At 37.9% G+C, this 72,089-nt stretch overlaps 1 long non-coding RNA gene across 1 annotated transcript; it reads right to left on the bottom strand.

Annotated features, from left to right (window-relative positions):
• Positions 1 to 37,954: 37,954 nt before the first annotated feature.
• LOC129639406 (uncharacterized) lies at positions 37,955 to 57,068 on the bottom strand. The gene is made up of 2 exons (XR_008708386.1): positions 55,260 to 57,068; positions 37,955 to 38,592 (listed from the first exon to the last, which is right to left on the bottom strand). It is a non-coding gene; the product is annotated as an uncharacterized LOC129639406 (long non-coding RNA).
• Between the last annotated feature and the right edge of the window lie 15,021 nt (positions 57,069 to 72,089).

Genomic DNA, 72,089 nt, shown 5'->3' with positions numbered 1-72,089 from the left:
AGAAAAATTTATCTTACTGACTAGTGTTTTGGAACATTCTGGATACTGCTGATTTTAGCCTGGGTATTCTAGAAGGACACACTAAGAGAAGATTAAATGTACAAGGATCTTATTAGTGGAAATGCCTGTGAAGAGGAATACAGAGGGAACTGGGAATGCTGAAAGATTTATCAAGTCTCTTGACAGCCTGAGATGAAGAGAATGAGAGATGGTTGGGCTGATTCAACCTAGGCTGTAGCCCAAGCCATTAGGTAGTCCTTGAACCAAAGTAGACCAACAAAGGAGTCCTTTGTCTCCTAGAAATATATCTACCTTAGTGGAGAGCAGTATATGGGAGGAATGGCTTCAGCCCAATCTTTAGATGGGTTTCAGGGCAAAGCAGCCTTTAACCAATTACATTTCCTAACTTAAAATGAAGCTAAGAGGAACATTCTCATCATTGCCACACCCAGAAATAGCCAGCACTTCTAAATCTTAAAATCTAAGATGATGAGTAACCATATAGTTCATTGTCCAAGGCAAAATGCTTTTGAGAATGAAAGGAAAGAGGAGTCTGTTGGGAATTACACTAGAACTGTTCCAGGCACACCCTATAGTCACATTATCATTTATTTTCAAAGTCCTTTTCTATGCTTTTAGCTTTGTCGTTTTCTTAGATCTTACCACTGCAATTCATAAACCTTATTGATTTATCCAAATCTATTCAACTCCTTCAAATAATCTTTATTTAAACTTACTAATCAAAACTATATTTCACGATCTGTCCATTAAAGGATTTTTTTTTTTTTAACCACTAAACTCTTTTGTCCTCTTGCCTCTTGCCACAATCATGCAGGAAAAAAAAAATCTCTGATTTCACTGAAATGACTACTAAGCAATGCTGGTGAAAGTTACACTTCAATGAACACTTATATCACTACAAACTCACGATCTTCAAAATCATCTTTAACATTGGCACAGCTCCTATTTCACCAAGAAAAGCCAATTAGTAATATCCCCCTGTAATATTCATATATCCAATGGTTTCCAAAAATATTTTCATGCAAGTAGAAATCATATTTGACTCCTTCCTTTTGGTCTCAAATAAGGTTCCTCTTCCTCTGTTGTAGTGCTGGAACCAGTCCTTCTAGGAATTTATTCCATAGCTCATTTTCTATCCTTTATTGTCAACCTCCTACATGCTTCTAAATTTCCCCTAAGCATATGAACATTATTGTATCTTTCTAATTGAAACATTTAATGAAAACTGCTTTGACCCTGGTATATTTTAGATCATACACATTTGTTTTTCTTTATCTTCACATACATATTCCTTAAAAGTATCCATAAATGTGGTTTTCACTTTTTTACATCTATTTCACTCTCCAAATCATTGAAACCTAACACCTTTGCTTCATCATTCTATTGAAAATATTTTACTAAGGTCATTGTGGTAGACTCAATGGCCATAATTTCTTTTCAGATTCTATTAAGAGGTGACTTTTTTTTCACTTCTTTGACCTGTGTTGGTAATATGATTTTCTTTGATCAATAAAATGCTGCAGAAATGCCATGCTACCTCAAGAGACTTTGCAGCTCTCTTTCCAGCACTTTTTGAATGCTGCCACAGTATGAATAAGGCTGAGCTAACTTGATGGAAAAACCACACAGAAGAGAACCAAGGCATCCTGGCCAACAGCCTGACAACCACAAAGTGTGTGAGTGAGACTGTCTTATACAAACCAGTCCCTTGCTGGTCTCCCAAATGATCTGCTGCCAAAGAGTGAACCTAACCAGGACCAGAAGAAGAATCATACAGCTGAGCACAGCCCAAATTACTGACCCTCAGAACTATGATTTTAAGCAATTAATTTTCAGGGTAATCTTTTACATAGCAAATATTAATTGAAAAAAAGCCGGGTATTGCCACAGGTAAAACATCACATATATTATTTAATCTAAATCATAAAATAATTCTAAGAAGTGCTATTTTATCTGCTTTTAATGATGAAATATTGGAGCTCAAAGGAGTAATTCAATGAGGTATCACAGCTTCCATGGAAGAGCCAGCATCTTTAATCAAGCTCTCTATTCAGTTAAACTCTCAGTAGAACCTGAAAAGTATGACCACTCAATATTTCTTCATATTTAACTCTGTTGGCAACCACAGTTGTGACATATTAATTTTATTTAATTTTGTTCTTCTATTTATTATGTGGATAATTCAAGTAGTTTTCTTTGCTACTTATAAAACACAAGAGTGAGCCAATTCCTTGCTCTCCCAAATTCTAATTGAATTGTCTGAAGAAAAGTCTTCAGTCTTCACTTTGAGTAAAATAATTTTGTGATGGATTCTCTGGAGATGTGCACAATTAAATTATATTCTCTCTCTCTCTCTCTCTCACACACACACACATACACACACAGATATATATATATATATATATATATATATATGATTAAATCTGTGGCAAATGGTACTCTGGTTATAGTATCAAATTTTTTAAAAGTCAGCTTAGTTCATAGTGAAGATCAAAATTTTAATCTGAGTAATCAGTTTTATTTTAGTTTAATCCAGTAACCATTAGGAATGATTGCAATATCCTTTAATATCCCAGCACTCATGTAGTCTCTTTAGATTTCATCTATCTCCTCAACTATTTTGAAATACTTGACTATTTATTTTAATCTAAAATATTGAAGCTTTTAGAATTTATTTGAGGGTAAATGATTTAGAATATAATTAGTGCTTCAGAGTACAATCAATAGCTTCAACAATGCCAATAATATTTAGCAAGAAATGCTGTTTTCCCATTTATTACCATTCAGACTTCAGTCTTAGTCTCAGAAAAAAAGAATGCCAAGTACAGGCCAATATCACTGATGAACATAGATGCAAAAATCCTTAACAAAATTCTAGCAATCAGAATCCAACAACACATTAAAAGGATCATACACCATGACCAAGTGGGCTTTATCCCAGGGATGCAAGGATTCTTCAATATCCGCAAATCAATCAATGTAATACACCACATTAACAAATTGAAAAACAAAAACCATATGATTATCTCAATAGATGCAGAGAAAGCCTTTGACAAAATTCAACATCCATTTATGATAAAAACTCTCCCGAAAGCAGGAATAGAAGGAACATACCTCAACATAATAAAAGCTATATATGACAAACCCACAGCAAACATTATCCTCAATGGTGAAAAATTGAAAGCATTTCCTCTAAAGTCAGGAACAAGACAAGGGTGCCCACTTTCACCATTACTATTCAACATAGTTTTGGAAGTTTTGGCCACAGCAATCAGAGCAGAAAAAGAAATAAAAGGAATCCAAATTGGAAAAGAAGAAGTAAAGCTCTCACTGTTTGCAGATGACATGATCCTCTACATAGAAAACCCTAAAGACTCCACCAGAAAATTACTAGAACTAATCAATGACTATAGTAAAGTTGCAGGATATAAAATCAACACACAGAAATCCCTTGCATTCCTATACACTAATAATGAGAAAACAGAAAGAGAAATTAAGGAAACAATTCCATTCACCATTGCAACGGAAAGAATAAAATACTTAGGAATATATCTACCTAAAGAAACTAAAGACCTATATATAGAAAACTATAAAACACTGGTGAAAGAAATCAAAGAGGACACTAACAGATGGAGAAATATACCATGTTCATGGATTGGAAGAATCAATATAGTGAAAATGAGTATACTACCCAAAGCAATCTATAGATTCAATGCAATCCCTATCAAGCTACCAACAGCATTCTTCACAGAGCTAGAACAAATAATTTCACAATTTGTATGGAAATACAAAAAACCTCGAATAGCCAAAGCGATCTTGAGAAAGAAGAATGGAACTGGAGGAATCAACCTACCTGACTTCAGGCTCTACTACAAAGCCACAGTTATCAAGACAGTATGGTACTGGCACAAAGACAGAAATATAGATCAACAGAACAAAATAGAAAGCCCAGAGATAAATCCACGCACATATGGACACCTTATCTTTGACAAAGGAGGCAAGAATATACAATGGATTAAAGACAATCTCTTTAACAAGTGGTGCTGGGAAATCTGGTCAACCACTTGTAAAAGAATGAAACTAGAACACTTTCTAACACCATACACAAAAATAAACTCAAAATGGATTAAAGATCTAAACGTAAGACCAGAAACTATAAAACTCCTAGAGGAGAACATAGGAATAACACTCTCTGACATACATCACAGCAGGATCCTCTATGACCCACCTCCCAGAATATTGGAAATAAAAGCAAAAATAAACAAATGGGACCTAATTAACCTTAAAAGCTTCTGGACATCAAAGGAAACTATTAGCAAGGTGAAAAGACAGCCTTCAGAATGGGAGAAGATAATAGCAAATGAAACAACTGACAAACAACTAATCTCGAGAATATACAAGCAACTCCTACAGCTCAACTCCAGAAAAATAAAGGACCCAATCAAAAAATGGGCCAAAGAACTAAATAGACATTTCTCCAAAGAAGACATACAGATGGCTAACAAACACATGAAAAGATGCTCAACATCACTCATTATCAGAGAAATGCAAATCAAAACCACTATGAGGTACCATTTCACACCAGTCAGAATGGCTGCGATCCAAAAGTCTACAAGCAATAAATGCTGGAGAGGGTGTGGAGAAAAGGGAACCCTCTTCCACTGTTGGTGGGAATGCAAACTAGTACAGCCACTATGGAGAACAGTGTGGAGATTCCTTAACAAACTGGAAATAGACCTGCCTTATGATCCAGCAATCCCACTGCTGGGCATACACACTGAGGAAACCAGAAGGGAAAGAGACACGTGTACCCCAATGTTCATCGCAGCACTGTTTATAATAGCCAGGACATGGAAGCAACCTAGATGTCCATCAGCAGATGAATGGATAAGAAAGCTATGGTACATATACACAATGGAGTATTATTCAGCCATTAAAAAGAATACATTTGAATCAGTTCTAATGAGGTGGATGAAACTGGAGCCTATTATATAGAGTGAAGTAAGCCAGAAAGAAAAACACCAACACAGTATACTAACGCATATATATTGAATTTAGAAAGATGATAACAATAACCCTGTGTACGAGACAGCAAAAGAGACACTGATGTATAGATCAGTCTTATGGACTCTGTGAGAGAGGGAGAGGGTGGGAAGATTTGGGAGAGTGGCATTGAAACATGTAAAATATCATGTATGAAACGAGTTGCCAGTCCAGGTTCGATGCACGATACTGGATGCTTGGGGCTGGTGCACTGGGACGACCCAGAGGGATGGAATGGGGAGGGAGGAGGGAGGAGGGTTCAGGATGGGGAACACATGTATACCTGTGGCGGATTCATTTTGATATTTGGCAAAACTAATACAGTTATGTAAAGTTTAAAAATAAAATAAAATTAAAAAAAAAAGAAAATGATGCAATCAATTATTTGCACAGATATCCATGGGCATCTGCTTAAAATGCCCTCTTCTCCTCTTTTACTTAGCAAGGACTTACTTAAATTAGAGCCCAAATAGCCATTCTCCTGTGATAGGCAGTCAGCCATGACCATGTGTGAGACATTATTTTAGGTGATGCAGACAGAAAAAAAAATAAGAAAAATAAGTTCCACCACTCCTAGTTTTTATCAGTTTATAGAATAGTTAATAGGAGAAGGCAATGGCACCGCACTCCAGTACTCTTGCCTGGAAAATCCCATGGACGAAGGAGCCTGGTAGGCTGCAGCCCATGGGGTCGCTAGGAGTCGGACATGACTGAGTGACTTCACTTTCACTTTTCACTTTCATGCATTGGAGAAGGAAATGGCAACCCACTCCAGTGTTCTTGCCTGCAGAATCCCAGGGACTGGAGCCTGGTGGGCTGCCGTCTATGGGGTTGCACAGAGTCGGACATGACTGGAGCGACTTAGCAGCAGCAGCAGCAGCAGCAGCAGCGGAATAGTTAATAAATAAAAATGCTAGTTTAAGGTAAATGCTATGAAGAAAATAGAATGGAGTTGAAGTCACAGTCAGTATCCGTATGTGTGTGCATGTGCACATGTACGTGTGTGTATGATTGGGGGAGGTCATTTAAAAAGTGTGGTGAGGGAATAATTCAAAGAAGCTGACTCTTGAACTGGGACATGCCTGGCAAGAAAAAGCCATCAATCCAGAAAACTTTGGGGTGAACATGTTAAGTCCAAAAGAATAGCAATTTACAAGCTCACAAAGTGAGGATGAGATTGGCTAATTAAGGAATAGGAAGAAGGCTGGTGTGGTTGGGGGTAGGTTAGAAAAGAAAACACTGTAAGGAATTTTAATGAGAGACAAAAGAGATTTGGGCATGTTAAGAATTTGGATTTTCATTTATGTGCAAATAAATGCCTTTGGAGAATTTAGTAAGGGGAAAGACATGGCTATATTTATGTTAATAAAATATTATTTTGAGTGCCATGTGGAAAAGGGGGTGTGGAGACACAAAACAGGAGCACTGGGACCAATTTAGAGGTTATTGTAATAGTCAAAGCTAGGGAGAAGAGTTGCTTGGACAGTAGCAGAGGGAGAGAGTAGTCAAAATATTTGAGATATTTCCAAGATACAGTTGGCAGTGTTGAACTGAATATTAGGTGGATGGAGAGAGACCTCAAGAGTAACTCCTTGTACTTTTCTTAACCACCTGGGTAAATGGTGATGGCATTTACTGAAATGAGGAAAGACTGAGAGGGAGGCAGATTGGGAATAAGATTGAATAATTTATTTTGAATTTATGGAATTAGATGTGCCTATTGAAGATCCATGCACACAGTTTGCATGTGTACACACACACAGATAAAACATCATAAGAAATGAAGTATTCAAAAAACTGAAAAAAAAGTATTGAGTATATCATTAATATGCAGATATTAATATCTGTAGATCTGTTCCAAGAGAAGACATTTGAAGAGAACAGTGTGCACCACGCCAAAATTATCAATGAATTCAGAAGATGACTACAAGGAAGAGTATCAGGTTTTATCGTCTGAGGTCATGTTCTTTAAAAGAGGTGGAGGTTTTAACAAAAGTATTCACAGAATAAAGAAGTAAGAATTCATAGCAATTGTCTACAGGTAATGGCAATGGGAAGTAAAGAATATACCTACCCTAACTTCTGGTCAGGATTGGTATATAGATATAAGATTTAAAAAGTGAGAGAAAGGATAATAACCATCATTTTGCTAGATGCATTGGGGGAAGTCCTATTATAGGCAGATATAAAGATGATTGGAGCCCTGACATCCTTGGAGCAGTTATAGAAATAAATCTCCAGTCCCAGGTAAGAAATGAAAACAGTGGCACCCTGAAGAAAACAGACACTTGGTACTACAGAAGCTAGGATAGCATTTACACTGTCTGCTACATGCAGACTCCAAAGTGAACACCTAAAATTAAAAAAATAAAAAAAAATCTAGAATTATAATTGAACATAAGCTGATTTAGGGCTTCTCTTGTAGCTCAGCTGGTAAAGAATATGCCTACAATGCAGGAGACCCCAGTTCAATTCCTGGGTCAGGAAGTTCCCCTGGAGAAAGGGTAGACTAACCACTCCAATATTCTTGGGCTTCACTGATGGCTCAGAATGTAAAGAATAGCCTGCAGTGTGGGAAACCTAGGTTCTATCCCTGAGTTGGGAAGATCCCCTGGAGGAAGGCATGGCAACCCACTCCAGTATTCTTGCCTAGAGAATCCCCATGAACAGAGGAGCCTGGCAGGCTACAGCCCATGGCGTTGCAAAGAGTCAGACATGACTAAGCAAGTAAGCACACACTTACACACATGAGCTGATTTAAAGAAAAGTATTACAAGGTGCATTAAGGAAAAAAGAATTATGAAAGAAACAGTTGATTTAGAGTTGGCAAAGCAAAAAGAAAACTCATACCCAAGTATTAAGAGATAATAGAACACTATGAAAGGGAGTTAAAATAGGTATATTAAGACATTTTAAAGAAACTAACTGTAAAAAGAATGAGAGATTATGAAATGAGAAAATAATATTTTGAAAAGATGAAAGAGAAATATTAGAAATGCAAAACAGAGAGGTGGTCCTAAGATGGCAGAGGAATAGGACAGGGAGACCACTTTCTCCCACACAAATTCATCGAAAGAATATTTGAACGCTGAGCAAATTCCACAAAACAACTTCTGAATGCTGGCAGAGGACATCACGTATCCAGAAAGGCAGCCCATTGTCTTTGAAAGGAGGTAGGACAAAATAGAAAAGATAAAAAGAGAGACAAAAGAGGTAGGGATGGAGATCCATCCTGGGAAGGGAGTCTTAAAAAGAGGACAAGTTTCCAAACACCAGGAAACACTCTCACCGGTGGGTCTGTGGGGAGTTTTGGAATCTCAGAGGGCAACATAAGCAGGAGGAAAAATAAATAAATAAAATCCACAGATTATGTGCCTAATGGCAACACCCAGTGCTAGCATCTGCCACTAGGAAGCAGGGGCTGAACAGGGAGGTGCGGGTTGCATTGCTTAGGGTAAGGACCGGGCCTGAATGCCCTGATGGCAATCTGAGGGAACCAAAGTGAGATAGCAACCCAAACTGTGGGATAGCCAGAGAGAGAGAAAAAAGAGAGAGAGAACTATCTCGAGAAAAGCCCTAACCTAAGGCACTGCCAGGCCCGCTCACAGAACAAAGGACTGAGCAAATACCAGAGGAGAGAGAGCTTGCTGCAGACCAGCCCATTCCCCACCAGAGACAGGAAGGCAGGCGGAGGGCAGCCAGAGTTGGAAAGGGGCAATCTTGGCCCCAGAGAGGCATCCTCTACCAAACTGCAAGCAGGCTCCCAGTTACTAACCAAGAGTTCTTGGGATTCTGGATGGTTGACATCTGCCAGGAGGGTCGCAGCCAGAGATCAGGTCCCCAGAAGAGACACATGGCACACCTGAGATGGGCGTGATGGTGCCACCCAGAAAACTGAATGGCTGGGATGGGGGAGGTGATAAGATGCACTCCCCACCTGGGGAGACTGCACTCACCAAGCACCTGGTCACCTGAGCTGCTTGGACCTGGGAAGCACACAAAACGCAGGTCCAACCAAGTCTGTGCCTTTGTGGAGTACCCGAGAACCTGAATCTGAGAGGCTTAGATCTGGGAAGTCAGACAACCCAGGGCCCGCTTCAGACAGTTCCCCAGCAGAGCAAACTAGAGCCTGAGAAGTGTAGACAGGGAAAGCGCATGAGCCGTGAGCAGGGGCAAACCCAGTACTGCCAAGATACTGTGAGCACTCCCCACACAAGCCAGTGATATTTGTTTGCAGTGTTCCTCCCTCCCCACAGTACGAATGAACAAGTAAGCCTAAATAAGTGACCACCTTCACCCACTTGTGTCAGGGCGGAAATTAGACACTGAAGAAACCAGCAAACAGAAGAAGATAAAATAAACAGAGGGAACCACTTTGGAAGTGACAGGTACAACAGATTAAAACCCTGTAGTTACCACCGACTACATTAGAATGGGGCTATAGATCTTGAAAACTATAAGCTGGATCAAGGAACTATCTGAAACTGAACTGACATGACACTTTCCTCAATAGCTCCAGAGAAATTCCTAGATAGTTTTACTATTATAATTTTTTTTAATTTTTTAAAATATTTTTTTTTATTTTTAAGTCCTCTATTACTCCTTTAATTTTCATTTTTATAACCTAGAATTACCATGCAAAAAAATACCCTATTTTTAAAGCGAACTTCATATATATATTTTATAATTTTTGTGACTTTGTTTTGTTTTTTTAATACTGTAATTTTGAGAATCTAACCTCTACTCTAGATTTTTAATCTTTGCTTTTTGTTATTTGTTATCAATTTTGTCCCTTTAAGAACCCAATCTTCAGTACCCATTTTTACTTGGGAGTGTGATTACTGGCTTGATTGCTCTCTCCCATTTTGAACTCTCCTTTTTGTCCACTAGGTTGCCTCTATTTCCTCCTTCCCTCTTCTCTACCCAATTCTGTGAATCTCTTTGTGTGTTCTGGACTATGGAGAACACTTAGGGAACTAATTACTGGTTGGACCTGTCTCTCTCCTTTTTTTTTAATATAAATTTATTTTTTTTAATTGGAGGCTAATTACAATATTGTATTGGTTTTGCCATACATCAACATGAATCCACCATGGGTGTACACGTGTTGCCCATCCTGAACCCCGCCTCCCACCTCCCTCCCCAAACCATCCCTCTGGGTCATCCCAGTGCACCAGCCCCGAGCATCCTGTATCATGCATCAAACCTGGACTGGCAATTCATTTCACATATGATATTATACATGTTTCAATGCCATTCTCCCAAATCATCCCACCCTCACCCTCTCCCACAGAGTCCAAAAGACTGTTCTATATGTCTGTGTCTCTTTTGCTGTCTCGCATACAGGCTTATCGTTACCATCTTTCTAAATTCCATATATATGCGTTAGTGTACCGTATTGGTGTTTTTCTTTCTGGCTTACTTCACTCTGTATAATAGGCTCCAGTTTCATCCAACTCATTAGAACTGATTCAAATGCATTCTTTTCAATGGCTGAGTAATACTCCATTGTGTATATGTACCACAGCTTTCTTATCCATTCATCTGCTGATGGACATCTAGGTTGCTTCCATGTCCTGGCTATTATAAACAGGGCTGTGATGAACATTGGGGTACACGTGTCTCTTTCCCTTCTGGTTTCCTTGGTGTGTATGCCGAGCAGTGGGATTGCTGGGTCATATGGCAGTTCTATTTTCAGCTTTTTAAGGAATCTCCACACTGTTGTACATAGTGGCTGTACTAGTTTGCATTCCCACCAACAGTGTAAGAGGGTTCCCTTTTCTCCACAGCATCTCCAGCATTTATTTCTTGTAGACTTTTGGATAGCTGCCATTCTGACTGGTGTGAAATGGTACCTCATTGTGCTTTTGATTTGCATTTCACTGATAATGAGTGATGTTGAGCATCTTTTCATGTGTTTGTTAGCCATCTGTATGTCTTCTTTGGAGAAATGTCTGCTGAGGTCTTTGGCTCATTTTTTGATTGGGTCGTTTACTTTTCTGGAATTGAGCTGCAGGAGTTGCTTGTATATTTTTAAGATTAATTCTTTGTCAGTTGCTTCATTTTCGATTATTTTCTTCCACTCTGAAAGCTGTCTTTTCACCTTGCTTATAGCTTCCTTTGTTGTGAAGAAGCTTGTAATTTAAATTAGGTCCCGTTTGTTTATTTTTGCTTTTATTTCCAATATTCTGGGAGGTGGGTCATAGAGGATTGTGCTGTGATTTATGTCGGAGAGTGTTTTGCCTATGTTCTCCTCTAGGAGTTTTATACTTTCTGGTCTTACCTTTAGATCTTTAATCCATTTTGAGTTTATTTTTGTGTATGGTGTTAGAAAGTGTTCCAGTTTCATTCTTTTACAAGTGGTTGACAAGTTTTCCCAGCACCACTTGTTACAGAGATTGTCTTTTCTCCATTGTATATTCTTGCCTCCTTTATCAAAGATAAGGTGTCCATAGGTGCATGGATTTATCTCTGGGCTTTATATTTTGTTCCATTGATCTATATTTTTGTCTTTGTGCCAGTACCATACTGTCTTGATGACTGTGGCTTTGTCGTAGAGCCTGAGGTCAGGCAGTTTGATTCCTCCAGTTCCATTCTTCTTTCTCAAGATTACTTTGGGTATTCAAGGCTTTTTGTATTTCCATACAAATTGTGAAATTATTTGTTCTAGCTCTGTGAAAAATACCGTTGGTAGCTTGATAGGGATTGCATTGAATCTATAGATTGCTTCGGGTAGTATACTCATTTTCACTATATTGATTCTTGTGATCCATGAACATGGTATAATTCTCCATTTATTAGTGTCCTCTTTGATTTCTTTCACCAGTGTTTTATAGTTTTCTATATAGAGGTATTTTGTTTCTTTAGTTAGATATATTCCTAAGTATTTTCTTCTTTTTGTTGCAATGGTGAATGGAATTGTTTCCTTAATTTCTCTTTTTTCTCATTATTAGTGTATAGGAATGCAAGGGATTTCTGTGTGTTGATTTTATACCCTGTAACTTTACTATATTCATTGATTAGGTCTAGTAATTTTCTGGTGGAGTCTTTAGGGTTTTCTATGTAGAGGATCATGTCATCTGCAAACAGTGAGAGTTTTACTTCTTCTTTTCTAATTTGGATTCCTTTTATTTCTTTTTCTGTTCTGATTGCTGTGGCCAAAACTTCCAAAACTATGTTGAATAGTAATGGCGAAAGTGGACACCCTTGTTTTGTTCCTGACTTTAGGGGAAATGATTTCAAGTTTTCACCATTGAGGATAATGTTTGCTGTGGGTTTGTCATATATAGCTTTTATTATGTTGAGGTATGTTCCTTCTATTCCTGCTTTCTGGAGAGTTTTTATCATAAATGGATATTGAATTTTCAAAGGCTTTCTCTGCATCTATTGAGATAATCATATGGCTTTTATTTTTCAATTTGTTAATGTAGTGTATTACATTGATTGATTTGCGGATATTGAAGAATCCTTGCATCCCTGGAATAAAGCCCACTTGGTCATGATGTATGATCTTTTTACTGTTTTGCTGGATTATGATTGCTATAATTTTGTTTAGGATTTTTGCATCTATGTTCATCAGTGATATTGGCCTGTGGTTTTCTTTTTTTTGTGGGATCTTTGTCAGGTTTTGGTATTAGGGTGATGGTGGCCTCATAGAATGAGTTTGGAAGTTTACCTTCCTCTGCAATTTTCTGGAAGAGTTTGAGTAGGATAGGTGTTAGCTCTTCTCTAAATTTTTGGTAGAATTCAGCTGTGAAGCCATCTGGACATGGGCTTTTGTTTGCTGGAAGATTTCTGATTACAGTTTCAATTTCTGTGCTTGTGATGAGTCTGTTAAAATTTTCTATTTCTTCCTGGTTCAGTTTTGGAAAGTTGTACTTTTCTAAGAATTTGTCCATTTCTTCCAAGTTGTCCATTTTATTGCCATATAATTGCTGATAGTAGTCTCTTATGATCCTTTGTATTTCTATGTTGTCTGTTGTGATGTCTCCATTTTCATTTCTAATTTTATTGATTTAATTTTTCTCCCTTTGTTTCTTGATGAGTCTGGCTAATGGTTTGTCAATTTTATTTATCCTCTCAAAGAACCAGCTTTTGGCTTTGTTGATTTTTTCTATATCCTCTTTTGTTTCTTTTGCATTTATTTCTGCCCTAATTTTTAAGATTTCTTTCCTTCTACTAACCCTGGGGTTCTTCATTTCTTCCTTTTCTAGTTGCTTTTGCTCTAGAGTTAGGTTATTTATTTGACTTCTTTCTTGAGGTATACCTGTATTTCTATGAACTTTCCCCTTAGCACTGTCCCCTTAGGACACTTTTATAGTGTCCCCTAGGTTTTGGGTTGTTGTGTTTTCATTTTCATTTGTTTCGATGCATATTTTGATTTCTTTTTTTATTTCTTCTGTGATTTGTTGGTTTTTCAGCAGTGTGTTGTTCAGCCTCCATACTTCAGAATTTTTAATAGTTTTTCTCCTGTAATTGAGATCTAATCTTACTGCATTGTGGTCAGAAAAGATGCTTGGAATGATTTCAATATTTTTGAATTTACCAAGGCTAGATTTTTGGCCCAGGATGTGATCTATCCTGGAGAAGGTTCCGTGTGCACTTGAGAAAAAGGTGAAATTGATTGTTTTGGGGTGAAATGTCCTATAGATATCAATTAGGTCTAACTGGTCTATTGTATCATTTAAAGTTTGTGTTGTTAATTTTCTGTTTAGTTGATGTATCCATAGGTGTGAGTGGGGTATTAAAGTCTCCCACTATTATTGTGTTATTGTTAATGTCCCCTTTCATACTTGTTAACATTTGTCTTACATATTGCAGTGCTCCTATGTTGGGTACATATATAATTATTATATCTTCTTGGATTGATCCTTTGATCATTATGTAGTGCCCTTTTTTGCCTCTTTTCACAGCCTTTGTTTTAAAGTCTATTTTATCTGATATGAGTATTGCTACTCCTGCTTTCTTTTGGTCTCTATTTGCATGGAATAACTATTTCCAGCCCTTCACTTTGAGTCTGTATGTGTCCCTTGTTTTGAGGTGGGTTTCTTGTAGACAACATATATAGGGGTCTTGTTTTTATATCCATTCAGCCAGTCTTTGTCTTTTGGTTGGGACATTCAACCAATTTACATTTAAGTTAATTATTGATAAGTATGATCCCATTGCCATTTACTTTATTGCTTTGAGTTTGAGTTTATACACCCTTTTTGTGTTTCCTGTCTAGAGAAGATCCTTTAGCATTTGTTGGAGAGCTGGTTTTGTGGTGCTGAATTCTCTCAGCTTGTGCTTGTCTGTAAAGCTTTTGATTTCCCCTTAATATTAGAATGAAATCCTTGCTGGGTACAGTAATCTGGGCTGTAGGTTATTTCCTTTCATCATTTTAAGTATGTCCTGCCATTCCCTCCTGGCCTGAAGAGTTTCTATTGAAAGATCAGCTGTTATCCTTATGGGAATCCCCTTGTGTGTTATTTGTTGTTTTTCCCTTGCTGCTTTTAATATTTTTTTTGTGTGTTTGATCTTTGTTAATTTGATTAATATGTGTCTTGGAGTGTTTCACCTTGGGTTTTGTCTTATTTGGGACTCTCTGGGTTTCTTGGACTTGGGTCATTATTTCCTTCCCCATTTTAGGGGAGTTCTCAACTATTATCTCAAGTATTTTCTCATGGTCTCTCTTTTTGTCTTCTTTTTCTGGGACTCCTATGATTTGAATGTTGGGGCATAACATTGTCCCAGAGGTCTCTGAGATTTTCCTCATTTTTTTTAATTCGTTTTTCTTCTCTGATTCATTTATTTCTACCCTTCTATCTTCCACTTCACTAATCCTATCTTCTGCCTCCGTTATTCTACTATTTGTTTCCTCCAGAGTGCTTTTGATCTCATTTATTGCATTATTCATTATATATTTACTCTTTTTTAATTTCTTCTAGGTTCTTGTTAAACCTTTCTTGCATCTTCTCAATCCTTGTCTCCAGGCTATTTATATTTGATTCCATTTTGATTTCAAGATTCTGGATCATTTTCAGTATCATTATTTGGAATTCTTTATCAGGTAGATTCCCTGTCTCTTCCTCTTTTGTTTTGTTTCATGGGCATTTATCCTGTTCCTTTACCTGCTGGGTATTCCTCTGTCTCTTCATCGTGTTTATATTACTGTGTTTGGGGTGGCCTTTCTGTATTCTGGCAGTTTGTAGAGTTCTCTTTATTGTGGAGTTTTCTTGCTGTGGGTGGGGTTGTACGGGTGGCTTGTCAAGGTTTCCTGGTTAGGGAAGCTTGTGTCGGTGTTGTGGTGGGTGAAGCTAGATTTCTTCTCTCTGGAGTTCAATGAAGTGTCCAGTAATGAGTTATGAGATGTCGATAGGTTTGGAGTGACTTTGGGGAGTCTGTATATTGAAGCTGAGGGCTGTGTTCTTGTGTTGCTGGAGAATTTGCATGGTATGTCTTGCTCTAGAATTTGTTGGCCCTTGGGTGTTGCTTGGTTTTAGTGTGGGCATGGAGGCATTTGATGAGCTCCTGTCAATTAATGTTCCCTGGAGTCAGGAGTTCTCTGGTGTTCTCAGGATTTGGACTTAAGCCTCCTGCTTCTGGTTTTCAGTCTTATTTTTACAGTAGCCTCAAGACTTCTCCATCTATACAGTGCTGTTGATAAAACATCTAGGTTAAAGATAAAAAGTTTCTCCACAGTGAGGGACACCCAGAGAGGCTTACAGAGTTACATGCAGAAGAGAAGAGGGAGGAGGGAGATAGAGGTGACCAGGATAAGATGAGGTGGAATCAAAAGAGGAGAGAGCAAGCTAGCCAGCAATCACTTCCTTATGTGTGCTCCACAGTCTGGACCACTCAGAGATGTTCAGAGAGTTATACAGAGAAGAGAAGAGGGAGGAAGGAGACAGAGGTGGCCAGGAGGATAAAGGGGGAAATCAAAAGAAGAGTGAAAAATCCAGCCAGTAATCAGTTCCCTAAGTTTTCTCCACCGTCCAGAACACACAAAGAGGTTCACAGAGTTGGGTAGAGAAGAGAAGGGGGAGGGAGGAGATAGAGGCAACCTGATGGAAAAAAAGGAGAGTCCAAAGGGGGAGAGAGCAGTCAAGCCAGTAATCTCGCTCCCAAGTAAAAATGGGTACTGAGATTGGGTTCTTAAAGGTACAAAATTGATAACAAATACCAAAAAGCAAAGATCAAAAGTCTAGAGTTGAAGTTGGATTTTCGAAAATACAATATTAATGAAAAAAAGTCACACAAATTATATATATATATATATGTTTGCTTTAAAAATAGGGTCTCTCTTTTCTTTTGCAAAGTAATAGTAGGTTATAAAAATGAAAATTAAAGGAGTATTAGAGGACTTAAAATTAAAACAAAAATTAAAGAATGATAGTAAAAATAGTAAAAATATATCTAGGACTTTCTCTGGTGTTGTTGTAGGCAGTGTGGGGGTCAGTTCATTTTTGAATAGTTCCTTAATCTGGCTTATATTTCTCAAGATCTATAGGCCCCTTCCTATGTAGTCGGTACTAACTACAGGGTTTTAATCTATTGCACCTGTCACTTCCAAGGAGGTTCCCTCTGGTTTAGCCTCTTCTGTTTGCTGGTCTCTTCAGTGTCTAATTTCCACCCTGACGCAAGGGGTTGGTGGTGGACACTTTTTTAGGCTCACTTGTTCAGTCGTGCTGTAGGGAGGGAGGGACGCTGCAAACAAATAACACTGGCATGTGTTTGCAATGTCTCAGCCACACTGGGTTTGCACCTGCTCATGGCATGTGTGCTTTCCCTGTCTACACTGCTTAGGCTCTAGGTCGCTCTGTCGGGAACCGTCTGAGGCCGGCCCTGGGTTGTATGCACTTCCCAGGTCTAAGCAGCTCACGTTCAGTTACTCAGGTAGTCCTCAGAGGCGCAGACTCAGTTGGGCCTGCGTTTTGTGCCCTTCCCAGGTCCGAGCAGCTCAGGTGACCAAGTGTTTGGCGAGTGCGGTCGCTGCAACTTATTGCCTCCCCCGTCCCTGCCACTCGGTTTTCTGGGTGTACAACCGGTGCACCTTCTTAGGTGGATGTTGACCATCCAGAATCCCAAGAAGTCTTGGTTAGCCACAAAGCCTGCTTGCAGTTTGGTAGATAATGCCTCTCTGGGACCTCGATTGCCCCCTTCTGGCTCTGGCTGCCCTTGCCTGCCCGTCACCAGAGGGGGATAGGCTGGTCTGCAGCCGGCTATCTCTGCTCAGTCCTTTGTTCTGTGAGCGGGCCTGATGGTGTCTTAGGTTACGGCTTTTTATGTGGGAGCTATCCCACAGTCTGGTTTGCTAGCCCAAGTTAGTTCCCTCAGATTGCCCTCGGGGCATTCAGGCTGGGTCCTTATCTAAGCAATGCAGCCCGCATGCCTCCCTGCCAAGCCCCCGCTTGCTAGTGGCAGATGCAGGCCTCTGCGCTGCTTCTCTGCTGGGGGAGTTACTGTTGGACACGTAATCTGTGGGGTTTAATTATTTATTTATTTTTCCTCCCGATTATGTTGCCCTCTGTGATTCCAAGGCTCACCACAGACTTGGCAGTGAGAGTGTTTCCTGGTGTTCGGAAACCTCTCTCTTTTTATTTTTTATTTTTTTTAATTTTATTTTATTTTTAAACTTTACATAATTGTATTAGTTTTGCCAAATATCAAAATGAATCCGCCACAGGTATACATGTGTTCCAACCTCTCTCTTTTTAAAGACTCCCTTTCCAGGACGGAGCTCCACACCAACCTCTTTTGTCTCTCTTTTTGTCTTTTATATTTTTTCCTACCTCCTTTCGAAGACAATGGGCTGCTTTTCTGGGTGCCTGATGTCCTCTGCCAGCATTCAGAAGTTTTTTTGTGGAATTTACTCAGCGTTCAAATGTTCTTTTGATGAATTTGTGGGGGAGAAAGTGGTCTCCCCATACTATTCCTCTGCCATCTTAGGACCACCTCCTCTAATTTATTTTTTATTTATTTTGCTTCAGTTATTTTTAGCTAGAAATTTTGGTGTGAGGAGGAAAGAAGCCACAATGGTGAATGCTCACGTCTTGTTCTGACATGAAAGCTAAAGTCTGTCACTTTATGAATGCTTGTTACAGATTTTTGGTAGATATATTTTATAAATTTGTGGAATATCTAGATTGCTAAGAGTTTTTGTTACAAACATGTTTGATTTATTGAAATTTTTTCTGCCTTCATTTATATGATCATGTAGCTTTTCTTATTTAATCTCTTAAAGGTGAATCAGTTGATCTGCTTTATCTTACAGCATCTTTTCATTCCTGATAAAAACTACTTAGCCATGACATGTATTGTGTACTACTGGATTCAGTCTGTTAGTATCTTATTTTAGGTTTTTGTGTCATTGCCTGTAAGTCTGCAACATTTCTTCTTCCTCCTAAAATAAAACTCATCATATTTCAAAGCCTTCCAGATTAATACAATAAGATTTTCCTCCATTTTAGTGAAATAAGAATTTCTTTAATTTTAACTGAAACAACTTTGATAAAGATGGATTTTTCTATTCCTTAGTTCATATTTTCTAATTCTTCTTAAGCCATTTTTGATAGCTGACATGGTCCATTTCACATTTTCCCAAATTTATGATGATAAAACTATCCATATTATTTTTATTATTGTAAAAAACTGTGTTTAGTTATGGTTCTTCTCATTTATATGATTATTTTCTACTGAATATTTGTGCAAGTCGTTTGTCTAATTTTCAAGGTGTGTTGAAGTTTTCTTATATATATTTGTTATACTTTCCTCTCAATATTCCTCTAGTTTTGTGGGTTTCCTCTGTTATTCTTGTTGTAACATCTAGAGTGAAACAACTAGCCCATAAATTTTTAATCTTTTTTTTTTCATTTTCTAATATATGCATTTTTTTACCCATACTTTTTTACACAGTACTATTTTGGTTGCCTACCAGTAATTTTTGATATGTAATATATTCCTTGCCTTTTATTTCTAAGTATTATATAATTTCCATGGTAGTTTCTTTCTGACTCATTTGTATATTAATGTTCCCAAAGTATTTATATTTTTATTATACATAGATGTATCCATTATTACTTTCTTATTCTATTACACTGTACTCAGGGATTGTGGTCTGCATATTTTAGATTCTTTACTATTCATTAAAAATTCCTTTGGGACATAGTAGACAATAAATATTTGTTAATATTTCATATGTGCTTGAAAAGAATGCATTCTATATATGATGCTTACAACAAACTTGCTAATTTTGTGATTCATCTTCAATATCCTCAGTAATTTTGTACCTTTCTGATTTGTCAGTTTCTGAGAGATGTTAAGACCTCCCTCAGTCATTATGGATTTTTTCACTTCCATGGAAATAAAAGGGTAGTTGGTCCGTGTCTTGCTGTTTTGTCTGTGAAGTGATTTACTTGGTTGAAGGCAAATTGTATGAGCTATTATTGTGTAAGGCGCCTCATATGTTCCATACTATGGGTTAAATTGTGTCTCCCAAAAATGGATTTGTCGAAGTCACAAAGCCTAGTCATCTCTGAAGGTGAAATCAAACATGACAACACCTTGATCATGGACTTCTAGCTTCCAGAACCGTGAGAAAATACAATTCTGTTGTTAAAGCCAACCAGTCTTTTCTTATGACAGCTCTAGCAAACCAATGTAAGCTATAAGAGGAAGAATAAGTGTGGATGGTAAATCCAAATTAAAATCTATATTTATGGACAAAGTCTTGTCCCCTCCATAATAGAAGAAGTACAATACATCAACTTTTGACCCATGACCAGGTAGTTCATTAATTCCTAATCAGGTAACCAAGACTGGTTGTTCCTGCTGGAATATTGGTTAATCTATGGTGGTATGTACTATGTCTGCTTAGGTGAAAGATATCCCCTGTTGTTAAGATTATATTTATCCTTTAATCTAACCAGTATTCATACTTTTCATGTGAGACCACTGAATTAGATAAGGAAAACACATGAAACATTAACAAAAATCATGAATATCCCAAAGGAATTATCAGTATTTTATTTTCCTAGAAGGAAAGATGGTCTCTTCTAAGATTCTATATTCATTGCAAAGTAGCAGACATTGTTCTTGTTGGATAATTAGGGACTTGGAAGGAACAAATGGGTGGAATAAAGATAAAAAAAAAATGCTGAGAAACAGATATGCAAATGAACATCAAGCAATATGTCCAGAGCCTGAGAAAATTATTTTCTAATATGAATGTCTACTGGTTAGACTGCTCTCCTTTCTACCCCCTGGGATTTCCATGCTCTATTGTCCTTCAGGATAATTTCAAGGTGGGGCTATAACTTCCTAGAGTTCAGTTTTGAATGATGCTGGAATATTGCACAAACATATCTGTGAACCAGGTTCAAATGCTTATTTTTAATTCTCATTGGTAATTACCAGTAATAACTGGTAATATGAAAATCTTCATGAAACCACAAATGCCAGTTGGGGGAGAGACATAATTACAGTGTAAGTAAGGTTAGGAACCAGATACCAAATTGCCAACATCCATTGGATCATTGAAAAAGCAAGAGAGTTCCAGAAAAACATCTATTTCTGCTTTATTGACTATGCCAAAGCCTTTGACTGTGTGGATCACAATAAACTGTGGAAGATTCTGAAAGAGATGGGAATACCAGACCACCTGACCTGCCTCTTGAGAAACCTGTATGCAGACCAGGAAGCAACAGTTAGAACTGGACATGGAGCAACAGACTGGTTCCAAATTGGGAAAGGAGTACGTCAAGGCTGTATATTGTCACCCTGCTTATTTAACTTATATGCAGAGTACATCATGAGAAATGCTGGGCTGGATGAAGCACAAGCTGGAATCAAGATTGCCAGGACAAATATCAATAACCTCAGATATGCAGATGACACCACCCTTATGGCAGAAAGTGAAGAAGAACTAAAGAGCCTTTTGATGAAAGTGAAAGAGGAGAGTGAAAATTTGGGCTTGAGGCTCAACATTCAGAAAACTAAGATCATGGCATCTGGTCCCATCACTTTATGGCAAATAGGTAGGGAGATAGTGGAAACAGTGACAGACTTTATTTTCTTGGACTCCAAAGTCACAGTAGATGGTGACTACAGCCATGAAATTAAAAGATGCTTGCTCCTTGGAAGAAAAGTTCTGACCAACACAGATAGCATATTCAAAAGCAGAGACAATACTTTGCCAACAAAGGTCCATCTAGTCAAAGCTGTGGTTTTTCCAGTAGTCATGTAGAGATGTGACAGTTGGACCATAAAGAAGGCTGAGTGCTGAAGAATAGATGCTTTTGAACTGTGGTGTTGAAGAAGACTCTTGAGAGTCCCTTGGACTGCAAGGAGATCCAACCAGTCAATCCTAAATGAAATCAGTCTTGAATATTCATTGAAAGGACTAATGCTGAAGCTGAAACTCCAATACTTTGTCCACCTGATGCGAATAACTCATTCACTGGAAAAGACCCTGATGCTGGGAAAGACTGAAGGTAGGAAGAGAAGGAGTTGACAGAGGATGAGATGGTTGGACGGCATCACTGACTCAATGGATATGAGTTTGAGCAAGCTCTGGGGGTTGGTGATGGACAAGGAAGCCTGGCATGCTGCAGTCCATGGGGTTGCAAAGAGTTGGACTAGACTGAGCGACTGAACTGAACTGAACAGGGACTCGTCCATTGCTTCTCAAAAGTTGTTTTTAAGAGGCAGTATGGCTTTGTTCTAAAATCTTAATTGTTTGCAATATTATATGCCATAATTGAGTTTACCACAGGTTCCATAGAGTATTCAAATATGCTAGTGACATTATCATCACATTAGGATATGGCAAGTCATAACAGCAACTGGAAGAAACTTTCTCTTTTCTGATTCTATATCCAGAATTCATGCTAAGGTGCTTCAGTTGTGTCTGGCTCTTTGTGACACTACAGATTGTAGCCCACCAGGCTGCTCTGTCCATGGGATTCTCCAGGCAAGAATATTGGAATGGGTTGCCATTTCCTACTCTTGGGGATCTTCCTGACCTAGGGATTGAACCTGTGTCTCTTATGTCTCCTGCATTGGTAGGCAGGTTCTTTACCACTAGTGCCACTTGGGAAACTCCTTCTCTGGTTTCCACCTCCCCAAAATTTGACAGCATAAAAATGCAGTGTTACCTACAAAGAATGAAGAGGCTTATGCATTGGTATACACCTTTCTTAGGGTGATAAGGTCCTTCTTTACCAGGAAGGAGATTGTCTTGACATACCTTCAGATTAGTGGGTTCCTGGGAATTTTTCTCTGTTTTCTTGAGATTCATTTTCCAAATATTTGCACATTTTCCCCAAGGCATTCAGGGAGGCTGCTAGTATCTGTTTTCCTCTGTCTTTTCAGTAAGATATTAACAGTGTAAGTGGCCAACATGGGTGTCCTACAGGATGGAAAAGGCAGTTAAGATTCTTCTGAACTAGGCATAAAGAGGAAAATGTTCGATTTGCAGTTTTGATTTGCTTTAGTAAGGAGATCACATCTTGAACTGCTACTTCAAAGCCTCTATTTGATTAAGTTTGCCAACATCCAATGCTGTTCTCAAAGACCTATTGGACAACTTATTGGTGAAATAAGAGAATTAAATAGTGTTATTATATGCATCAATAGGCTTAAATCTTTCAAGTCACTCATAATGGCAAATATCTCTGCAGTTTCCCTAAGGGAGTACACAGTTTAATAGGTAGCCCTTACTTGGCTCAATAGTCAGGAAGCCAAAATGGAGTTCTACCATTTGTTGAAAGTATATAGCCTAAATAAACTCAGAAACAAAAGAAACTACAATATGCATTTGTTGTTATATGGTCAAATATGTACATATTCAACTGAGAATTCCAGTTATCATTGGACCTGTATGGTCTCATCCTGACTCATAAAACTGTGCAGTAGGTCCTCACTGTCTATATATAATTCAAGAAATGTATTCATTATAACTATGATGTCATACTAATTGAACTGCATGAACAAGAAGTACCTAGCCAATTGGAAATCTTGATTTTTATCACACTCTTTAAAAAGGGGGAGATACATCCAAGAATTTTAAGGAGCTGGACCTATCAGTAAAAATTTAGAGGCCCAGTGGTCAGGAGCATTTCAATATATTTCATCTGCTATGGGCTGAATCGTGTCCCCCACACCAATCCATATATTGGAACTATAAACCCCAGGCCTTCAGAACATGAGTGTATTTGGTGTTAGACTCTTAGAAGGCATAATTAAGTTAAAATGGGGCCATTAGGGTGGGCCCAAAGCCAATCTGGCAGGTATCCTAGGAGGAAATCTGGACACAGATACACAGAGAAGCAGAAGGGGTGTACATGCACAAAAGAAAGACCAAGTGAAAACACAGCAAGAAGGCAGCCATCTCTGGGTCAAGGAGAGGGGCCTTAGGGAAAAACAAACTAACTAACCTTCTGATACATATGCCTTTTAACCTCCAGAACTGTGAGAAAATAAATTTCTATTGTTTATGCCATTCAGCCTGTGGTATTGGCTTACAGCAGCCCAAGCAAGCAAATACCGTATCCAAAGTCAAGGATAAATTACTGCCACTTGCACCCTCCACAAACAAGGAAATATAATGCCTGATAGGCCTTTTCATGTTCTCTTAGTAGCATGTTCTATACCTGGGAAAACTGTTCCAACCCATGTGCCAGGTAACCCTGAAGTCAGTGAGCTTTGAGCTGGACCCAGAACAGGTAAGGTGTCTGCATCGGGTCCAAGCTGTGATGCAAGTGCATCTACCACTTGGGCCTTATGATTTGGTGGACATATGCTGTTGGAGATATTAGTGGTGGCAAAAAGATGCCATGTGGAACTGCTCAAAGACCCAGTGTAAGAGTCACAAAATCAGCTCAGATATTCTGGAACAGGATCAGAATTTAGTTGCATGAGATTCCATACAAAATTGTGTCCAATCAGAAGACTTACTTTAGAGCAAAGGACCAGGAGTGGTCACCCTCCAAAAGCTGCAGGTTTCCTAAACAGTGGAACAACTTCTTAAAGACACAACTTAAATGCCAATACACAAGTGACTCCCCTATATAAGAATAAGGTGCCATCCTCAAGAAAGTTTATATCTTGAATCAAATACATTTATATAGTACTAGTCATCTGTATGAAGAATATATGGGTCTGGGAATCAAGGAGTTTCTACCATCAGTCCATATGTACAACCTGGTCCCTGCAACTCTGGGTTTTGCACATTTTGAGGCCCTCAGTTCTAAGTTATGAACATTTCTGCTTGGGGCCACAGCAGGAGTACTTGGTACTTCTTTTCCACATTGTAATATTAAATGTAGTAATCTAGGCCTGTAAAGGGAATGGTGACAAATAGCTGAAACTCATCACAAATCACAGTTTGTATCGGGCTGCCAGGTAAGTCATCAATACTAGTAGAGTTTCAGAGAGAGAGGATTCTAGAATGGAGGGTGGAAGAGGAAACAATAAGTATCAGCTGTGACCTTGAGACCATCTGGGGCATTGGTAGTTGTTTATCCCACCAACCTTCTTTGAAGTTTCCTCCAGAAAGAGAAGTCCATCAGAGTCCTGGAGGAGCTGCATGTGAAACCTGTGTGAAGTGAGCCTAAGCAGCACGAGGGATAGACTATGATGGTTATGACTGGGATACTTGTAGACCCTTTTTTGAGGAAGGACTTGTTGATCTAACTACTATACAAACATCCTTCAGTTGTCCAGCCCTTCTGATACCCCTAAGCTGCAGAGATCTGCCTCACCTAGGGTCATGTCCCTTCCCAGGACAGCCCATATTCAATGAGTGATTAAAGCAGAAGTATGCTAGTCTTGTCATCTTGGTACAACTTGAGTCAATCTGAATGGCTATTCTAAGACTAGAACTTCTCATGGAGTTGCCTAAGATTGGGCTGCATCTCTGCAAGACCAGTTTTGCTTCCTTCTTCTCTAGTTTGCAAGTATTGATCCAAAAGTCACCATAAAAACCATTCTGTATATCCATCTCCAAGTTGGCTTTTGTAGAACCCAATGTCCAATAATTGCCTAACAATTGTGAAGGGAAGGGCATTTAGGGAAAATAGTAAGTTTTACTTTCAAGGGATAAAATGACTTTTCAGGCATGTAAACTATATTTCTAAGAAATTCCGAGCATTTTTGGAGTTATCTCTATTTTCTGTATCCAACCATGTATCACCATTCTATTAGGATATTCAGTTCAGTTCAGTTCAGTCGCTCAGTCATGTCCGACTCTTTGTGACCCCATGAATCGCAGCACGCCAGGCCTCCCTGTCCGTCACCATCTCCCAGAGTTCACTCAAACTCACAACCATTGAGTCAGTGATGCCATCCAGCCATCTCATCCTCTGTCGTCCCCTTTTCATCCTGCCCCCAATCCCTCTCAGCATCAAAGTCTTTTCCAATGAATCAGCTCTTTGCATGAGGTGGCCAAAGTCCTGGAGTTTCAGATTTAGCATCATTCCTTCCAAAGAACACCCAGGGCTGATCTCCTTTAGAATGGACTGGTTGGATCTCCTTGCAGTTCAAGGGACTCTCAAGAGTGTTCTCCAAGACCACAGTTCAAAAGCATCAATTCTTTGGCACTCACCTTGCTTCACAGTCCAACTCTCACATCCATACATGACCACTGGAAAAACCATAGCCTTGACTAGACGAACCTTTGTTGGCAAAGTAATGTCTCTGCTTTTCAATATGCTATCTAGGTTGGTCATAACTTTTCTTCCAACACTTTCCTAATCATTGTGATAGCTTTGTCAATTAAGTGGTCCTGACAAAGATTGCATCCATCTTTGTGTTTGGTTTATAGCAATCTTAGCTCTAATGTATTAAAATAAAAAGAAGTCTGACCAAGGAATCCAATAGCAGTTCTGAGTTGTATTACATGTCTGAGGGAAGACTTTGCGATGTGAGATTTATCTGATTCTGTCAGAAATAATCATCTTAGCTCATCCCATTTAAAGTAGTTTCTAGCACCAACTGCCTGACTTTCCAGAGCTTCACTTTTAGTGGTCTCAATCCCCAGGATACCTCAAGTATACTTTATTGCTGCTGCTGCTGCTAAGTCGCTTCAGTCGTGTCTGACTCTGTGCGACCCCATAGTTGGAAGCGCACCAGGCTCCCCCGTCCCTGGGATTCTCCAGGCAAGAACACTGGAATGGGTTGCCATTTCCTTCTCCAATGCATGAAAGTGAAAAGTGAAAGTGAAGTCGCTCAGTCATGTCCGACTCTTAGCGACCCCATGGACTGCAGCCTACCAGGCTCCTCCGTCCATGGGAGTTTCCAGGCAAGAGTACTGGAGTGGGGTGCCATACTTCATTAGGTTCATCTATACTCCATGACATAGTCTTCTATTCTAGTTTACCATTCTTGAATTTGAATGAGCATCTTACTGACTTACATTTAATCACAGCACAATAAACTATTGTAGATATATTTTCTTGGGGGTCTTTTTCCTGGAGATATGATATTAAGCTATAAACATTAATTTAGGATAATTTAAAAGGAACATAAGAAATTTATTGGAAAACAAGAGTAATTCAAATACTTAAAAGTGGGGTAGAACAAACAACCCCCAGGATAGACAAAATCCAGAGCAGCTCTGAAAGATGTCAGTAACGGAAATTCATAAATCATCTTGAAATATTTCCTAAGAACTTCCCCCGGTGATTCTGATTAGCAAATGTTGAATATGACTTACGGTTTCATGTTTTTTTTTTTTTTTCCACAAGGACTGACTGAGAGTATTGCACACAGTAACTTAGCCTCAATCACCTCTATTCCTTTGTGTTTATAACCACGTTTAAAAATTCCAAACTACATGGAACTAAAAATATTCTACACAGAAAAGGAAAACATCCTAAAATACAAAGACTATCTACAGAAAGGGAGAAAATATTTGCAAATCATGTTTATGATAAGGGGTTAATCCATAAAATATATAAAGAGCTCATACAATCCAGTAGGAAAAAAACAACCTGATTAAGAAATGGGCAACTTTCTTTATCCATTCCTCCATCAATGGACATTTAGGTTGCTCCCATGTCCTGGCTCTTATAAATAGTGCTGCTATGAACACTGGACTGCCACGTATCTTTTAGAATTATAGTTTTATCCATATACCCAGTAGTGGAAATGCTGGATTATATGGTAACTCTTGAACAAATTCATATTCCCACAAACAGTGTTGGAGGGTTCCCTTTTTCCACACCCTCTCCAGCATTTACTGCTTGTAGACTTTTTGATGATGGCCATTTTGACAGATGTGAGGTGGCACCTCATTGCAATTTTGATTTGTATTTCTCTAATAATTAGTGATGGTGAGCATCTTTTCATGTGTTTGTTGGCCATCTGTATTCCCTCTTTGGAGAAATGTCTATTTAGATTTTCTGCCTATTTTTCAATTGGGTTGGGTTTTTTTGTTGTTGTTGCTGTTATTGAGTTGTATGAGTTGTTTGTATACTTTGGAAATCAAGCTCTTGCTGGTCGCTTCATTTGCAAATATTTTCTCCCATTCTGTGGACATGGAAGCAACCTAAATGTCCATCAATGGAGGAATGGTTAAAGAAGATGGGGTATGTGTATATGTATCAATAGAATTTTACTCAGCCATAAAAAGAACAAAAATCCCACTTGCAGTGAGACAGATGGACCTAGAGATAGTCATACAGAGTGAAGTCAGACAGAAATATATATATCATATGACATTGCTTATATGTGACATCCAAATAAATGGTACAAATGAACCTATTTACAAAACAGAAATAGAGTCACAGATGTAGAAAAATAAACATGATTATCAAGAAGATGTGGGAAAAGGATAAGTTAGGAGGTTGGGATTGATATATACACACTACTAATTTATAAAATAGATAACTAATAAGGACCTACTGTATAGCACAGGGAACTCTACTCAATACTCTGTAATGACCTATATGGGAGTAGAATCTAAAAAAGAGGGGATATATGTATATGTATTACTATAGCTGATTCATTTTGAAGTACAGCAGAAACTACACAACACTGTAAATCAACTATATTCCAGTAAAAATTAAATAAAAAGTGGGCAGAGCATTTGAATACAGTTTTTACAAAGAACACATACAGGTGGCCAACAGGTACATAAAAAGGTGTTCAATATCATTAATCATTAGGGAAATGCAAATCAAACTATAGTAAAATATTACCTTACACCTGTTAAAATGACGAATAGCAAAAGGACAAGAAATAAAGTATAGCTTAGAATGTAGAGAAAAGAGAATACTTGTGTACTGTCAATGGGAATATAAACTGGTGCAGCTGTTATGGAAGACTATGGATTTGCCTTGAAAAATAAAAAATAGAACTGCCATATGAGCCAACAAATCTTCTGTGTATTTATCCAAAGGAAGTTAAAATGCTGACTCAAAATGATATCTGTACCACCATGTTCATTGCGGCATAATTTACAATAGCCAGTAAATAGAAATGACAAAGATCAGTCAATGGATGAATGGATAAAGAAAATGTGGTGTATATATATATATATATATATATATATACACACATACATATACACTTGCATCTCCTTATGTTGAGCACTTATAAAAAAGAAAACACATGAGTGCTAGATATATTGACACATGGATGACACATGTACACATGTAGGGACAGCCATAATACATTAATTTTTTAAAATGAGGGATAGTTTATATGGGATCTTTATAAAATAAACACATAACATACAACAGAAAGAACAGACCTATGAGTTTATATGCTTACATGATTATTCTAGTAATCACACAAAACTTGCATTTCTCCCCAATGAGGATACCTTTGTCATTTTGACTATATTAATGATGATTTTACTTATTAAGCCAAATATCATCAAAAATGCAATTAAGAAAGTAAAAGTTACCTGAAATTTTACCACCCTGAGAAATGTATTAGCATTGTAGTAGTACCTAACATGTTAGACACAAACACATATCCATGCTGCTGCTGCTGCTAAGTCGCGTCAGTCGTGTCTGACTCTGTGTGACCCCATAGATAGCAGCCCTACAGGCTTCCCCATCCCTGGGATTCTCCAGGCAAGAACACTGAAGTGGGTTGCCATTTCCTTCTCCAATGCATGAAAGTGAAAAGTGAAAGTGAAGTCTCTCAGTCGTGTCCGACTCCTGGCGACCCCATGGACTGCAGTCTACCAGGCTCCTCCGTCCATGGGATTTTCCAGGCCAGAGTACTGGAGTGGGGAGCCATTGCCTTCTCCGACACATATCCATAATTTCCTCTAAATGGAAAAACCTCTTTAAAAATCTAAATTAGGCAATTAAAGTCTTTTAGATGACTGGTAGATCTAGATATATAATTCTTTCATAAGCAAGGAAGAAAGAGAGACAAAGAAGAAAAGAGAGGGAGAAAAAAGATAATTTCATTTCTCAGTTATCAATATTTATAACAATCCTTTCTTATTTGAGCTATTATTGCATACCCTCTAGGATCTCCAAAATAATGTCAAATTACAATGTTCTTGGTAGGGATTCCTGTCATGTTTTCTATTTTAATGGAAACTGAATTTTGCATTTTACCTTTTATGATGACAGCATTTTCTTAGGGATGACTTGTTTTTACTCTTTTGATAGGTTTATTTATATTTTTTGGATATTTTATAAGACTATGCTGAAATTTCTCATATTTTGGATTGATTTATGCTATCAGTTTAGTGAATTATGTTATTTCTTGATAGTATCAGCCAGTGTTCTCCAGAGAAACATTACCAATAAGGAGCATGTATACATATACATATATATGTACAAGTGTGTGTGTGTGATCTGTTTGCCACAGATCATAAGTCTGACCGTTTCTCTTTCTAGGAAACATGACCATTCAGGTACACTGCTCAGAGTTCTGCCCACAGGTGGACTTCCTGTCACTACTTCCTTCAGGGATGTCCTAGAAACAGGCTATAGAGCTACATCTGTCCACATGCACGTGTTGCTTGCATATATAGAATGAACCATAAACTAGGTTCAAGGTTTTCCTTTCTCTGTCAACAGACTGCAGGAAACATCCTGTGAGGGCATAGGTGTAGGCTGGGAGAAAGAATGTAGTATAATAGGAGTAGAAACCACTCCTTCATGTAACTTACTTGTGCCTTCAGTGGTTACTCGAGCCCAATCATGTAGACACGTATCACTTGCATTTAATGATGGAGTGCTGCTGCTCATGCCTGACTCTATGGCATGGTGGGCAACTCAGGCTTCATGGAAAGTTGGTGGCCAATAGTTAAGCATTCATTTTCTACTAGTGCCTACAGCAGGCCAAGATCTGTTTCACAAAAGTGAAGTCCTTTCCTACAGCAGGTGGTAGGGCTTTCCTTAAATTCCAAAGGGGCTGAATTGAGATTCACCTAAAGGGGCCTACCAGAGGCTCCACAAATCACCCCTGTCTGGTACTGTGTCTGTGAGATCACATGAACCAAGCAGCAGAGTAGTTCTGCACAGTAACCTGGACCTGTTGCTGAGCCTTTGTTGTTGTTCTAGTCCCATTCCTAGTACCTTTTTGGATCACTTGGTAAATGGACTGGAGTAACACGGGAAATGGCAACCCACTCCAGTGTTCTTGCCTGGAGAATCCCAGGGACGGGGGAGCCTGGTGGGCTGCAGTCTATGGGGTCGCACAGAGTCAGACATGACTGATGTGACTTAGCAGCAGCAGCAGCAGCAACACAGGAGGAGAAGGGCATGACAGATGATGAGATGGTTGGATGGCATTGCCAACTCAATGGAGATGCGTTTGAATAAACTCCAGAAGTTGGTGATGGACAGGGAGGCCTGGCATGCTGCAGTCCATGGGGGTCACAAAGAGTCAGACAGGACTGAGTGACTGAACTGAACTGAAGAAGCCCAAATGAGGAATATATTGCCTCCAAAATTCACTATGCACTGTGCCTTTTTTTTTTTTTTTTTTTTTTGGTTTTAGGAGGGGCCAGATGCAACAACTTATTGTTCACCTTAGAAGAGCTATCTCAACATGCACCACACCAAGGGACTCCTAGAAATTTCACTGAGATAAAAGGTCTCTGAACTTTTACTGAATGTATTTTCCATTCTCTGACACACAAAATCTTACCAATAAATAGAGTGTAGGTTATATTTCTTGGTCACTAGGTCCAATCAGCATGTCATCAGTATAATGGACCAGGGTGAAGAAAAATGGTGATCAAGATTCCTGCAAACTAAATTACAGCCTAGTCCTGGAGAGCTGCTATATTCCTAAGGTAGGACAGTAAAAGTGTGTTGCTAGCATATTGCTTCTGGGGTTCCTTATTGACGGAGATAGAGAAAAGGGCAATTGCTAGATCAATAACTGCATACCAAGTACCAGGGGATGTGTTAATTCACTCAAGCAATGAAATCACATCTGGGATAGGGGCTATAATTGGAGTTACCACTTGGTTAAGCTTGTGAAAATCCACTGTCATTCTCCAAGATCCATCTGTATTCCACACAGGGCAGCTAGGGAGTTAAGTGGAGTTGTGATAGGAATCACCAGCTCTGCATCTTTCAAGTCCCTTTAACTATGGAGTACAGAAATATCCCAGTGTGAATTGAGAATTTAATATGTAATCTAAATAGTATGTTAATTCAGGAGGAAAAATTTGTTTCTATTTAAAATGAGACTGTCTGAAATGTGTATCAATTTAGATAAAAAGTAGGCAGAATTCCTACCTCATACCTCACCAAAAAATTACTTGAAATGGATATAAGGATTAAAAATAAAGATAAATATAAAAATATTCAAGACAAGTATAGCTTTGGGAGTGTTTTATAAACAATACAAAAGTTTTAAAAAGGATAATAAGTGTATTTAGATTTTCTGCTAAGTTGTGTCCAACTCTTTGTGACCCCATGGGCTGCAGCACACCAGGATTCCCTGTCCTTCACCATCTCCCAGACTGTGCTCAAATTCATGTCCATTGAGTCCATGATGCCATCCAACCATCTCATCCTCTGCCACCCCACTTCTCCTCCTGCATTCAATCTTTCTCAGGATCAGAGTCTTTTCCAATGAGTTGGCTCTTTGCCATCAGGTAGCCAAAGTATTGGAACCTCAATTTCAGCATCAGTCCTTCCAATGGATATTTAAGACTGCTTTCCTTTAGGATTGACTGGTTGGGTCTCTTTGCAGTCCAAGGGACTCTCAAGAGTCTTCTTCAACACCACAGTTCAAAAGCATCTATTCTTCGGTGCTCAGCGTTCTTTATGGTCCAACTCTCACATCTCTACATGACTACTGGAAAAACAATAGCTTTGACTACACAGACCTTTGTCAGCAAAGTGAAGTCTCTGCTAATCCTTTCATTAATCTTGCATTTCTTCTTTAATAATTAAGGTGATTTTTCCAGTTAGCATAGATTTAGCTGAATCACATAATATTATGAAAATAATTGTAACTAACAATATTTAATATATTAAATACTGACATCTTTTTTGATCTAAGGCATTCTTAGTATGCACTTTCCTAAATATTAAGTATTTTTCTACTTTACATTTTATTGTTTATTTTGAATGGTAGTGGATTATTGTCAGGAAGCATTTAACAGGAGGCTTTCTGTGTGCTGTTTTGGATCTGTCAGGAATTCTCTGTTCCTTATTAATTCCAGAATACTCAGGAATTAAGAGGAGAGGCAAGCCTCTCCCCGGGGCTGAGGAATCCAGGCATTTCCTTCATTAGTTTTTCTATAGGGTGATAAGTACCCTCTTCCTTCTTGTGAACCATACGTTATAAGTGATTATTTACAACTCTCTCTCTCTTTAATATGGATTGCCTATACTTTGTAAGATTGGAATTTTAATCTTTATCTTTGCTGAGAATAACTACAGTACATATGCCCACACCATGTTGATTAAAACACTTTTGCTCCATCAGAGCTTTGGTCCCTGTGTCTTTCTCTCTCTCTCTCTCTCTCTCTTTCTCCCTCTCTTTCTTTTTCAGGCTGATCCCCTGGAGCACAGAGGCTCTCTGAGTTCACTTTCCTACCTGGGCTTCTAAGACCCTCTTGAGAAGGTGCTTTTCACCTTCACCCCAACGAGAGGGAGCCTAAGGCCTCCGTGAACAGAGCAAGCCCTGTGTCAGGGACTTTATTGGCTTTCTGCATAAACCAAGGAATATCAGCCTCTTTCTCTCTCCTTTACTTTCTTATTGGTCAACTCTGAACCACCAGGTTCCAGTACATTAAAGGACCTCAACAGATTATCATCAGAGAATGTGACATGAAAAGGATTTTACAATCCTTAAGGTTTATTTTGTTGCTAAGTGATTATTTTTGCAATATTCATGGACATATACAAGTATGTATTATTTTATGAAGCAAGTTATGTGATTATAATACATTTAATATATGTATAATACACATACATACATATTACATATATATTACATATGTGTATAATACATATACATACAATACATATACATACCCATTACATATGTGTGCATAGATGTAATATATATTATTGTATTATACAATAATGAGATCACTATATTATTTATTTTTCATCTGATAGATCTATTTGATTGTGAAAAAAGCATACTCCAATGTTCAAGCAAAACGACATTGTTTTCAATTCTCCTGATAGCTGTAATGATTTTTGCTCTAACTTCTATGTGATTTGATACATTTATTGATTGTCAGAGAAGCCCCATGTGGCTCAGCCAGTAAAGACTCTACCTGCAATGCAGGATACCTGGGTTTGATCCTTGGGTTGGGAGGATCTCCTGGAGAAGGAAATGGTTACCTGCTCCAGTATTCTTGCCTGGGAAATCCCATAGACAGAAGAGCTTAGTGGGCTACAGGCAATGGGGTCACAAAGAGTCAGACACGACTGAGCAACTAACACTTGACTGTCAGAACTTCCATGTAAACTACATATTTTTTATTGCTTGATGTGGCTTTCATTGTTTATTATAGCTAAAATTATACTTTGATATTTTTCATATTCATTAATACTTTTATTCATCTCTTCATTTTAATGTCTATATTTTTCTTTGTTCTATTTTATTATTAAAATTTGCATACATACACAAGTGCAAAATTCCTAAGTATACAGCTCAATGAATATTCACAAATTGAACACATCTGTTTAACCAGAACCTACATGAAGAAATAAAATGATAAATTGTCAGCACCCCAGATGCCTTCCCCTCAAGGAAAGCTGCCTGGATTTGTAATATCACAGATTACTTATGCTTTTTTCACATTTAGTTCTGCAATTCATCAAAATTGATTATTGCATATGGTTTGAAGTAAGAGTGTGTGTTTGTGTGTATGTTTCCAATTTTCCCAGTACCACTTCTTGAAAGATCCTTACCCCATTATATAGCAGTGATGCCTTTCTCATAAATCAGTTGATTTTATATGTTTATGTTTCTGTACTCTCCATACTGTTTCATTGTCCTATTTTTCTATTGTTATACCAACACCATCCTATATTAATTTTTTTTTAGTATTTTCAAAGGACAATGTCTGATCGGGTAAGTCCTTTCATTTTTTATTATTATTATTTTTTCCTTCATAATTGCATTAGCTATTCTTGAACATTTTCTCATGAAATTAACAATCAACTTGTCAGTTTTCATGAATTCTTTATCACTTTTATGCCTTTTCTGAGGCATTATATATTAACAGTATCATTAAATCATTTTGAATTTACAGTTAGATGAGTTTTGTTAAGTGTATGTAGATTTACACCATTACAATAACCTAGTTTTAGAATACTTCAGTTGTCCCCAAAGCTTCCTCCTACACCTTTGCAATTAATCCCCCTGCCCCTTATGTTGGGTCCAGGTAACAGCCAACTTGCTTTATATCACTATAGTTTTGCATTTTATAAAAATTACTATAAATGAAGTGAACAAAATTCTTCACAATCCTTCTCCATTTGGACCCAGAAGAATCCAAGGGCCTGTTTGCACCATCTTGGCTGCTGGCATGCTTAATTGAGGTGGGCTACTCTACTCAGGAGAGAGAATCAGATAAACGGTCAGAGAAAAGGGCAGTAGAGACATGCATTTAAACAGTTATTTTTCCCACACATATATTTATTAAATTTAAAAAATCTAGGAAAAAAAGACTCTAATGGGACATAAATATGTACATCTATACAATTATTTAAGACAGATTAATAACTAGTATAAATAGGAAAATAAGTCCCTAGATAAAATTTTAATTTAGAATAGCTAACAGGATATGTAAAGTTATTGAGCTAAATGTTTTTTGGTGTATTGACAAATGGATCTAGAGCACCCATCCATCTAGCCAACTTCATCAAGATTAATTTGAAGCATCTCTTTTTGAGGGAGATTTTCTAATGTGACCAAGATGAGTTGGTGTGCTTTCTTAATGCACATTGCCATTTAACTCATTATATATCATTACTTTTTTTTTTTTTACTATGTATGCATATGCACAGTATGAACTGTGGTGTTGAAAAAGACTCTTGAGAATCACTTGGGCTGCGAGGAGATCCAACCAGTCCATCCTAAAGGAAATCAGTCCTGAATATTCGTTGGAAGGACTGATGCTGAAGCTGAAACTCCAATACTTTGGCCACCTGTTGTGAAGAACTGACTCATTTGAAAAGACCCTGATGCTGGGAAAGATTGAAGGCAGGAGGAGAAGGGGACAACAGAGGATGAGATGGCTGGATGGCATCACCGACTCAGTGGACATGAGTTTGAGTGAACTCTGGGAGTTGGTGATGGACAGGGAGGCCTGGCATGTTCATGGGGTCGCAGAGTCAGACATGACTGAGTGACTGAACTTAACTGAGGCATATGTCTTCATGCTCGATTTCAATACATTTTTAACCTCAGCTATGTATTGGAATCACATGGGAGCCATTAAAAAAATAATAGCTAAGTTCCACCACAAAAGAACTTAATTTTATTTATCTGAGGTGTGTGTAACTGAGGCATCAGAATTTTGAAAATTTTCTAAAGTGATTTAAATTTGCCATCAGAGCTTGAGATCTTCGGTTCTGAAAGAGCACTAGTTCTCCAACCTGAAGGGTCATGAGAATCACCCAGGGAACTTGGAAAAATTGATGTTTGGAGTCTGTCTCAGACCAATTATACCAGAATCTCTATGGGTAGGGGATAGGCACTGTTCTATTTTGTTGTTGTTTCTGTTTTGTTTTTTAGCATCTCAGGTCATTGTAATGTTCATTTAGGATTGAGAAGCAGTGATCTATCATTTAGTAAACTGTTAATAAAACAAATTTCTGAAGCCCACCACAGGCAACTGAATCAGAAATTTCAGAGTGTTACCCAGTAATCTATGTTCTGACCATCTCAATAATTAATACAGATATACCTCTAAATTTTGAGAACTGCTGATGTAGCAAGGGTTATTCAACTTTGACAATATACTGGCAGCACCTGGGATGTTTTAAGAAGTACTAATGCCTGGTACTTCCTCATTAGCAGTCTGATTTAATGGTCCTGGAGTATGATCTTGACATTGGGATTTTTATAATATACTCCAGATGATTTTACTGTGTCACCAAGATTGAATACTTACCTTCTACATGAACTTCTTGAGAATGGAGATCATGACATAACTAGCTTTGTAGCTTCTGAATTTTGCACAGAAGGAAACTTGAAAATGAGGGAGAACTTGAAAATGGGCATGGGGTGGGGAAGAGGAGACCAATCATGCTAAAAAGAGTAGGGTATTTTGATTTTTCTGTAAAGAATGCAGGCCAACTGTATAGTCTTCAGTAGTCATTCAGAGATTCTTTCTTTGTATTAACTGAGATGTTCTTCATTTTTCTTTCCAAAAATAAAACATTGGCTTGAGAAAGACAATCTTTGAAAAATAGGAGATACTATGCTACTCCTTATTAATAATTAAAATATAAAATATATTCAAATGTGCAACCATCATTCAAGTTTATAAAAATGTATCCAGCTGATCATAACTGGAAACCATTCAGCACTAAGTAAATCTGTTAAGAAAGTAAGAAATTTAAAATGCATTCACTCCAGGAAAAGATCAGTCATAATAATCTTTAATTATTTATGAAGACAGCTGCATTTCCTTTTTAAAATCTGTTTTGCAGCAAAATCCTTAAATTTCAAATTGTTTTAAACTAAATGCGATAAACAAATATTCCACTATCTTCAAAAAGACAAAAAGCTTAATAATTAACCAAGTTTAGGACTTATTAAAGACTGTCTAACTTAAATTTAATTAATGCTCAAACCAAGAGGGGGAAAAATTGTACTTTTTTTAATTTGGTAATATAATGTTGAATTTTTTAGCACTTCATTTATCTAATAATTAGTATCAGTTCAGTTCAGTTGAGTTCAGTTTAGTATCAAAAAAGATTAATTTGAAATGTGCTGTTAAAATATTTTTTCTAAATTGTAATATCAAGATAATTGTCATGTTCAAATGAATACAGTGAAAACAATCAACTATGATGTTCTCCTATGCAGTATTTAGTTTCACAAAACAATAATCAAAATTTTATCAACAGTTTCTCAGCATCCTAATCAAATAGAGTTGTTTGCTGATCTTTTTAGAGATTTTACTCATCCTGGAGCTTGACTATAGACTCCTCAAGGGCCCGATTTTTCTCATAACCGTGATTTGCCCTTCACTGATGCAGATGACTAATATATCCTGAACAGAGAAAATGACTGCATTTGTCTTCCAAGCATGATGGTCTTAGTAGATAAGAAGACCCATGGAGATACCAGCTCATCAGACAAATTGGATAAAATGGCTGATGGTTTGGTTAGTATAATACTGAATTCAGTGTTACAATTTTAATAAAGATCTAGATCACAACCATTATCAGAATGTTAAAAATTGAATTAATTATCTTCCTTACAGTCATACAACCAGAGCTCTGCTTATTTCAAGTAAGTTTTAGTGTAATTGGTCAATGTGCTTGGACATGAAACTAATAGCAGGTAAAACCTGAGGCAAAAATATAACTACCATTCAATTTAATACTTTTCCCAAGAGCACATAAATGCTTGGCACTGTACTGTGAAAGTAAAGGGAGATAACTTTAAGTTTTCAGTCAAGATCACACTGTAAAGACCTTGAATGCCAGGCTTTTTAGCCTCTCAGTAGCATCTTCCATCAGAGAAGGCAATGGCACCCCACTCCAGAACTCTTGCCTGGAAAATCCCATGGATGGAGAAGCCTGGTGGGCTGCAGTCCATGGGGTCGTGAAAAGTCGGACAAGACTGAGTGACTTCACTTTCACTTTTCACTTTCAAGAATTGAAGAAGGAAATGGCAACCCATTCCAGTGTTCTTGCCTGGAGAATCCCGGGACGGGGGAGCCCAGTGGGCTGTCGTCTATGGGGTTGCACAGAGTTGGACACAACTGAAGTGACAGCAGCAGCAGCAGCATCTTCCATCATAGGTAAATGCCCTTGGGTGGACCTTAATTTTTATAGTCTCCTTTCTGGGTTTGTTTTCTCTCCTGAGTATTGGCTCCAAAATTCTTCACTGCCCCATTAGTACTGCAATGACCTAAAGCAATTAAAAAAAAATGTTATCCAGACCTTTTAGCTGTTCCCAGCATTATTGCTGGTCTTAACTACCTGATCTGCTTTATTAAAAGGAGAAATAGACATTTTTCCTTTTGTATTTGCTTATTGTATATTTCAATTCTAGAAGCCCTTTCCTTTTGTAAATTCGCTTGATCTATTTATGATTTCTTATTTCCTGACAACTACAAACTTATGTGTTATATTGTATAATAACAATAGTTGTCTTATAATATCTGATCATTCCAACATAGAAGTTTATTCTGTTTATTCTTCTTCACGACAACTTACATGTTAGGTTATCCTTGATTCAGTTCAGTTCAGTCACTCAGTCGTTTCTGACTCTTTGTTACCCCATGAATTGCCCCACACCAGGCCTCCCTGTCCATCACCAACTCCCGGAGTTCACTCAGACTCACGTCCATCGAGTCAGTGATGCCATCCAGCCATCTCAACCTCTGTTGTCCCCTTCTCCTCCTGCCCCCAATCCCTCCCAGCAGCAGAGTCTTTTCCAATGAGTCAACTCTTTGCATGAGGTGGCCAAAGTACTGGAGTTTCAGCTTTAGCATCATTCCTTCCAAAGAAATCCCAGGGCTGATCTCCTTCAGAATGGACTGGTTGGATCTCCTTGCAGTCCAAGGGACTCTCAAGAGTCTTCTCAAACACCACAGTTCAAAAGCATCAATTCTTCAGCACTCAGCTTTCTTCACAGTCGAACCCTCACATCCATACATGACCACTGGAAAAACCATAGCCTTGACTAGACGGACCTTTGTTGGCAAAGTAATGTCTCTGCTTTTGAATATGCTATCTAGGTTGGTCATAACTTTCCTTCCAAGGAGTAAGTGTCTTAATTTCATGGCTGCAATCACCATCTGCAGTGGTTTTGGAGCCCAAAAAAGTAAAGTCTGACACTGTTTCCACTGTTTCTCCATCTATTTCCCATGAAGTGATGGGACCAGATGCCATGATCTTCGTTTTCTGAATGTTGAGCTTTAAGCCAACTTTTTCACTCTCCTCTTTCACTTTAATCAAGAGGCTTTTTAGTTCTTCTTCACTTTCTTCCATAAGGGTGGTGTCATCTGCATATCTGAGGTTATTGATTGTGTAATGCTTATTGGCACCGAAAAAATGTCAATATTGAGAATTTTTGTAGAACAAAATGATGTCCCATCCACAATGATGTTGGTATCCTAATATTTGGAACCTATGAATATGTTAAGATTTTGGCAATGGGCAATTAAGACTGAAAATAGAATTAAGATTGGTAATCATTGGAACTAAAAATAGAGATAGTACTATGATTTAATGAGGTGGGCCTAGTGTAATCACAGATGTCTAAAGCTGGAAGTCTGTTGCAAAAGAAAATATCGAGAAGATACAACTGTCAGAAAGAAGTCAGAACAAAATGGTCAAAGAGATGCAATATTGCTGGCTGCAAAGGTTCATGAGTCAAGGAACATAGGTACTGTATAGCACAAGGAAAGGGCAAGGGAATGGCTTTTGCATAGGAAGACTACTGTTGGACTTCTAATACATAGACTCTATAGCTATAGTTAGGCTTCCCAGGTGGTGCTAGTGGTAAAGAACCCAACTGCCAATGCAGGAGATATAAGAGAGGCAGGTTCAATTCCTGGATTGGGAAGATCCCCTCAAGGAGGGCATGGCAACCCACTCCAGTATTCTTCCTTGGAGAATTGCCATGGACAGAGGTGCCTGGCAGGTTGCAGTCCACGGGGCCAGAAAGAGTTGGACATGACTGGGAGACTAAGCACAGCACATAGCTATAGTTTATTCTAGTCTCATATAATATATAGAAATTTAGATAAATTTGTATTTTTTTAGGCCCCTAAGTTTGTGGCAACTTGTTAAAGCGGCCATAGAAATGTAATACAGAAATTCCTTGAGATTTCAGGGTAAAATAGCACCTTCATCCAGAGAACCTTTGCGTTTGCATCTATCAGGCGCCTGGAAGTGATACCCATCCCGGGATTCCTTAAAGCAAGTGAATACTTTGAGCTTCCCTGTAATCATCCTAAACCAGTTTGCAAATGTTAGCTCTATTTATCAACAAGAAAGCCTTTCCTACAGTTCCATGTTGTGGAGAAGAGGAGATATGTTACAAGCCATTGAATCATGTACTTTAAATCTGTGAGTTGTATAGAATATGAATTATATCTCCTAAAGCTATATTTTAAAAATGTGACTGTGGTTTTCTGCTTTTCTAGTCCTCTTATTAATAGGTGCCTGTTTTCATTCTGATATTGGCATAATTTTTCTATTTTTATAAAATATTTCATGGGCTAAAAAAATTATACATGAACATATATATAATTTCATTTTTTTCCAAATGTCAGGAAATAAAATAGCATGTGGACTTTTCTTGTATCCGTATATGTGTGTGTGTGTGTGTGTGTAGTCATCTTCTCAAAGCTGGTACACTTATTTTAGTTTATATACCATGGTCAGACTCCCATCCATTCTTTTATTCATGCTCCATATGCCCTCCCAGATAATAACTCTACCTTTATTTTGTTTGGTTGTATATTATGTTAGCATTTTTTCTTTAGTCCTTAAGGGTTAAGGCAATAAATGCTGTATAAACATGTATTAAAATGAAAAGTTTAGCCATTTCTATTCAAAAATCATTGGGATTTTGGTAAAGCACTACAGAAAATATTTCCAGGCACAGAAAGGTGATGAATAATATTCATGCCTGGTTTTCATTAAATTCCCACTGACATCTCTTAGGAAATCATTTATAAAGAAAGCAAAGTGATTTTTCTTTTAATTAGGAGACTTTTTCTAAAGCAGTGTTAAGTTTGGAAAAAACTGAAGATATAGTACAGGGAGTTCCCATATAACTCCTTCCCCTGGCAGTTCCCCTATTAGTTTGGTGCAAAAGTAATTGCGGTTTTGCATTGTTGAACTTTGCCATTTGATATTGGAATACATTCTTAAATATGGTTATGCTATACATCATCATGTACATTTATCACTTTATATTTTTTGTTAATGACTTTTTACTTGTTTATTTTATATTTATATTAGACTAGGGAAATAATGTTAAACAAAAAGCAAATGCGAGTGGTTTTCTTATTCAAGTTCAAAATGGTCGTAAAGCAAAACAGACAACTCCCAACATCAACACATTTGGCCCAAGAACTGCTAAGGAACATATAGTGCAGTTGTGATTCAGGAAGGTTTTCAAAGAAGACAAGAGCCTTGAAGATAAGCACAGTGGCTGGCCATCAGAAGTTGACAATGACCAATTGAAAGGATCATTGAAGCCAATCCTCTTACAACTACATAAGGAATTGCCGAAGAACTCAACATCAACCATTCTATGGTCATCTGGCATTTGAAGCAAATTGGAAAGGTGAAAGAGCTTGATGAGTGGGTGACTCACAAGCTGACCACAAATCAAAAAAAAAAAAAATCACTGTTTTGAAGTGCTGTTCTTCTTTTATTGTATGCAACAACAACAACAAACCATTTCTTGATCAGATTGTAACATGTAAAGAGAAGTGGATTTTAAGTGAAAACGACAGCAAGCAGCTCAGTGCTTGGACCAAGAAGAAGCTTCAAAGCTCTTCCCAAAAAAGGTCATGGTCACTGTTCGGTGGTCTGTTGCCAGACTGATCCACCACAGCTTTTTGAATCCTGGTAAAAACCATTGCATCTGAGAAGTATGCTCAGCAAATCGATGAGATGCACCAAAAACTACAATGCCTGCAGCCAATACTGGTCAACAGAATGGGCCCAATTCTTCTCCATGACAATGCCTGACCACATGTCATACAACCAACTCTTAAAAGTTGAATGAATTGGGCTATGAAGTTTTGCCTCATCCGTCATATTTACCTGACCTCATGTCAACCTACGACCACTTCTTCAAGCATCTTGACAACTTTTTGCAGGGAAAACACTTTCCAAATGTTCAACAAATCCCAAAGCATGGATTCTTATGGTACAGGAATAAACAAAATTATTTCTTGTTGACAAAAATGTGTTGATTGTAACAGTTCCTATTTTGATTAATAAAGATGTGTTAGAACCTAGTTATAATGTTATAATAGTTATAACCTAGTTACAAAATTCACTGTCTAAAACTGCAAGTAAGTTTTCACCAACTTAATAACATCTTCTATAGTGTGGTACATTGGTTACAATTGACTAACCAATGAAAGTAAAAGTGAAAGTCACTGAGTCGTGTCTAACTTTTTGCGACCGCATGGACTGGAGCCTGCCAGGGTCCTCTGTCAATGGAATTCTCCAGGCTAGAATACTGGAGTGGGTAGTTGTTCTCTCCTCTAGGGAATCTTCCCAACCCAAGGATTGAACCCAGGTCTCCCTCATTGCAGGTGGATTCTTTACAGTCTGAGCCACCAGAGAAGCCCTGACTAACCAATATTGATATATTATTTTTTAACAAAAGTCCATAGTTTATATTAATGTTAATTGTTTGTGTTGTACATTTCTATGAGGTTTGACAAAGGTATAGTGTCATATTATCCTCCATTACGGGTTTGAAAAATGCCCTGTGTGCCAACAAATCTATTCCTTGCTCCCTTCTTCAGGAACCTTAGCAACCAATGATCTGTTTAGCATCTATAGTTTTATTTTTTTCTAGAATGTCATATAATTATAACTAATTTCTGGTCTGAGAACATGCTTTGCATTATTTCTATATTTTTTTAATTTGTTAAGGTATTTTTATGGCCCAGAATTTGGTCTATTACAGTGAATGTTTTATGTGAGCTTGTGAAAATATGTATTATGCTATTGTTGAATAACTGTATAAATGTCAATTAAATCCAGTGCTATTCAGTTCAACTATATCCTTACTGATTTTCTGCCTGCTGGATATACTAAATCTTGATAGAACAGTGTTAAAGTCTCCAAATATGATACTGAATGTGTCAATTTCTCCTTGTACCTCTATCAGATTTTGCTACAAATATTTTGATGTTCTATTGCTATGTTAAGTCATGTAGTTTAAGGATTTTTATGTCTTCTTAGAGTTAAATCTTAATTATGTTATGTCTTCTTAGAGAATCCACACCCTTCTCATTATGTAATTCCCTTCTTTATCCATGATACTTGTCCTTATTATAAAATATGATTTATTGGAAATTAATATAATTATTCCCAATTTCTATTGATCTTGGAATAACTTTTTCTATTTCTTTACTTTTAATGTAGTTGTATTTTTACATATATAGTGAGTTTCTTGTAGCAGTATATAGTACGGTCTTGTTTTTGATCCGCTCTTAAAGTTTCTGTCTTTTAATCAGTGTATTTAATCATTTACACTTAAAATGATTATTGATATGGTTTAATTAATGTCTACCATACCTGTAATTGCTTTCTATTTGTTGCCATTGTTCTGTCTTTTCCTATTTTTCTGCTTTCTCATGTTTTAGATACTTTATATGATTGCATTTTCTGCCCTACATAGAACATAATTTTTACTTCTTCTGTTACATGTTTTGATTATTTTCCTAGAGTTTGAAATATACATTTATAATTAATCTTAGCATGCTTTCAAATAATACTATACTGCTTCAGAGGTAACTTAGGACATAACATTCTCTAGTTCTCCCTCCTGTCCCTTATAAGATTGCTGTCATTCATTTTACATATTCATAAGCTTTACTCATCCAACACATTGTTATTGTTATTATTTTGAATGAAGGTACACATGATTTTTAAGAAAGCCTGAAGTATATACTAATTGATGCTTAGATAACACAAGTACTGCCTTCAATAAAATGCACCACTCAATCTCATCAGTGCAGTTCAGTTCAGTCACTCAGTCGTGTCCGACTCTTTGCAACCCCATGAATCGCAGCACGCCAGGCCTCCCTGTCCATCACCAACTCCCGGAGTTCACTCAAACTCACCTCCATCGAGTCAGTGATGCCATACAGCCATCTCAACCTCTGTCGTTCCCTTCTCCTCCTGCCCCCCATCCCTCCCAGCAGCAGAGTCTTTTCCAATGAGTCAAACCTTTGCATGAGGTGGCCAAAGTACTGGAGTTTCAGCTTTAGCATCATTCCTTCCAAAGAAATCCCAGGGCTGATCTCCTTCAGAATGGACTGGTTGGATCTCCTTGCAGTCCAAGGGAGTCTCAAGAGTCTTCTCCAACATCACAGTTCAAAAGCATCAATTCTTCAGCGCTCAGCCTTCTTCACAGTCCAACTCTCACATCTATACATGACCACTGGAAAAACCATAGCCTTGACTAGATGGACCTTTGTTGGCAAAGTAATGTCTCTGTTTTTGAATATGCTATCTAGGTTGGTCATAACTTTCCTTCCAAGGAGTAAGCGTCTTTTAATTTCATGGCTGCAGTCACCATCTGCAGTGATTTTGGAGCCCCCCAAAATAAAGTCTGACACTGTTTCCACTGTTTCTCCATCTATTTCCCATGAAGTGATGGGACCAGATGCCATGATCTTCGTTTTCTGAATGTTGAGCTTTAAGCCAACTTTTTCACTCTCCACTTTCACTTTCATCAAGAGGCTTTTTAGTTCCTCTTCGCTTTCTGCCATAGGGGTGGTGTCATCTGCATATCTGAGGTTATTGATATTTCTCCTGGCAATCTTGATTCCAGCTTGTGCTTCTTCCAGTCGATCTCATAGTCACTATTAAATGGACCATAATTTCATATTCAAAAAAGTGTATGCATTGATTCAGTACAAACCTGAATGAATGTTAGAATTTATAGAAACATAATTTATGGAGCACTTGGCATGCTCCAGGTACTGTTTCAAGTGCCTTACATACGTTATCACATTTCCTTTTCACAAAATCCTTCTATGCTCTTCACCATTTTATAGTTGAATAAACTAGAGTACAAAATACTTAGAAAACTCGCCCAAGGTCACAGGACATGTAAGTTGTGGTAATTGCAAAGGTAAAATTTGAACCCATGCTTTGTGGTTGCAGAGCATTTTTTCTTTTATATTATACCGCCTCCAAGTATAGGAGAGGAAATATAAAATGATAAAATAAATGAAACTCAATATTAACTAAGCAGTTACAATGTGCCAGAAATTATGCTCATTATTTTGCATATAATTTCATTTAATTCTAACAACAACCCTAGTAGATTATTTTTTATCACCGTTTTACAGATGAGGAAATTGAAGTTTTGAAAGTAATTTGACCAAGCACACAGGCCCACAAAGTGGTAGGGCCAGTATTGTAACTAAATTCTGTCTGGTTCCAGATCTCATGCTATGTATATATACTGACTGGAAAATCACCTCAGATTTCTCAGTCAGGAAGTATTTGTAAGATACCTGTCAGGTTATTATGCATTTGAAAATAACAAGGCTTTAAAAACATATAACCCTGTGAAAAATATGAAGGATCCAAGACACACTAACTGAAAATCATAGAAAAGCACTTTGTTATTCTTTAAAAGACCACTGCTGTCATCATCATCACCACTATCCTTATCTTCATCATCATCATCATTGATTTGGCAATTATTAATTTCCAAATTTCCTTGTCTTAATTTCCTTGTCCTCTAAAATGTGATTTATTGCAGTGATAGACTAAGCTAGTTATTCCATTAATAATAAAATATTTTTCTGAACTTATTTTAACAAACACATATTAAACACCATATAAATGATTGGATCTTTTTCTCCTCTAAATGTGAATAATTTCAATCTCTTTTTCCAAAGCTTTATTAGCTTGATTTAATGATTGTTAAATCTATGGTTTAAGTTGTGAGAGATATTGACATGAAAACAATTGAGGACATGCATTCAAACTTTAAAAAGTCTCAATTCAGGGCAGCCTTTGCAAAATCACCAGATTTTTTTCCCCCTTCACAGAAACAATAATGAATTTTAAAGCCAAGGTGCAATAACTCATCCTAGTTTGTCAGAATCTGGGCTCAACTCTACAGTTTTTAGGGCAAATTGTTGAATTCTCAATATCACTTAAAGTCTTCTGCTACTTTTATCAAAGACCAGTGATTTAAAGAATAGAGAGACCAGCATATTTTATACCTAAGTGTTTTAATATTTGTGCAAAAAAAGATATATAGCATAATGTCAACTTTGTGAATATTTTTAAACACCAAAACTAAAAATTTAAAAATCAGCAAAAAAAAAATTATCTTACTAAATATCATATAATAATCAAAATTACCTTACCTAATCTTTACAAGGATGTATGGGATATCTATTAATTTAATCCCCATTAAATGGAGATAGTTGACACTCAGAGAGATTAAATCTTACCCAAAGCAATATAGGCTCTTTTGGAGCTACGTTTGAACTCAGGTTTCTCTTTCACCAAAGCCTATGCTCTAAATACTGGTTTTACTAGCCACATTGAGTATATAGTCTTGGTTATATAATACAAGGTTTCTTCCTAAAATAGTAATTTTTGGTTCCATCTCTTTACTTCTCTATTCAAAACTGTACCTCATAAGAGAACCCAATTAACTGGGAAATAACACTATTGGTAATAAACGTTCTTTTACATTGATGGAAAAGCCTCTGCCACTTTACTTGTTTTCTTGTTATATAACATGAATAGCTAAGGAAAGAAGAGAAGCTAAAAAGCAAAGGAGAAAGGGAAGATATACCTATCTGAATGCAGGGTTCCAAAGAATAGCAAGGAGAGATAAAAAAAAAAAAAAAGCCTTCCTCAGTGACCAATGAAAAGAAATAGAGGAAAAAAATAGAATGGGAAAGACTAGAGATCTCTTCAAGAAAATTAGAGATACCAAGGAAACAATTCATGCAAAGACGGGCTCAATAAAGCTAACAGAAGCAGAAGATATTAAGAAGAGGTGGCAAGAATATACAGAAGAACTATACAAAAAAGATCTTCATGACCCAGACGGTTTTATCACTCACCTAGTGTCAGATATCCTGGAATGCGAAGTCAAGCGGGCCTTAGGAAGCATCACAACGAACAAAACTAGTGGAGATTATGGAATTCCAGCTGAGCTATTTCAAATTCTAATAGATGATGCTGTGAAAGTGCTGCACTCAATATGCCAGCAAATTTGGTAAACTCAGCAGTGGCCACAGGACTGGAAAAGGGCAGTTTTCATTCCAATCCCAAAGACAGGCAATGCCAAAGAATGCTCAAACTACCGCACAATTGCATCTCACATGCTAGTAAAGTAATGCTCAAAATTCTCCAAGTGAGGCTCCTACAGTATGAGAACCATGAGCTTCAACATGTTCCAGCTGATTTTAGAAAAGGCAGAGGAACCAGAGATCAGATCGCCAACATCTGATGGATCATCAAAAAAGCAAGGGAGTCCCAGAAAAACATCTGTTTCTGCTTTATTGACTATGCCAAAGTCTTTGATTGTGTGGATCACAACAAACTGTGGAAAATTCTTAAAGAGATGGGAATACCAGATGACTTTACCTGCCTCCTGAGAAATCTGTATGCTGGTTAAGAAGCAACAGTTAGAACCGGACATGGAACAACAGAATGGTTCCAAATTGGGAAAGGATTATGTGAAGGCTGTATATTGTCACCTTATTTAACTTCTATGCCGAGTACATCATGAGAAATGCTGGGCTGGATGAACAAGCTGGAATCAAGATTGCTGGGAAAAAATATCAATAATCTCAGATATGTGGATGGCACCACCCTTATGGCAGAAAGCAAAGAGGAACTAAAGAACCTCTTGATGAAAGTGAAAGAGGAGAGTGAAAAAGCTGGCTTAAAACTCAATATCCAAAAAACTAAGATCATGGCATCTGGTCCCATCGCTTCATGACAAATTGATGGGGACACTTTGGAAACAGTGAGAGACTTTATTTTCTTGGGCTCCAAAGTCAGTGTAGATGGTGACTGCAGCCATGAAATTAAAAGACACTTGCTCTATGGAATAAAAGATATGAGCAACCTAGACAGCAAATTAAAAAGCAGAGGCATTACTTTGCCAACAAAGGTCCATGTAGTTAAAGCTATGGTTTTTCCTGTAGTCACGTATGGATGTGAGAGTTGGACCATAAAGAAAGCTGAGTGCCAAAGAATTGATGCTTTTGAACTGTGATGTTGGAGAAGACTCTTAAGAGTCCCTTGGACTGCAAGGGGATCCAACCAGTCCATCCTAAAGGAAATCAGTCCTAAATATTCATTGAAAGACTGATGCTGAAGCTGAAACTCCAATACTTTGGCTACCTATGTGAAGTACTGACTCATTGGAAAATACCCTGATGATGGGAAAGGTTGAAGGCAGAAGGAGAAGGGGGCAACAGATGATGAGATAGTTGGATGACATCTCCAACTCAATGGACATGAGTTTGAGTAAGCTCTGGGAGTTGGTGATGGACAGGGAAGCCTGGTGTGCTGCAGTCTCTGGAAATGTAAAGAGTTGGACATGACTGACTGAACTGAACATGATGACCAAGAAGACTTTAAAATCACAAAAAACACAAAGTAATAAGAATAGAAGATGTCTTTTGGACAACTACATAATTTCCATCCAATTCAAGTTTCTTTTCTTTCATTGGTACTGTGGTTCTCATAAATAAATTGAAGATGAAATTCAGAAAATGATGGAAGTTGAAGGGGAAAAAAGAACAAAACAACCCGATTTCCACTGGTAGTTTAAAAAATGCCTGAAAGAAGTACTAAGTTGAAATGTTCATGAATGTAAGGCGAGCCTAAGAAAAAGCCATCATACAAGGATGGTGGAGGGCCATGAGCTGTGAATTTACTTAATTCACCACAGTGTTAAATGAGAACTAGGTAAATCGTACTCAGTAATCTTTGATAACTCCTATCTCAGCAGACACAGGCATCTTTTTCAATGTTAAATCACAGAAGAGAAGTGAGTTTCCAGAAAATAACATTTTTCTATGATTTATCCTTTTAGTTAAAAAAATAGTGTAAACTGGAGCTTGGGGATTTAAAAATAGCTTGGTATATAGAATATTAAGGAGCATATGAACTAATGACAATTTTTATATCTCATAGACAATATAAGTAACCTATGAAAATAAAATAAGGAAATTTCTGGTTCACCCCTTCATCCATTTTGTAGATGAAGACACACAGACCCAGAGAGAGGTAAATACATACATATTCTTATATACTCCTCAGCAAAACACTGTGAAAGAAATTCTGTTATTAGCACTTTGGACAGCTGAGGAATCTGAACTAAGGAGGATGTACTGCCTTTTGTGAAGTCACATAGCTAGCAAGTGGTGGAACGGAGATTTGAATTCAAGCATCCTGGATGTAGTCTATGACACATAACTCCTTTACTGTTTTGTCTTTGTAGTTTCCAACTTGAATCTTAAAAGTAACTGATATTTTAATCAAAAGTATCTTTGAGTGATCAATTATGGATGAACGTCTAAGTGTCATTACCTTTATTTGGTTTCTTGTTGAAGAGTGGGTGTAAATATACATTGACATTCAGAGTGCCATCATACTAACCCTAACCTTCTCAGTTTTCTTTCATATGGAAATGAAAGAAATCATAAACGACTCACTCAAGCTATAGGATGAGACAAAAATAATTCCAATATTAGAACTCAAACATCCCTACTAACCTATGGACCAATACCAGGGACTCCCAAAACACAGAGGTTTGTCTGCCCCAGGGCAGGACCACAGAAGGGAAGAGACCTCTAATATGCTCAAAGGCCATGTACATGGAAGTTCATCACAAAATCTCTAAGCCCCCAGATATACTGTAAACTATTCTCTCGATAATTGAAGAAAGTTACTTTTCCAGGTGGTCTCTACTGGGAAAAGTGTGGCTTTTGTAAAAAAGTCCTCTGAGGTCTGATTTTGTTATTCTTTCACTCATTGTCTAACACATGATTTTAAATCTGAGAGTATTATTTATATTAATCAGCAATGAGACTTATGATTGAAGATTAGTGAAACCATGGTTTAAGAATGTTCTCATTGCTTCTTTAAATACACATTCTCAAATATATATTCATATGTGCAGATACTACAGAATTTAATAAGGTGGATTGAATATGACAAAATATATAGGGATATGTCATTCTGAAAATAGTCATGATAGATTTCAGATTTGCATAAATAGTATATGGAAACAAAATGTCTATTACACAATGCTTATAATACCTATATTTTGTCTGTATCCTATAGGCATGATGTATTCACAAGTGTCAGAGAGAGAGAAGAAAAGACAGGTATTCCAGGAAAAGGACATGTATAAGTCTTATACCTAGCTAAGAAGTAAAGATTCTTTCTCTCTCAACCCTTCCTCCCAAGCAACACAACTAAACTTTTTGGAGTTTTATGAATGCCTGAATCCAAAATAACTTTAAAAACCCACTTATATAATGATTGAATGTCCTCTCCATCCTGTCTTATCATCACTCCCATAATCTTCCCATTTCTACTTGTTGAAATCTACCCACATTTCAATATAGAGATCAAATGACATTTCTTCAAGGAATTCAGCTGCCATTAAGCATAACAATGCTCATCATATTTCCCATGAAATACTTTTTGCTTTCTCCTCTGTGCTACCATATTACCTTTCTCAGAACATCATTATAGCACTTACGTGTATTTAAATCAAAACACTAAAGAAAAATTCTCAATGAAAATCTGCCTTGATTGACAGAAAATCAGGGCTGATCACTTTCAATGAAAACTGACCAAAAGGAGCAGGAGCAAGGTTCTTTGGGACACCAACTTCACATTTACTTTTATTCTACATATAGGCTTTCATTTATAGGTGCCAGCCCACTTGGATGGGATTTGACATGTTTTTATGACTTTCTTAGGTTAAGGTGCCAAATGTAGTTCTACTCATGGGGCAACCTGGTTCATTGATTTGAATAAAAGAGAAAGCTCATTTCCAAGAAACATGGTTTGTGTACCTGCTGACTGCCAAAAGGAGTGAAACAAAGATTAAATCATTGCTACTTTAGGCCCAAAAAAGCTGATTTCTAATGATAAATATGAAAACCTTTCATTTCCTGAGTTGCAGCTTGAGCAATTGGAAACCAATTTCAGCTAGTGTCCTCCCAAGAGCATGGTGGTAAAAAGTAGGGTAGCATGTAATTAGTTCGGCTGTTGTAATTGCAGTAATCAGAACTTAGAAGGCTATCTTGCATTACCTTTTAAAAAACTGGATACAGAGTTCAGGGAAGAAGGTAAAATTTTACATTTGGTTTGAAGAATAAGGACGACAGTGCTTTTATATATGTCACTGTTATCATTTGGCAAAATTAAGTTTAGGCCATTTTTAAAGGCGATGGCTTTTTCTTCTCTGGGATATAAACTCACTTTATAACATGTCTACAAAAGTTCAAGCACAACTACATTAGTTCATTGGCATTTTCAGTATCAACTGCAATTATTAATCATTTAAGCAGAACAATGAAAGCCTATTTACTAGGTAATTTGGAAGCTCATCAAATAGAAGTCATATTTTTAATTTAATTCTCACAGATTTATGGAGTTATAATTGAGATACAATAAACTTCATGCATTCCTTAGCAATCAATGCAAAGAAATAGAAGAAAACAACAGAATGGGAAAGACTAGAGATCTCTTCAAGAAAATTAGAGATACCAAGGGAACATTTCATGCAAAGATGGGCTCGATAAAGGACAGAAATGGTATGGGCCTAACAGAAGCAGAAGATATTAAGAAGAGGTGGCAAGAATACACAGAAGAACTGTACAAAAAAGATCTTCATGACCCAGATAATCATGATGGTGTGATCACTCACCTAGAGCCAGACATCCTGGAATGTGAAGTCAAGTGGGCCTTAGAAAGCATCACTATGAACAAAGCTAGTGGAGGTGATCAAATTCCAGTTGAGCTATTTCAAATCCTGAAAGATGATGCTGTGAAAGTGCTGCACTCAATATGCCAGCTAATTTGGACAACACAGCAGTGGCCACAGGACTGGAAAAGGTCAATTTTCATTCCAATCCCAAAGAAAGGCAATGCCAAAGAATGCTCAAACTACTGCACAATTGCACTCATCTCACATGCTAGTAAAGAAATGCTCAAAATTCTCCAAGCCAGGCTTCAGCAATACGTGAACCATGAACTTCCTGATGTTCAAGCTAGTTTTAGAAAAGGCAGAGGAACCAGAGTTCAAATTGCCAACATCCACTGGATCATGGAAAAACCAAGAGAGTTCCAGAAAAAAAAAACATTTATTTCTGCTTTATTGACTATGCCAAAGCCTTTGACTGTGTGGATCACAATAAACTCTGGAAAATTCTTCAAGAGATGGGAATACCAGACCACCTGACCTGCCTCTTGAGAAATTTGTATGCAGGTCAGGAAGCAACAGTTAGAACTGGATATGGAACAACAGACTGGTTCCAAATAGGAAAAGAAGTATGTCAAGGCTGTATATTGTCACCTGCTGATTTAACTTATATGCAGAGTACATCATGAGAAACGCTGGTCTGGAAGAAACACAAGCTGGAATCAAGATTTCTGGGAGAAATATCAATAACCTCAGATATGCAGATGACACCACCCCTATGGCAGAAAGTGAAGAAGAACTAAAAAGCCTCTTGAGGAAAGTGAAAGTGGAGAGTGAAAAAGTTGGCTTAAAGCTCAACATTCAGAAAACGAAGATCATGGCATCTGGTCCCATCACTTCATGGGAAATAGATGGGGAAACAGTGGAAACAGTGTCAGACTTTATTTTTTTGAGCTCCAAAATCACTGCAGATGGTGACCGCAGCCATGAAATTAAAAGATGCTTACTCCTTGGAAGGAAAGTTATGACCAACCTAGATAGCATATTCAAAAACAGAGACATTACTTTGCCAACAAAGGTCCGTCTAATCAAGGCTATGGTTTTTCCTGTGGTCATGTATGGATGTGAGAGTTGGACTGTGAAGAAGGCTGAGCGCTGAAGAACTGATGCTTTTGAACTGTGGTGTTGGAGAAGACTCTTGAGAGTCCCTTGGACTGCAAGGAGATCCAACCAGTCCATTCTGAAGGAGATCAGCCCTGGGATTTCTTTGGAAGGAATGATGCTAAAGCTGAAACTCCAGTACTTTGGCCACCTCATGTGAAGAGTTGACTCATTGGAAAAGACTCTGCTGCTGGGAGGGATTGGGGGCAGGAGGAGAAGGGGACGACAGAGGATGAGATGGCTGGATGGCTTCACTGACTCGATGGAGGTGAGTTTGAGTGAACTCTGGGAGTTGTATCATTTGATGATTTTAAGATATGTATACACATGAACCATCATCAGAGCCAAGATAATGAACAGAACCATCACCGCCAAAAGTTCCCTCACACCCCTCTGTAAATGTCATCTCCCTCTTTCTTTCCCTCTATTTCTGGGCAATCACTGATCTGAGTTTGCCAACTAGTTTCTATTTTCAGTAATTCTATAATAAAGTGAATGGCACTTTGTTTGCATCTTTCACTCTATGTGTTTGCATTGAGATTCTACCAGGTTGTTGTATGTTGAAGGACACTTTGGGTATTTCCAATTTAAGCCCTTTGCAGAGGCCCCAGAAGAATTAGTTTCCCAAATTTGTACGAAGAGCCCCAGGTGTTTTTCATGTACATTGTAAAGAACTGATATATAGTTTAACACTTACAGGATGAGTTGCTTCCATCTGAGAATAATGGTGACTCAACCTTATCAATCACTATTTTTTTTCAGTTTTCTTATTGCCACTGATGTAATTTTATAGAACTGTGTTGGGTGAATTTTCAGCTAACAACGTGAACTATGGCCAACAACCCACAATTCTGCAGAATCCCAGAACCTCTGTGTTCACTCACATCAGTTGTTTCTTGTGATATCTTTTGTGGTATGGGATTTGATCATATTGTAAGTATGCACCCTTCTATCATCTTGAGATGGTTGCTCCTTTTTGTCCTTGACATGTCAATATCCTTTGAAATATAATATCCATTTTGGTAGGTTCCAGTCTTTTTTTTTTAATCAATCGTTGTTCAGCAGTTAGTTGTGATTTTGGTGTTCTCCTGGGAGAGGAGGTGAGCTCAAGTCCCTCCTACTCACCATCTAACAGAGCTCTTATTACAACAAGGATTCTAACTCAGTGCCTCTGATGTGGGGCTGAGGCTCTACATTTCTGACAAGCTCCCCCAACATACTGAAGGCACTGGTCCTCTGCTACACTTGCATAGCAAGTCCATAGACTTTCTGACACAGGTTTAAACAGGAAATATATAGTTGACTTACCTGGACACAAGTCATGCATGTAGGTGTCATTAGAACCTTCCAGCTGAGATGCATGATCTTATTGGAAAAGTAATCATTTTTAGATGAAAAACACCAAGTAGCACAGACTCTTAGAGTGCTGAGGGAGACAGAGTTGGGGTTGAGGGGTCTGGAAACTTGTATAGAAGTCAAGAAAGAGAGAGTGGCCAGCAGTCATAGAAACAGCAACAATGTTGTTCAGCTGAGTAAATAACCCATGTTTAAAAGCAGAGAAGGTAGCCTGGGGTATCTGAGGACTGGTTCTGGAATGCCTGTCTCAGGACACTAGACTCACTGGCACAGAAAACACAAACTGCAAAGTCTTAACAAGCCATGGAATGAAATGAGCACAGGCAAACCAAAAATTCCAGAGTGAGCACAGGGTCACACATGTCCAGAAGATAAACAGATGGATTCCCAGATGTGGAAAGTGAACTTACCTGTTCGTCTTCAGCTTCCAGAAAGATCCGAGGAGGGAAAACCCAAGTGTCCTACTCCCAGAGGAAACAGCATGTCCAGCAAGGAATCCAGGAAGGGATGAGGGACCTAAGGGAACTGGAAAACTTGTCAAGGGCTCAGCTCTGCTACCCACATCAAATCTGCTGTAACGTTACACCACCCTACTGAATCAATGAAAGGCCTGTATTCCTCCCAATGTGCATGGCACAGAATCAACAGGTATGAATTAAGTGGCTCCAGCTGTGACAACTGGCCAGCAGCACACTGCATGAAGCCTGCTGGTAAAGGCCCAAATCTCTAAGTGAGGACCCAGATCAGCAGTACCAGCATCACCTGGGATCCTGTTGCTGCTGCTGCTGCTGCTAAGTCACTTCAGTTGTGTCCGACTCTGTGCCACCCCACAGACTGCCTCCTACCAGGCTCCTCTGTCCCTGGGATTCTCCAGGCAAGAACACTGGAGTGGGTTGTCATGTCCTTCTCCAATGCATGAAACTGAAAAGTGAAAGTGAAGTCACTCAGTCGTGTCAGACTCTTAGCGACCTCATGGACTGTAGCCTACCAGGCTCCTCCGTCCATGGGATTTTCCAGGCAAGAGTACTGGAGTGGGGTGCCATTGCCTTCTCCAGGGATCCTGTTGCTGCTGCTGCTGCTAAGTCACTTCAGTCGTGTCTGACTCTGTGTGACCCCATAGACAACAGCGCCCTGGCTCCCCCTTCTCTGGGATTCTCCAGCCAAGAACACTGGAGTGGGTTGCCATTTCCTTCTCCAATGCACGAAAGTGAAAAGTGAAAGTGAAGTCACTCAGTCGTGTCCGACTTTTAGCGACCCCATGGACTGCAGCCTACCAGGCTTTTCCATCCATGGGATTTGACAGGCAAGAGTACTGGAGTGGGGTGCCATTGCCTTCTCCGAAATTCTCAGCCCCACTCGTTCCAAACCTACCAATCAAGCTGTGGGGAGACACCTGCAGCCTATGTTCCTAGAAGCCCTCCAGGTGATCCTGATGCAGGCTCACTGCAGTAGAGTCTATGGGGAGTATGGTGGGGAGACAAGGCCAGCTGTGGCAAAGGACAGTCATTATCAGTGACCTTGATAATTAATGGTTCTTTCAAAGAGCTAGTTAAGAACAAAGCCTATTTATAGTAAGAAGAAAACCCAGTAGAGATTATGTATAATAGTAATAAATAAAAAATGCTCAGTGATCAACAAAGCAGGCAATGATATTCCATGGTAGAGTTTTATCAATGTTGAGGAATCATGTGTAGGACAATGATGTTTGATGCTGATAATGAGAAATATCATGAGTGCAACTCAGAATATATGTTTTAAAATTCTCTCAAGATGTATAATATTTTGGAGAAACTCACCAAAAAGTACTGCCATTTGGTACCCTTGCTTGTGAAGAGATCTTCCCAAAGGGGATAAACAAACTTAAGAAACATAGCATGGCAGTCTAATGGGATCTGTTGCACAAGAACATTGAGAAAGAATTTTGTTTTTAACTATGAACACAAGTGTAAGACACAAAACCCCCAAAACACGTAGGGCCCTTAATTACAGGCACACCTTGTTTTATGGTATCTTTCTTTATGGGGCTTCACAGACACTGTGGTTTTTACAAATTGACTGTTTCTGGCACCCCTACATTGAACAAGTCTACTGGCACCTTTTCCAATAGCATTCGCTAAATTCATGTTTCTGGGTCACATATTGGGAATCCTCACAATGTTTCAAGGTTTTCATCATGATGACACTTCTTATGGTGTCTTTGATATTACTCTCTCTCTGTATATATATATATAATTTTATGTATTTTTGTATATAAAATTATATATAAATTTATTATGTATAAGCATATATATAAATATATATATCAAAAGATTGCAGCTCACTGAAGGCCAGCTGTTGGTAAGCACACTTCAGCAATAATTTTTATTTAAAGATAAACCTGTAGCTATATTCTATAATATGTATATATTTTATAACGGGTCTTCCCTGGTGACTCAGTGGTAAAGAATCCTGCCAATGCAGGAGACACAGGTTCAATCCCTGGGTTGGGAAGATCCCCTGGAGAAGGAAATGGCAACCCACTCTGTATTCTTGCCTGGGAAATCCCATGGACAGAGGAATCTGGCTGGGCTCACAAAAGAGTGGGACATGACTGAGCCACTAAATAACAACAATAACCTTTGTGATACTTCTACTAGATTAAGTTCTTAAATTCTATAGAAATCTATTCATATTCATTGTGCAAATTCAAGTCATTATCTTGGTTCTAACTGTGAACAGTTATATATTGGTGAAAAATTATTAAAATTTCTCCTTTTCAAAAAAATATTTGGAAGAGTATAATGAGTCAATCCTATCACAAGAAAAAGAGCTGGATTAGATAATAGACAACTTTCTGCCTAATGAATGTATGATTTAACACTAAGAATAATCCAGTAAATTCCCCAGTAAACCAATTTTGAAACATAGCCAACATCTTCTTTTATTGCCAATCCTACCTCCCTCATCTGGACAGATGCTTGTTTTTTTTTTTTTTTTTTTTACCAGTGATATGTGCTTCATTTTATTTGCTTGTTTGTTTTTCCTGCAGTGAAGTTGGAAATGAGAGATGCAATGCATCCCAGCTGCACATGGGTGTCTGGAAGCTCATTTCTATTTAGGAGTCAAAACCACAGCAAGAAAACAAGAACTGAGAAACGAGACCAGAATATGATCATATTGTCTGCTCTATAGATATCCACGGAGAAGGCAATGGCAACCCACTCCAGTACTCTTGCCTGGAAAATCCCATGGATGGAGAAGCCTGGTAGGCTGCAGTCCATGGGGTCAGGAAGAGTCGGACACGACTGAGTGACTTCACTTTCACTTTTCAGTTTCATGCATTGGAGAAGGAAATGGCAACCCACTCCAGTGTTCTTGCCTGGAGAATCCCAGGGACAGAGGAGCCTGGTAGGAGGCCATCTATGGGGTTGCATAGAGTCGGACATGACTGAAGCAACTTAGCTGCAGCAGCAGCAGCAGCAGCAGCAGCATACATATCCAACATATATTAAGTCAGTCTCTCTCTCGCTCTATCTCTAAATACACGCCTTACTAGGATATAAAATCAGCTTTTCCAAACTTGTCGAAATGCAACAATACATTTGAGAGATCTTTTGAGTTAATTCTGAAACACATAATTCACTGCTCACCCATCGCTTCCCCAGGAACACAGTGCAATAGTAACATGGTGATCAGCAGAATGGCTGCTGAAAACTGTCAAAATGATCTCCTCTTGCTTTTATTCCCTGACGGATTTGACAGGTACAATTTCTTGGAGCTTCTTTCATTATTTCAGAACAGAGATGGGCTAGAATGAAATCCCCAACCTGTCTGGCTGCCTGTAGCACGTTCCAAAAATACCTAACCTACCTCTAGGTTCTCAGGGAATTGAAGAGTGAAAGTTCCTTTCATACAGATGTCTTCTTACAGGTGCTGCCTTACAAACTGCACCCATCAGTGGTTGTGACCCCTTAGTGGGAATCAAGATGGTGGTAAGTCTTTTTTTTTTTTTTTGAAGGCTTCTTTCTATGAAATAGACCTTTTAATTCTGCTCAGACTTTGCTAGAGTAAATGAGAGCCATATCTTGCCACTTACCTCATTATTTTTTTCATTACATAAGACCTCTGAGAAATAAAGCAACAGAGATGACAAGTCATCCTCCAATCTGTGACATGACACTTCAATCATTGTCTCTCTCTAATTCATACCCAGGTGCTCCCATAACATGCTGTGCCTCTAACTGCATTTGCCAACATCTGACCAGTATTATAGTTCTTCCCATTGTCTTATAATGTCTGTCTATCATAATATCAGCTCATCTGTATATTCCTAGTGTTAGGCACATAATAGATGCTGAAAAAAGTATTATTGAGTCATGTTCAATAAAGTAAAACATAGGGTCCTAATAAGTTATCTAAAGGATGCTAATACTTAACTCCACACAACAGTGGTGAACTGCTACATTAATTTAAATAAAATTTTATAAATGTACCCTAAATGAAGTTTGAGGCATCCTAAGATATCTTGGGGTTGGAGGAAGTGTGAGAACTAAAAATCAATTGTAGTTGCTTTCATTTCTTCTCATTGCTCTTACCCCGCTCAAGGCTCTTGTTTTACAACTTATTGAAGGTTTCCACTCCATTATGCTTATCTAATTCCTGGACTAACCAGTCAAATGAGGAAATAACACTAGGTTAACCTAAAAGTTAACAAGGATAAAAAATGGAAAGTAAGGTGAAAGTTTCCTGGTCTAGCTAATTTTAGCATGTGATGATTAGGATACCTAAGACCTATACCGGGTCCCCATGATTTTGAGCTGAGGCACACAAATTGTGTAACACCCATCCACTGAGCTGAATGAAAAACAAGAAATAAGCCCTTTTATTACAAGAATAAATATCAAGTGCTTCTTTATCATCTGAAAGAGTTTCATTCAGATGCAATCAAGACACTTGGACTCAAGTGTACTGGACAGGAGTAACTAAAATCTGATTCTATTCTTCATTCTTGGGTAGTCTTATTGGCAATAGCTGAGGATAAACATGATAGCATCTAACACCTAGAAGTATCAAAATATAAGTTTTTATTTTTCAGTTATTATTATTTTTTAACCAATCTAGTACAAATGGAATCTCAGCTTGTCCTTTTGTGGGGGAAAAAAAAGATACTTTATTTCAATATTTCAAGTATATTTTCTTCATGTGTCCTATCACACACACACACACACACACACATCAACCACAGTATGTTTGGTGTGGTCTACCACATCATAGACTTCTTCAGTTCCTGAACTGTACTAATTCCGTGTCATCATTGGGACTGTTCTAACATCTTCCAATTTTTCTGCCTTCTCCCTTCAATTTTCAAATCACATACTAATTTCTCTGTGACCACCTCTCTAAATACCCTCTGTAATTTAGAATACTCCCCTAATCTGCACCCTCAAAGCACTTTTTGTGTTTATTATATAAATTATAGCACTTTGGGCTTAAATCATATTTATATCTTAGTAAAGCTATTTTAGGCTTCCCAGGTAGCTAAGTGCTAAAGAATTCGCCTGCCAATGCAGGAGACACAGGTTTGATCTCTGGGTGGGGAAGATCCCCTGGAGTAGGAAACAGCAACCCAATCCAGTATTCTTGCCTGGGAAACCCCACGGACAGAGGAGCCCTGCGAGCTACAGTCCATGGACCTGCAAAAGAGTCAGACACGACTGAGCATACCCACATGTACATGCACAGCTATTTTACCAACTCCATGTCAAGTTCCAGTGAAGTGGGAACACACTTGATCACTTTTGCATTCCAGTGGCAATTAGCACCTTGTACTTCAAATACTAGTTGTTAAATATACATGGTTGGAATAATATTAAATAGCCATGTTTTCTTTTATGAGATACCCATGGTTTTAATAGTACTAAGTTCACATTTCCCAATTGTATCAACTCTGATAAACAGATTTAATTTTCTTGACATCTTGAAGTCCTTCTGTATATCTTTGCTACCCAAGAAGAGTTAGCTACTTCAGAAAATTCAGACTTGGCCATATGAATAGTGTCTTTACTCTAAACATCTGTAATCCAACCAAATCTCGTATGAATGAAGCAGACCATTTCTAAGAGGGGCATCTTCTATTAGAGTTGGCCCTCATGTTTATACTGTGTAGAATTGAACACAGTACTTTTATGCAAGATCTATGTAAATTTTAAAGGTTAAGATGATGTGGTTGCCATAGAGAAAATGGGCATAAAATGCTTAGAAAGGGAAATAAATGAATATTAAAAATGAAGAATAACACTGCCACTGTAATATTCTCATATTGAGCCAACAGCTGCAGAAACTCAATGAACTCTATGTGCTATTGATAATTGACATCAGTTTTATGCCATAGATTTTATTATAATATTATCAGCATTGACTTTCATGGACTCATTCCCTCATGGTTTCTAAGAGTACACTTGTAAAAGTCATGGTGACTAAGGTGAGAAAATGTTTTTAAAAAGGCAAAACACTGAGGAACCACTATTGGTTTGAGATTAGCATTCTCAGACTCAACTACTAAAATGGCTCTTATTCAGCCAGAAGATTGTCCAAATTATTCAAGCCAAAAACAGATAGTAAAGCAATTATAATAACTCCAACACTTATTGACAGTTTGTGCTTACATATCATACTAGGAATACTGAACTGAGCTGATATTTTTTAAGGATTGATGGTTAACTACTTACACTAAATTATTAGTGTTTTTCATATGTTCTATTTAATTGTATTATTATTAAATTAATATGTGCTGTGCTGTGCTTAATCACTCAGTTGTGTTTGACTCTGCGACCCCATGGACTGTAAGTCCACAAGGCTCCTATGTCCATGGGGTTTCTCCAGGTAAGAACACTGGAGTGGGTTGCCATGCCCTCCTCTAAGGGATATTCCCAACCCCGGATTGAACCCATGTCTCCTGCATTGCAGGTGGATTCTTTACAATCTGAGCTACCAGGAAAGCCCAAGAATACTGGAGTGGGTAGCCTATCCCTTCTCCAGGGGAACTTTCTGACCCAGGAATCAAACCGGGGTCTCCTTCATTGAATGCACATTCTTTACCGTCTGAGCTATCAGGGAAGCCCTAAATTAATATAGGTGCTTAATTTTAAAGTCAACCCTAAATTAATATAGGTGCTTAATTTTAAAGTCAAACTATTTTAACTGAAACAGCAATCCCAGTCCCCAAGCATATTCTTGCCCACCTCTGACTTCCACTATCTACAGCTAAGTTCTATCACCTAATAAGTTAAAAAAAATTCTTCCAGTATATTTATCCATATTTAAAATAGTAATCATACATTTTTGAGTTTTTATAGATATAAATAAACATATTCTCTTGACTCCCTACTATGCACAGAAAGTTTATCAGTCTTTTATCACTACACTTACCCATCACCCACCCAACATTCTTTTAATCACCATCATTTGGATAAAGGTATACAGCCATTTTTGGTTAGATATTCAGTTTTCATTTTATTATGACTAATATATAAATATATTTGCACCTGTACCGCTTTGATTATATTTTCTTTCTCATACACAATTTCCTTTTTCTTCAGGGAGTTAATTCTTATATTTCTTGTGTGTTTCTTTGCTTAGTCATCAAAGTATCAGGAATGTCCCTGATACTCCTAGAACAATGGATATAGATATATAGATATAGATATATCCTTCTCTGTACAAACCAGTTAAATTTCTTTTCTAAGTCATTTCTCAAATGGTTTTCTGTCCTCTGGCTCCAATGGACTGGGTTAATCTCTGGTACTGACACACAGCTGTCATTATAAAATGCCTTTTTATAATCATTTATAAATTTACTTCACCTCTTTCTTATACTGAGTCCTATTTGTTTATTATTATATTTTTTCTTAGTTTTTGCCTTCAATTTTTTGGTTAAGGGTATCTTTTAGCAACTGGTTGAGAAAGAATGAATGGGAAATAATTTTTTGAGAACTTGTAATGTCTTAAAATGTCTGTATGTTATTGTCATACCTGACTGAAAGTTTGGACGGTGTGGGATTCTTGGTTGGAAACAGAATTTCACTTACAGAAATGTATAGAAATTCTAAGCAGAGGCAGGTTAGTTGCTCATTGAGTGTGTGGGAGGATGTATGGAGGAACTAGGAAAGGATAGGAAAGAATTTGGGAAGTATAATGGCTATGTTCTCTATCTTGACTGTGATCATGGGTGTGTGGGTATGTGTGGTGTGTGTGTATATAATGTCAAAAGTTACCAACTTGTACCTTTGAAAGATATGCAGTTTATTGCATGTCAATCATGCCTCAATAATGTTGTTAGCAATATTGTTATCCAGCCTTTCATTAAGATTGTAGAATAGAGTTCCATGGCCTGAATAAGCCTTATCATACTCCACCTCCAAGGCTCTATCAGTTAGCAAACTTTTGTTAGTAATCACTACAGGGAACCAGAGGGGAAGTAATCAAGTTATGAACATGGTATATTACAGATTAAAAAAATAAGGACTTTGATAGACATTTTTGTGACTTAATCTATAGATGTTATTTTTAAGTGCTGATGAAGGTAGAATTCTTCAGATGTTCAGTTTTTTTGAGATATCTTCAGGATTTTTGGTTTGAATAATTTGCCAGAGAGAAGTGCATTTAACCATAAGTGGATGACAGGAGAAGTAGGCCTTGGTGAGAAAATGATGTGTTTGCATTTTGTGTTTAAAGGAATGATTTATAGATTATCCAGTAGGAAATTGGATGTGAAAAAGCATGACAATTTGTGTGAGATTCCTGGGGATTCATTGTGGGATCTGCCACATTCTAACTGCATATCTGTAGATTTATTTAAGTATTATTAGCAAGTATAAATTTATTTATGTTTAAATCGAGTTAAAAGTAACATTTATAGGGTTGAATGTGAGGATTGAATGAAATAATGGCTATGAATGTGATTCATAAACTGAATTTCCATGCATATGGTATTAATAGAGAACAGTGATGACTGTATAGAATGGATGATATATCCTCTGATAGGCTTTGGAGTCAAAAACTTAAACTTGAATCCTAGCTCAATTGTACAAATTTGATGGCACCGCACTTCAGTACTCTTGCCTGGAAAATCCCATGGACGGAGGGGCCTGGTAGGCTGCAGTCCATGGGGTCGCAAGGAGTCGGACACAACTGAGTGACTTCACTTTTACTTTTCACGTTCATGCATTGGAGAAGGAACTGGCAACCCCCTCCAGTGTTCTTGCCTGGAGAATCCCAGGGACGGGGGAGCCTGGTGGGCTGCCGTCTATGGGGTCGTATAGAGTCAGACACGACTGAAGTGAATTAGCCTCAGCAGCAGACAAGTCATTGCTTTCAAGGCAAAGTCCTAATTCCTTAACAGATCATGCTGGGTCCTTCATGGTTTGCCCCCAGCCTACCTTCCCAGTCTCTTCTACTCCAACTTACTTGACCACTCCCCAGTCTGGAAGTCAGCCTCGCCACAGCCACAGTCTCTTCTCCTCACAGCTGCATTCCATATTTTCCTTTCAAACATGCTCTTTACACATGTATCTCAGATCAAGAATTGTCTTTCCTTTAAGAATTGAGTGTGAATGCAGTTGCTGCTTCTTTCTGGCTCTTTTGTTATTGGCGGACGTTTGAACCTCTCTGAGCCTCTGTTTCCTCACCTATAAAATATGAATAGGAGAGGGTTGCCATTCCTTTCCCCAGAGGATGAAACATGGGTCTCCTGTACTGCAGGCAGATTCTTTACCATCTGAGCCATCAAGGAAGCCCAAAACAGGAATAATAACACCTAACTCATAATAACCTGAAGGAATTATCAAGTATGGACAGATAGATGCAGTTAGTTGTGTTACTTAAATGTAATCCACAGACCCTCAAAAATACTTGCATTGTATTTATATTGGAGAAAGAAAAAGCCTCTTGAAAACATAAGCATACTTTCACAATTAGCTTCTATTTTTTACTTTATGGGATGCCATTCAGCATGTGGGGATCTTAGTTACCTGACCAGAGATTGAACCCACACCCCCTGCACTGGAAATATGGAGTATTAATTACTGGACCACCACAGAAATCCCCACAATTAGCTTTTGGAAACTGCAGAGCTAAATCAATCTTAATTATTGTCCTACCACTTATGAATTTGGTGACTTTTTCCAGTTATCAAATGTTTCTGAAAGTTTAAATTACCTTCTCTATAAAACTGGGCTGTTAAATGAACCTATCTCATTAGGTTGTTGTAAAGAATTAAAAAGTTATGCGTGCATGTCATTACAAATGATTCAACGTCGTTCCTTTTTATGTCTAACATTCCATTGTATATGTAGAAAAATGGTATTGAGGAGCCTATTTGCAGGAATATAAATGCAGATGTAGAGGATGGACATGTGGACACAGCAGTAGAAGAGGAGGGTGGGATGAATTGAGAGAGTAGCATTGACATGTTAATATGTATACTGCCATCTGTAAAACAGATAGCAAGTGGGAAGCTGCTATACAGCACAGAGAGCTCAGCTCAGTGCTCTGTGATGACATAGAGGGGTGGGTGGGAGGGAGGCTCAAGAGGGAGGGGATATATGTATACATATGGCTGATTCATGTTGCTGTACAGCAGAAATTAACACAACATTGTAAAGCAATTATATTCCAATAAAAAAAAGAAGAAAATAGTCATGAATGTAAAGTGCTTAGCAGTGTTCTTGGAAATTGTATAATCATTATTATGCTTATTAGTTAGAAGCCAGAAAAATACGTGAGTCAGGAGTGGAGCTGCTTATGTCAAAGGATTGAATTATGACATCATAAAGCAAAATTCACAAAATACACTGTTAACATTTAACTACTGACAGTTACTCAAGATAGAAGGAACTACATTTTTTGGTTTAATCCAAACATCTTTTCCCACAAGAAAGAAAATTTAGATGAGGATTTTTTTTGCAATTCCATATATCAGTCTATGTTAGAATAAGGATTTCATCATAGGAAACAGATCATGTGAATGAGCTTGGGATGTAAAAGTTTGGAAAGGTGAGTTGGATCAGACAAAAGTTGCTCACCTACCCTGGCACAAAACAATCAGAGCTTACAGAGAAATCTGGATTGATCTCATGAAAGAAGCCATTATAGAAGTCTGTTCAATAATGTTGATTCTTTGTCTAAACAGCTCTGCACATTCTCAGGGATGCTCTGGTGGTGGGCCTGGGTCACCTCTGTCAGCAGGACTGGTCATCTGAAAAGAGAGCTGGTAATAGCGTGGGGAGGGTAGAAAGCAAACCAAGAGCTGCCAGCACCTCTGAGTCTGTCTCTTACCGCAGCTCCACAATAGCTGTTACTTCACTTCTGCATCTCAAATCTCTCACAACTGCACTTTTGGCTAATTCTAACCTTGAGTCATACAAGGAAGGGGGTTCTGAGAAATACAGCTCCTACTGTAACAAAGTTGAAAATAACAGTTCAGCACAATTTCTAGGTTAGCATTTTCACCTGTTGTTGTTAGGATAATGGGTTATAACTTGTAATACTGATTCTATATACACTGTCTGCCTCAATATAATCACACATACACTTTGGTGGTCTTCCTTAATAAAAGGTGTTTTTAATACTCTTATATGTATAATACATATAACATTATGCTTGTGTGCTAAGACACTAGTGTCTGACTCCTTGTGACCCTATGGACTGTAGTCTTCTAGGCTCCTCTGTCCATGGGGATTCTCCAGCCAAAAATATTGGAGTGGGTTGCTGTTCCCTCCTCCAGGGGATCTTCCTGATCAAACCCATATCTCTTATACCTCCTGCATTGACAAGTAGGTTCTTTTCCACTAGAGCCACCTGGGAAGCCTCAATATTATATATATATATACACATACATATATATATATACACATACATATATATATATACACATATATATAACTTAATCCTACTATATATGTAAAATCAGCCTGCTATTACCAATACCAATACTATAATAATTAGCAAGTAGTATGATCTATTGTTCAACCGTCCTGGATAAAACAAGAGGTGAGACTTCCAGCACTAAATCCAGGAAAATTTCAGGCAAACTGGAATGGCTGGTCACTCTGTAACAAGGCTTAGTCAGAATTCACATTCAATAACAAGTCTCTTTCTATGATTCCCATGTGTTCCCAGCCTTTATTTTGTTTTTGGGTTATTTCACATATGGGAACTACTGTAAACTTTTCTAAACTCCATACTGAATGGATACAGTGCCTAGAATCAGGTGAACTGTGGACTTCCATAAATTGCCCCTTTGACTACAAGCTCCAGGAAGTCAGTGATCATGTCTCATTTGTTCACTGACACATTCTGAGCATTCTGCCCAGTGCATGACACATGATAGATTGTTGAATGAATGAATTATAAGATTCTGTTCTTCATCAAAGCTTCAGTGTAAGGAGATAATAATAGACACCAGTTTCCCCTGCCCTGTGAACACTGATTCTAAGTAAACAAAATATATACATATACTTAATATCTGCCCTAGGTATCCTTGGATATGTTTATTGTCTGTCTGTACCACAATACTAAAATCTATGAATACATAAACTCTATTTTATTTAGCTTTTTACCATCAGCATCTAGTTCTGATCCTAAAACATAGTAGATGCTCAGTAAATATTTATGGAAAGAAGAAATGTATAAATAAGTAAAACACCTTTTAAATGTATAACTATATGATGCAAATGGTATTAAGTTCATGGAGGTAAGTCAAGGGAAACCTGGTTATATTAATAAAGATAAAGTTTGATACTACCCAAAACAATCTATAGATACAATGCAATTCCTATCAAAATAACAATGACATTTTTCACAGAACTAGAATGAATACTCCTAAAATTCATATGGAGCCACAAAAGAACCCAGATTACAAAAGCAATCTTCAGAAAGAAGAATGGAAATGGTGGCATCATGATCCCAGACTTCAGACTCTACTACAAAGCTACTATAGTCAAAACAGCTTGATATTGGCACAAAAACAGACTTATGGATCAATGTAACAGGATAGAGTGCCCAGAAATAAACCCACATACCTATGGTCAATTAATCTATGACAAAGGAGGCAAGAATATACAATGGGGAAAAAAAAGATAGTCTCTTCAACAAGTGGTTTGGGGACAAACGGACAGCTATGTGTAAAAGAATGAAATTAGAACATTCTCTAACACCATATAGAAAAATAAACTCAAATTGGATTAAAGACCTAAATGTAAGACCAAGCATTATAAAACTCTTAGAGGAATACATAGGCAGAACACTCTTTGACATAAATCACAAATTTTGTTATTTGAGGGTAAAAATCAGCAAATTTTTTTTGGATCCATCTCCTAAAGTAAAGGAAATAAAAGTAAAAATTAAAGAATGTACCTAATTAAACTTAAAAGGTTTTACACAGCAAAGGAAATCGTTTATATAATGAAAAGACAACCTGTGGAATGGGAGAAAATATTTGTAAATCTATGACTTACAAGGAGTTATTATCCAAAATATGTAAACAGGTCATACAATTCAATATCAAAAAGCAAACAACCCAGTTTAAAAAAAAAATAGGTAAAACACCTGAATAGATGTTTTTCCAAAGAAGATATACAGATGGTCAACAAGCACATGAAAAGAAGCTCAGCATCACTAATTATTAGCTGTGTGTGTATATATGTGTGTGTTCAGTTGTCTCCAACTCTTTGTGGCCCCATGGACTGTAGCCTGCCAGGCTCCTCTTTCCATAGAATTTCCCAGGTAAGAGTACTGGAGTGGGTTGCCATTTCCTCCTCCATGGGATCTTCCCAACCCAGGGATCAAACCCACGTCTCTTACATGTCCTGCATTGGCAGGTGGATTCTTTACATTAGTGCCACCTGGGAAGCCCAATTATTAGATAAATGCTATCAAAACAACAATGAGATACTACCTCACATCTGGCAGAATGGCTATCATCAAAAAGTCTACAAATAACTAATGATGGAGAGGATGTGGAGGGAAGGTAACCCTCTTACACTATTGGTGAGAATATGAATTGGTACAACCACTATGGAAAACAGTACAGAGATTCCTCAAAAAAATTAAAATAGAACTGTCATATGATCTAGTAATTCAACTATAAGAAACACTAATTTAAAAAGATACATGCACCTAAATGTCTGTAGCAGCACATTTTTCTAATAACCAAAATATGGAAACAACTCAAGTGCTCATGAACAGATGAATGGTTAAAGAAAATGCAGTATTTACAAATACAGTGGAATATTAGTCATAAAAAAGAATAAAATATTGCCATTTGCATCAACATGGATAGACCTAAAGAATATTAAGCTTAGTGAAATAAGAGAAAGACAGATACGGTATGATAGCAGTTATATGTAGAATCTAAAAAATAATACAAATAAGTGTATATAGCAAAATAGAAACAGTCTCACGGTTACAGAAAACAAACTAGTGGTTACCAGAGAGGAGAAGGAACATAGTAGGGGCAAGGTAGAGGTGTATTATTAAGAGACACACACTACTATTTACAAAATAATTAAGCAAAAGGGTATAATATCAGATCAGATCAGATCAGTCGCTCAGTCGTGTCCGACTCTTTGCGACCCCATGAATCACAGCACGCCAGGCCTCCCTGTCCATCACCAACTCCCAGAGTTCACTCAGACTCACGTCCATCGAGTCAGTGATGCCATCCAGCCATCTCATCCTCTGTCGTCCCCTTCTCCTCCTGCCCCCAATCCCTCCCAGCATCAGAGTCTTTTCCAATGAGTGAGCTCTTCGCATGAGGTGGCCAAAGTACTGGAGTTTCAGCTCTGTGGTTCCCTGAAATTCTGGAATTTGATGGCAGTGATGATTGCACAGTACTAGAAATATACTAACAAACAATGCATTGTACACTTTAAATGTGTCAGTTGTATAGTATGTGAATTATATCTGTTTAAAAGTGTTATTTTAAAAAAGGAAGCACTGTTTCCCAGCATCTCTATGAATGGGAACTGGAGAGTGACAGCTAAGGATGCAAAGGATTTCTTTTAGGATGACTACAATGTTCTCGAGTTAGACTGTGGTGATGGCTGCAAAACTCTGTGCATATACTACAAACCACTGGGTTACACAGTTTAAAAGAGTGAATTCAATTTTATATTATTTATACACAATAAAATTATTATAAAAAGTCATTTCCTACTCATACTAAATGATGAAAACCAAGGTATACTTTTGAAAGGCTATATTGTCTATATCATTCCAATGAGCCTAAGGTGACCTCAAATGCTTAGAGAGAGAATACTAATAGTATAGCAACTAAATAAAATAATGTCAATACAATACTTGACAACTGAACATATTTATACTCTGGCTTCTGTACTTTCAAGGTTGGCTTGAATTTATATGACATGGTATGATAACTCATCCAATTTTAATATCTAATTTTCTACCTAGACTCTGAATTCCTTCATGGTAGAATGACCTATCCTGAGCCATCATAGAAAGTGGTAAGCATAATGATATATTTTTATGGTTTCAAATTTGTATTCTTCCATTTCTTATCTATGTGACTATCAGCAAATTATCATCCATGACTCCTTTTCCTCACCTGCAAATGGAGATAATGATAGTCCATAATTCCCAGGGTGGTGGTTAAGATTTACAAGTTAATCCACATAAAGTTGTTGGACTGGTACCTGGCACATGTCAACAATCCATACATATTAGCTCTTATTCCCAATAGCTAGCACAGTATTTGGCGCATGGCAGGCACTCAGTGAAATTTGATGTGAGTATGATACATATCTACCAGGGATTCCCTGGTGGCTCAGACAGTAAAGAATCCTCCTGTAATGTGGGAGACGTGGCTTCAATCCCTGGGTTGGGAAGATCCTCTGGAGAAGGGAATGGCTACCCACTCCAGTATTCTGGCCTGGAGAATTCCATGAACTGTATAGTCTATGAGGTTGCAAAGAGTCAGACACAACTGAGCAACTTTCAATCTCAAGATATATTTCATATTTGTTTTAGAGGCTGCATGGGAGAAGTTGAATATATTACGTGATTTGAGGGAATCTGGACACAGAGGCAGAGCCCTGAACTTGCCTGAGCCACCCTCCAGGGCAAGCTCAAGCAATCTCAGTTGGGCAGGGCTCAGAAGGCTGAATCATATGCTTCTATTTCATTTGAAGGGCTTCCTTTGTGACTCAGCTGGTAAAGAATCCACCTGCAATGTGGGACACCTGGGTTCGATCCCTGAGTTGGGAAGATCCCCTGGAGAAGGGGAAGGCTACCCACTCCAGTATTCTGGACTGGAGAATTCACTGGACTAAATAATCCATAGGGGCCTCACACAGAGTTGGACAGGACTGAGTGACTTTCACTTTCATTTCGTTTGATTCCTTTTACTCCCTAATAGTCCTGCTTTGGCTGGTGAAAACACAATCTCCAGTTTAAAAATTTGTCTCAATCCTCACTTCTGCTCCTCTAAGTGGCACACCATGTGCAATGGTTGTGATGCTAAGTCTCTTCCGGTAACAGTCAATGATAGTTGGCATTATTGAAATGTGAGGAGCTTAAGATGAAGCTGACTGATCACTTTCTTAAATAATTAAACAAACAAACAGAAACAACTCTAGTTAGGCAGAAAGCTTGTTTGTGCTAAGAGACATGTACAACTATATTTTGTGTCACCTCTAATTCATCATAAAATGCCATGACACATTTCCTTCACTTACAATAGATTGCAGAAAGAACTTGGTAAAGCGTCCTAATGTTTGCTTCTAGAGATTGTGTATGTGAAAGCTGTTCAAAGGACGAAGTTTCAGTTCTTCTTCTCTTTTTCTTTTTTTGTAAAAGAATCTAGCCCTCTCTTTGTACAAGAATATTCTAAGCCTAGAATTGAGTGCCTTCCAAAAAACAGCTTTACACCATGTGTTCCAACATCGACTCCTTCAGCCACCATAATTTATGGACATCAATTAGATAATGGACTGCTTTGCATGTTTTTATGAAAATGCCAATCGGAAACCTTGGCATTGATGGCAAAAGCCCTCTATGCTGTGCATGGAAGGCGGCCAGCCAAATGGTCTGCATGGAATTCCTTCATCGATCTGTAATGTCAGGTCATAAATGATTCCCTCTGAAAACCGTGATCACCTGATAGAGGCCTCACTAAAGAGGTGTGCAGCTCTTTATTCACACCTTTGCAACCAGGCAGAAAACTCATGGCTTTGGCATTATGGCCA

The sequence above is a fragment of the Bubalus kerabau genome, chromosome X, assembly GCF_029407905.1.
Source record: "Bubalus kerabau isolate K-KA32 ecotype Philippines breed swamp buffalo chromosome X, PCC_UOA_SB_1v2, whole genome shotgun sequence".
NCBI classification, from domain to species: domain Eukaryota; kingdom Metazoa; phylum Chordata; class Mammalia; order Artiodactyla; family Bovidae; genus Bubalus; species Bubalus kerabau.
Note: the sequence above shows the minus strand (reverse complement) of the source record. Positions and strands in the feature narration are given on the sequence as shown.